This window comes from Metopolophium dirhodum, chromosome 6 (genome assembly GCF_019925205.1).
Source record: "Metopolophium dirhodum isolate CAU chromosome 6, ASM1992520v1, whole genome shotgun sequence".
Lineage (NCBI taxonomy): Eukaryota > Metazoa > Arthropoda > Insecta > Hemiptera > Aphididae > Metopolophium > Metopolophium dirhodum.
The window spans coordinates 30,589,649-30,661,737 of NC_083565.1; the positions used below are offsets into that span (position 1 = coordinate 30,589,649).

Below are 72,089 nucleotides of genomic sequence, written 5' to 3' on the forward strand. Positions count from 1 at the left end.
GTATTACGGAAGCCGAAGATTTTTCGACAGTATTATAATATTATGTGACCGGCAGCTACAATATATCCGACTATAATATTATAGTTGTTGACCGGATCTGGCTCGATCGATCGTGATACGTCCCGACCCTTAGCCGGAACCGAATCTTCTTTTACGTTTACACGCACAGTGACGCATGGCATCACTGTCATCGATGATCTGTGCGTCAAATACGTAGTTCTGGGTTCGTCTTGTTCTCTGCATACAGTGTGCACCGTTCTTAATAATTACAGAGCGTCGCTACCGGACAGGGGCTTCAACAGTACATCAGACTAGCACTAGCGTATCTGGTAAATCGTGTATTGTTTCTTCAGATGGATTGACAGTGTTTGAATGCGGTTGATGTTCAACACATTTTCAATACGTCATCATATTAATATTTTGCTCTCCCCCCCCCCCTCACACCACCTAATAATATAGAAAACATCATTGCAATAATTTTACATTTTTATATATGTAAATAGCAATGAATCAAATCTCTGTATGATTATTGACTGTGGTTACTACCTAAAATAGTACAAACTGTCCGTGGTTTTAATTTTTTCTAGGTAACCGTACACAGTGTCCTACAACCCTTGCTAACGCATAACATGGCAAATTATTGTACGTAAATAAGACGTTACACCCGCATGCGTTGTCTCCGTGGTTTTACAAATGCACAAAATAGCAAAAACTAGAATTACCAAAATTCCACAACCCATACGGAAGAACTTTATCTGTTTCGTAGAGTTTTATTATTTGGATGATAACATAAATACAATTGAAGTTATTAGTTTGAGAACATTAGGTTCTATTTCGTTTAATTATTAAAAATTATTGGTAAGTGCTATCAAAAAAAACAAAAACGCTACAACATTTTTTTATAAGCGGCTAAAGTAAAAAAAAGGCGTCAAAATCGATACAATTTGAAAATTATTGTTATGAAGTTGGTCGTTGGATATAACATAAAATATTTCATTATAAATAGTAATAAAATAAAATAATAAAATAATAATAATAATAATATAATTGTGTTGGCTGTATATTATTATATTCCGTTGCCATGAAATTTAGAACCTAAGAACATAATCGAAAAGACCTAATAAGGCCATGCAATACGTGTGGCCGATTCGTTTAATCAACCAACCGGAAAAAAATAATAACGGCAATTCACCACCGATACATTGCATTCCTATGACCAAACCCTGTAAAGTGTTCGTCCATGATTGTTTGTCACTGTGGTACTTTTGGGTCAAGTCTTCCATATACCTGAAAGAAAAACAATAAGCTGCTTTTAAAAATCCCAAAGCGTTTGATACTTTTTAGTTTTTTTCTTCTATTAAAATTTGATAATTAGATAGGAACATCTTTTTTTCTCCTCATACTTTCTTTTTAATTATTTTTCTTCTTTGCTTTTCGTTCTTTCAATACTTATTTATTAAACTATTTATTTATTTTATCATTCCTTTATCCTTCCTTTTTTCTACATCTTTCCTGCTTATTATTTAATATATTTTAACAGTTATATTGATTAGAATTTAACTAGATTTCCAAGTTAAATGTTAATATAAACTGTATTTGTTAAGATTAACGCTCATGAGAGAAACAACTTTGTACTATAATTAGCTTAGAAATGTAGGACTAAAAATAGATGTACATTTTTTGTATGGAATTCTAAAACTTATATAAGTACGTGTTAATGTGTTTGATTTAGTGTTATTGCGTAAAATCGTTTCATTCTTTCTGTTGGACGTTTATAATAGGTAGCCTACCTAATTTTACTTGTAAAGCATTACTACCTACTTATTATTGCAAGCAGTGAGTGAAGATTTTAAATTTTACTTTAGAGTTAAATCATACACTTACGTACAAACAGCACGGGGTCCGCGATCTACCGCAGGTAGATTGCCTACCTGATAGAATACTGCTGCGAATCAGAATTTTTATTCCGGGCAACAGAACAATTAGGTTAAATTGTGAACACCATACACCATAGGAGCTAGGTAAATTGGGTCCGCGATAATTTGGGTTCGTTTTGAAAGCGGTAAGTTGAGTCCCGGGTATAAAAAGGTAATAGGTAAGTTGGGTCCCGGCTATAAATCATTGGCGCAATTAGGTCTAAAATATTAAAAACTTAAAACTTAAATATTTCATACTTATGTAATTTACTTTTGAATAATTATGTTACAATAATACTTCATATTGCATACAGTGGTACACCGCCTGGCCATTAATTCTACCATTAACATCAGTTAATGTGTCTAAATACAGGTATTCTTATCGCGGATTTTATTACACTGGCCGTAGCCACTTTTCTCCAAAAATTAAATACCGTAATGTCGTAAACTCGTAACTTTGATTAAACCTAATAGATATATATACGAGTATACGAGCGTATACAAGTGTTAGTATTATTCGTATCAGTTAGAAGTTATTATCGATTTTGAAGGTGATTACGTACAGATACACGTACGATATCTGGGCTATTTCATTATATTTTTAGTAGCCTGCTGAACGTCAACTTGTGACTATATCGTGTCTTACAGCTATATACAGTTACACAATTTTACAGTTATTGTTTTTTTATAAATCTTGAAAATGGAAATAATGACTAGCGAAAAAAACAAAACTGTTATTATAAAATATGGTCATAAGTTTAGGTTTCTCAGAATGTTGAAAAATGAAGTACAGAGATGGACCTGCTGTAAAAGTACATGTAAGTTATTTTTTAAAACTTATAATGGTGTTGATACTGAGATTTTTAATGATCACAATCACAATAAACCTAGCAAACAAGACATCAACCGGCAAAAAATAAGTAATAATCTCAAGAGAAAAGCGGTAGAAGAGATATCGGTGTTGCCATCGAAACTTATTTGCAGAGAGTTTAAAAACTCATTTATACCATATATTATTTATTTAGAACATAATATTATAAAAACCACATATATTTTAATTTATATATTTTTTTTCCGGGACTCAACTTACCTACTACCTTTTTTTTCCGGGACCCAATTTACCGAGATAAGGTCATATGGGACCCAATTTGCCAATCCCGACAGAATTATACCAAATTACCTAACCACAGTAAATTTTAACATTTTTTTTTTTAAATTAATTTACCGACCTATAAACTATATTATACAGACACTCATTGCTTGAACGATATTAATGCCGATTTCATAGCATCGTCCGATAAATATATTCCTTTCAGAGTTCCTGTAGTACCACTCGAATACTATAATAATAGCACATGGACCAATCGGGCTTTTTGATTTATCGGACGGACCAACAAAGTTTAGTCCGCAGTAATATCGACGATATCCGAATAAGCAGTAACGCCATCACGCATCATAGTAAAAATCTTCAATATCAGTTGATGCGTGATAGTATTTAAAATGTCTGTCATTATATTTATACTAAAAGTATTAGAAAACAATACGCTCGGCTTGGATTCAATAGCAAGCGCTGCCAAGACACCTGTAAAATATCGTTTATGATATTTATAAACAAATCAAGCTATATAGTATTTTTTTTTTTTTTTTTTTTATTATTGGTTAAGCATCAACTACATAGGTTATTAGCTTACAGGTGTTAATTTCTACATTAAATATTATATAGTATTAAATCATTAATATTATACTTTTTATTAAACTGTGATTCAATGCAGCTATAGTTGTTCGACCAAAATCCCAACTAACATTACAATGTCTTCGTGTCCAAGATCATGTTTTTTAAATGCAGTAACCATTGCTAAAAGTCTTTTTTCAATTTTGGATAACTGTACTCTTTACCGGTAGAACAGTCGATCTGTATAAATTAATACAATAAATACATTAATACTAACATACATAATATATATACATATATATGGCATATAATTGGTAGGTATGTACATAGAACTGTATACACATAATAATAAATTGTACAATATAAAATATCTTACACTAAAAAGACCTTGATTGTTATTAAATTGATTTACAAACATGTCTGCTATTGTTTTATTATGCATAATCATTTTCGGTCCAGATATGTGTATGGTGAGTGCCATTTTCGCGAACGTACAGAAAACTTGCAAGTGATGACCGTCCCAAATTTTGAAACAACCTTCATATGTGTAGATAAACTGATCGCGTGTCTATACTATACATATTGTTGGACCTGTAATTATTGTAATTAATACTGTTGCAAATTATTTTCAATTTGTAAAGTCATAATTATACATTTTAAATGATATTTTAGGATAATTAAGTATAATAATACCATGTGAAAACTCCTCGAATATCAGTGATTTTCTGTATACTGCTTCTCAAATCTAGTTATTTAAAATTATTAATCAGTAATTATTACGGATACCAGTGGTGGATCCCGGGTTTAATTTTTATTAGAGGGGCATGGGGAGGGGGTAAAAGTATAAAAAGTTTCAAAATTGGCTAAACACAGTGTAGAAGAAAGGAAAACTACGGCGGTTGGGGGGGGAGAGTAAATGCCACCCTTCCCCCCTGGATTCACAACTGTAGGATACAATTAAACTGTAGTAGGTATAGTCTATTCTTAGAACGCTGAAATTTAAAAGTAATTTAATTTTGTTCCGTCGTTATTACCTAGGTATTAAATAAGTTTTTAATAATCGTCAATAATATAACAATATGCTACTATAATATACATGCCAATAAATCTAGCTAGTATTAGTCATGTTTGAAGGTTTAACCTAATGGGCCAGTGTTGGACACTCAAAAATTGTATGAATATTTACTATAATATTACCTTAAATAACGCTAAATATATGTTAAAAACATTGAAATTTTAAAATAAAGTTAGATACAAGTTAGGACACAAAAAATAACAACCACAACACTTTCAACAAAAATCGCAACCGTTTATAGTACGGTACACGATTACACGAGTAGACTGTACAACGCTTTCAACACTCGTTCGACGATAATGGCAGCCATCAAAATTAGTAGATAACAAAAGTTATTAAGACGTTATTAGGACGTCTTAAGAGGATGCAACAAGGACATTTGTTGTCTCTGTCTTACAAGTGCGTAACATAGCAAATTTTTATATAATCATTGTTTATAGTTACTGATATTTTACACGTGCAGTATACTGTGTATTTTTTAAATAATGATTAAAATTAATTAAATACACAGATATGGCACTTTAATAATAACATTGTAAAATATAATAAGATGCATATATCAATCGATTTTTCTTTATTCTAAATATTGAATGTACATGACATTTTATATACATACATGATCCAAGTAAATAGCCTGTTTGTACTATAATTTGAAGTGAAAACTTTTTACATACGTCATTTTTTCTTTGCTAATGGGGATCCTCGAGTTATTGAGTATGCCACGAATTACAAGTGCTTGTGTATGCAATCCATATAATCGTAATTTTTTAAGTACCTAATTAACTGTCTTTATCATAACTAGATATAATGAATTAAAATTTGCTATCGATACTTTGTTTTGCTGAGAGTAATTATTAAACAAGGTTGCACGTAAACCGGTTATTCTGTAACCAACAAATCTCAAAATCTCAAAATATAAAAAGACATTTTTTTATAGTTCTTTTATGTTCAAATTTGGAGGAAATTGCATATTAAATAACCAAAAATAACGATTTTAGTTTATTTTGTTGTAGTTTTATAATATTAATTCAACTTACCAGCTACTGCATAAATGATAAGTAATAACAATAGGTATAAACATAATATAAAATATCCACACTGCCAAACCGTCTCCGTTATACCGTCTGTATGGAAAATTTGTACATTGTTATTTATTTACTTTAAACGTCATAATATTACGTAATAAGCGTTCAAACAATATAAAATATATGAATAAATTTAATACAATGAACATATAATACAAAAAATGTATTGCAACGATAAATACTAGGTATCTGTATTTATCGTTGCAATAATAAAAGAAAAAACCAGTAGGTAGGTGTACTATAATATAGTAATACATACATTATAAATAAGCAAAATAATTGTTATGACAGTTAGGTATGCATGTCAAAATACAAAAAAATAATGAAATATGGAAAAACTGTATAGGTTATTTGAAAAAGAAAAAATTTATTGATTATTTGTTATTAATTATTGGTTATATGCATGAAATATGCAAAAAAATTATACGGATATTTTATGACTTGAAAAATTATAATAAGTCCGAAAACGGTAAAAAGAATAATTGCAAAAACAAAACAATTTATATGTTTTTGAACGAAAAATGCAAAAAAAAAAATTTAATTAATTTATAATTTGGAAAAAGATAATATCTAGGTTCAAAAAGGGTAAATACAAAACTATATGAAAAATGCAAAAAAAAATTAAATATTATATTAAAAACTATGACTAATTATTTGAAATAAGTTTAAAATATAAAAACTAAGATAATAATAGGTACTAAGAAGATAAAAAATTTACAGTTAATAGTTGTTATAAGTTATAATTGTTATAGTGCTAAGGAAACAATAAAAAACCTATATAAGTATAGATTCACTTTTTAATTTTTTTTTTTATTAAAGCAGCAACAACAATGATTATTATCTCATGACACTATACAGTAATATTGGAATAATAGTTACAATGGTTTATGATACATTTAATATATTGTGTTGATTATGATGTATATTTAAACTTTTTTTGTGTGTTGCCTGGATCTGGACTTATTGCTTCATCAAGATTTTCTGCGATGTCAAGCTTGGCTCTAATATTACTGAAGTTTCGACAGTGGCTAATTTTCTGTTTGACTGTTAGAATTTATTCGCATGTTTTGTATAAGCCTGTTCAGTCTCGGTCATAAGGTGTCTGCGAGTCAACCACAATGTGTGGTCGATTCGTGATCTATTTAAGATTACTTCCTTCTTCTGTATAGTGGTATATGGTTTAGCCATGGAAGGACTGTACTTTTTTCTTAATTGAGTTTGGTGTGGAGAGTTGACCACATGCGTTGCTATTGATTTATGATATGATATGGAGTTTAAAGTCCTGGGCTGTATGGATGAAACAACTTTGATGTAACAACTTTCTCGTATAACATCTATTTTAAGGATTGGGTTGTGATAACATCTAATAGTGCGCTTATATACTTCGATAAATAATCAAATTTATTAGTTAAAAGTTCATAATTAAAATTAAAATTAAAAATATCTCATGGCTATAAATATCTATAGGTAGCATAACATTCCGGTAAGCTTTTTTCCATTATAGAGGTAGAAAAACATGTTCTATTAAAATTTCTAATGTTAGACGTTAACGATACCTAAACTATTATGAATTTCTAACTGAAAAATAATCTACAATACAAATCTCCGAAACAACATTGTTTAATATTTTGACCGTCTGCAGCCAGTATAATATAATCGCGACGCATAGAACGATTTACGGCACTTTTTTTTCCCCAAAAAGCATCGATACATGGATATTATATAATTATTATTAAATACAATTACCTATTATATGCATTGTTTACAAAAAATAATATACATTGATTTTATTTAAATGATTATATTATGTTTGTAAAGTACGTATGACTACAACTCACCCGTACCTACCGTGACACGTACGACTCGAGACTTTTCGCACACATTTACAAAACAATGGTCATATTATATAGAGGTAAGGTACTAAGGTAGTGTAGTCACAAATTTTTACATACAGCTGGTTTCGTTAGATTACTTCGCCAAATATATTTTTAAGTATTGGTTTGAAATGTGAATATTCTAATTTCCGTAGACCTAAGACGAAGCGGACTATAATTAGAATAATGGCCACGGACTAGGTTAGGTTAGGACTTAGACCACCATCATGGCGGGAACTACTACTCTGACGTCTATATAAGCATCAACATGTGTCAGGAGAGTCTATAGACTCATACGACGATGTTTCAGACGGACTACCCAGCGAATTGTCGCCATGTGGTGACGGTACCGAGTGACTCACACAGAGGCGGTACAATCGTGGTACCAAGGTATACATACCACAACGGTGCACTGTGTAGCATATTATCCTGGTATACCTCTGTTTAAAACGGTGTACCTTGGCGCCCGCATAGTTAACCTGGTGGTACACCACGCAACGTATAACCTGGTTCGCCATAGTTTTGTACCCGACTTACAATGGTGTTCACGACTGCCTCGCTCCCAGTGGACAGCGGTCGGATACCGCTCGGTGGTAAGCCAGTCTGACCATCATTGGATGGGTCATAGACTCTCCTGACACATGTTGATGCTTATATAGACGTCAGAATTTCAGATTCCAACAATGATTTTTGTCTACGATGGTGGCCAAAGTGGCCAAAATGATGTCTGATTGTAATGATATTCAGCTTCGTCTTACCTGTTACGTAGCGATCTCCCCACACTGTCATTCAATGTCCAACTAGGTTTGATAGAAGGACACAGATGACGACACAGCTTTGGACTTCCCCTCAACTTCGATGTCTTTGAATATTTATTTTGCAGTAAATATCTACGTAACCTACCAAATATATTAAACAATTAAAAAAATAAAATATAAAAGAAAAATGTTTTCAAAATTACATCAGTGGTTGGGATGAGGTAGTAATAACTCTAAAACAAATTACCGTAGATACATTCGATTATCACCACAAAAAAATAACTTTAATAAAAAAAACTTAATTGGAACTTAACATTAATTACAACTTTTATGGAACTTAACTTTAATAAAAAAACTTAATTGGCACTTAACTTTATTAATGAAACCTTAATTGGAACTTAACTTTATTATTGAAAACTTAATTGGAACTTAACTTTAATAAAAAAAACTTAATTGGAACTTAACTCTATTAAAAAACGTAATTGGAACTTAACTTTAATTAAACTTTTATGAAACTTAACTTTAATAAAAAAAATTAATTGGAACTTTACTTTATTAATGAAAACTTAATTGGAACTTAACTTTAATTACAACTTTTATGGAACTTAACTTTAATAAAAAAAATTAATTGGAACTTAACTTTAATAAAAAAAACTTAATTTGAACTTAACTCTATTAAAAAACGTAATTGGAACTTAACTTTAATTACAACTTTTATGGAACTTAACTTTAATAAATAAAACTTAATGGGAACTTACCGGAACTTACGGGAACTTACCTATTGATTGCTAAAAATGAACATAATGATTATGGCTAATATTAAACACTGCAGTAATGTACTTATTTTGCCTATACAACACTTTATGCTTGCATACAAATTCCAGATACCAATAAACAATTTCATATTATGTATTATTATTTAATATAATTTATATTTTTAGTTTGTATACTTATACCTTAATTTTCAGGATTTACAATGATTTTCAGGGTAGGATATACACCTAGATTATTGGTAGGTATTAAATATTTTACAATAATTATAATATATTTTATTAATTTTTGATTATAATATTATAATAATACATTTTAATTAAATGGGTTGTCAATTGTTATTAAGACTTACCTACTGTTAGATCCAGAAGGACTGTAAGAACAAAAAGTCTAGAACGAAAATTCAAACTTCGCCTCTAAATTCTGGATATTTTCAGAAGTGGATTATGATTAAATGATAATATTTCATATCAGTTGTTACATAATCCTGTATGATTAAGGATATGTTTAAGTATATCTATCACTATACATTAACAGTTAATAATAATCTTTCATACGTCATAATATGTATAGGTATAAAAAGGGTGTATCTTATGTCATTGTACACAGGGGTTTTTAATGATTATGGTTCGATGACATAGAGTTTCGTTATAACGAAAAAAGACGTGTAACTTTATTTTTAACAGGCAAATTTTTATAACAATTTCAAAATTTTTAAACACGAAGGTGTACCAATAGTAAAATTAACTTAAATTTTTCAAAAGGTAACTACTATAATTCTTAATGGATTCTGGTAAATATTTTTTTTTTTGAAAATGTATGTTAAATCATCAATTTTGGTACGCTAGTTTATTAAGGTCCCTGCAAACCCTATTAATTTTTCATCAAAACAACCTTAAACTAGCGACTGACAAAAATTAAATTACTTATAGTGGTTTGACTTAAAAAAATGTAAAGATGTTTGTGTTGGTCAACAAGTCTACTTTGCGTCGGTCGGAGCATATTTTTATATTTTAGATATTTTTTAATAAGTATATTTAATATTAATATAAAAATGAAATAAGATCGACAAACATAATATGAAATAGGTAATAATTATAATTCATCACTTATTATTATTGTAGCCAAATCATTATCTACATAATAAGAATCGTCCTCTTCTATCATAACCTATAAAAATATAAAATAATCTCATTAACCGTATTTGCATAAAGTGTAAATACCTAATTATTTACTAATGGTTTTAATCTAATTATTAAAAATGTCATTCAATTTAATAAAAAATATTAGATTCTGAGTGAAACGAGATATGTATAATATTTTTTAAATCTATATTTTTTATATATATTATGTTAATTAATCTATATACTATTATAATCTATATTTCGTATATTATAAAAGTGATGAACCATATTATGTGGATATAAGATATTTTAAGGCTTGAAATAAACAGGGTAGGTTTTAAATGAAAAATTACTCGTGGTGCTTTCTAAGCCTTTTACCAGAAAATAACTTGCTAAGTAAGCACTGTGTGCGCGCCAAGAGAGCTGACGAAGCACATTGCCGAAGGACCACTTGACTTATCATCGAGACCAAAATTAAGTTTATGATTGACGTCTTATTTCACATGTACCGACCAATTAATCTCGCCTTTTAATAAATTGGGTAGGCATCCTAATGCACACGACGACAACTGATATCAGAGTAGGAACGGGAGGTGAGGTGTCAATGGGAAACAGGATGATACAATTTAGTTATTGAGGGGGGGGGGGGTCTCTGTGGTCGATTCGGTTTGTTGCAATGACCACAGAACTCACATGAGTCGGCTAAAACTTATTATATTAACTTAAAAAACTATTGAAGTCTTGACGCCGATCCGGACAGCCGGCCCAAAGTGGAGACACCTGTTGTACTTAGATTCTGAAGACTAACACTACGGCGAGTGCTGGCGGACTTACGCGGGAGTAGGTGGCACTTGGTAAAGTTGAGGCGCACAGTGTACGTACACGCCGCAGGGCACCCACAGAATGACAATAATATAAGATGATATAATAACTCACGGTGTACGAATGATAATGATGGAACATTTATTTTAATAATAAGGGTGATGCCGTTACACTAACGGCGTCCGGTATCGTTGCACGTACCGCAATAATAATAATAGTTCTTGGTCACAATTACCACACAGTACGGCTGTACAAATTAATTACAAAATATAATAATAATAAAAAGAATGATTGGTGTGTACCAAAAATGTATTAACACCCAACAAATAAAAAAAGTGAAGAACAACAAAAAAACGCTACAATAGCGGAATAATCAAAAATAATTAGCTAACGACGAGAGAGAGAAAAATAATATGACAACAAGGGCGTTGGCCGCAATAATTGATAATGAAAAACACAAGAAATATGAAGATAATTTACATATAAACAAAGACAATAAATATGATGACTCTAAATCAATAATAATAATAATACACAAGGAATCACGATAGGAAAAAGAGAGGAGTGGAAGGTGGAAATGACCAATAAGAACAGTCGTGCCGTCGTGCTCATTAGCATATCACAGTTGATAATTTTCAGCGCCAACAAGCACAATTATTAAAATACCGAATAAGATGTACAACAGACTGTTGTCAACTACAGTTGTACGGACACCAAGTACACACATTATATACGATACAAGATATTCGGTAATCTGCGTCTGTTGAGTGTTTCTTTGAAACGCGATAATCGCGTATTTTGGATATTCCAAAAAAAATGTATAGGTACCCTCACTCAATAACGTATTATAATATTATATTATAATCGCCCGCGCTTCAACTGTCGCCACATGCTATTAGATCATATTATATACTAGTATATGATCTAAGGTCGTATACCTGCATTGCTTAAATGTGATGACGGTTGAAGGAAATAGACGGTTTATCAATTTTCTACTGTTTATTGTATGCATGATAAAATTTTATTAGGTGTGTTGCAAATAATACAATGTATAAGACCACACGCAGTTTGGCATATGTCCGGTACGTGATGTGCAGCATTAATTATTATATAAAAGACAATAGGTATAAGGAAAGTATGAAATCAATTGTTATATGAAAACGAGGCTACACGTCGCAAGGATGTACACCTTTTCCTTATATCAATGCACCTATATAAGAGGGACCCTAACGAAAGGCTCATCACTCTATAGTTAGCAGGCTACTAGTTGACGGTACATGCTGATTATCTATGTCTTAAATTGTACAAGTTAAATAATTGGAAACTATTCTTAATTGATTTGTGTTTTATATTTAATAAACTTATATTATAATCAATTCAAATTAAATTATAAGAGTTATTTGTTAGACTTCGAAGCCTATCAACAGTGTCTCTCATCCGGTTCACAACAGGAACAAATTTTGGTGCCGAAACCAGGGATCTTCACATACATCGTATCAACACGACGAAGATTCCGACCAGAATCATTCAAGGGAAACCTGATCAACTTCTCAAGGATCATTCAGAACATCTGCAGTCAATCGGAAGGCGTTTGGAAGCAACAAAGTCAAATACAAACAACTTAGAAATGTACAATAGTTGGTAATCATAGTCTTATGTCACAAAGCCCAAGGCAACACCGTAATAGTTTAAACGTAACGTTAAACGATAGTTTTGGAATAGACCTTTCCGAAAGTTATATATTTAGTGTCGTATTAGGATCACCAATTAGCATGACGAGTGGTACCAATAGCAACTCGTCTAACGATACGAGTACAACAAATTATACAGTCACTATAGATAAAACTGTAGAATACGTAATACGATTGGTACCCGAATTTAGTGGGGGTATAAACGAAAAATTAATATTTTTCATAAATGCATGCGAGTTAGTTGTAGATATAACTCCAGTGGCTAATCAGGACATAATGTTAAGGACAATCCTAAATCGAATAAAGGGCTTAGCTTACGAGGTAATAAAATACGAAAAGATAACTAGCTGGGATATGTTAAAAACGTTATTAAAAACGACATATGATAAACCCAAAAATGCAGCGTATCTGCGAACAGAATTGTTTAGCGCAAAGCAGCGATATAAAGAAACATTAATAGAATACGTTAATAGAATACGTAATTAAGTGCAGGCCGTATCAGAAGGTAGTACACAAGATAAAAGTGCAAGCGACGCATTAGCTGTACAGAATAATATAAGGGAACAGGCCTTATTAGTATTTTTGGAGGGGATATCCGATAGAATTAAATTAATGGTAAAAAGTAAGCATCCCTCCACCCTTGAACAGGCTATTCAAATTGCAATTATATTATTTTAATATTAATAGTTTTTAAGCTATTATTATTTTTTATTATTATTTAACTATTGAATAATTAAAAATTAATCTTGCAATGCTAAATATATAACACAATATTTAATAAACACATGGAATATACCCATATAAAATCATTAAATTGTTGATAAATTTAATAATATAATAAAAAAAATATATAATTGTAATATTTTTAAACACTATTGCTACATGTACAAACTATTTTTTATTTATTTTTATTCATTTTCAATGGAGAAAAAATACTATTTTTAACAAAAATGTGCTTAATCATTTAATATAGGTAGTCATTACTGTAAAATAGATAGAAAGAAAAAATCTAAATTTAACACCTACTCAAATTGTAAATAATACAATCAAAAGATTAAAAACATTTAAAAATAATTTGTCTGACTAAAATTTTGACTGTAAATGTATTATTTCGAGGTAAAACATAGGTTAATAACTAGCGGGACCTACTAAAAGATACAGTGATATAGAAAAATTACAAGATTAAATTACATATACCTGGGACGTTACCATAATATAAGTCTGTGATTTACCGAATTTATTACATAATTATTAATTTATTTTTTTACATTATTATGTTGTGTTTATTATGTATGTTATGAATTTTTTCCTTTTTTTTTTTTATTATAGTTGTGCATTTATATTGGTATTATGTATTTATGTGTAAGCACTATAAATTATTATTGGCATTTTAAAACCGAACTGCACAAGAAGAAGAATATCAAAATGCACTGTTTCTCGAGTGTAAGTAACGCTTATGAGTTCTAATATTTATTACAGTAACCATAGGTGATCTTAGGATTTGGGTTTTGAAAGAAATTTAATCTCGTACAAATTTTAAACATAATATAACGAGCCGCCGGGGCTTCCACTGGTAAATTATTTCACTAAAAGCCCGTTTTTAATAAATCTGAATTATCGAATCAATCCTAAGTGCACTTATCGTTCTATAACTAATTTTAACTACATAAAGTAATATTAACTCAAGTAAAATAGAATTTAACTACAACCATACCTTTAGCATAACTTCGACCAGCTGCAGCTACATCTTAATATTGGTTGACTTCATGCGTGAAACATAGCGCGCTAAGTTCTATGTCAGCAGCTATTTTAAGTCGTGGAAAAAATCAAATTTATTGAGAACGTTACTTTACTTTACTTCAATTTAATTTAATCACTATAATATAAAAACCAAAGTTAAAAAACTTAAAAACATATCCGATACAATTCTTAAAACAATTCACTGTCGAAATATATTACAATATTATAAATAAACTAATTTTATTCGATTAAACTTTTACAAAGTGTTTATCGTCATCCAAAAATAAACAATATATTCACCTGCTTCCTATAATAATAATAATAATAATATTTATAGCCAGCACAGTATTACACATAAAATAAAATGTTTATTTAGATAATAGCCAACACAGTATAATGTCAATTTTTATTTAAGACATAGAGCTTATACATAATAATAATAATAATAATAATTGTTAAAAACTATAGTTTATACTGATTAACAAATTAAAAAACAAAATAGAATACTAATACATTTTATATGAACATAACATTGTAACAAAAGTGAATGTTAATTAAAAACCAACATTGTTTAGATTTAAAGTAAGTATATAAGTAATCAATAACGCGGATTTTGTTTTAAATTTAGTAATATCAATATATTTCAATACGTTTCCTTCACACAAGTCTATTCCTAAATTAACAGTATTCAATTTTCCAAAATGTTTGGTTACGTTTATACTTTACACAGTTTAAATTACTTAAAGTTTTTTAATCAAGTATTTTAAGAATTAAAGGCTCAACAAAGTTTTAGTAAAATGATTTCTGTTTAAACACTTTAATATTTATTATGTTTAATTTTATCTTAATCAATATTTAAACATTTCTTCATAAAATTTAGTATAAGACGTGTTTATGATACCGGAAATTCTTACTCGGCACGTGTGCATTTGAATCAATACTTATCTTATTCCGTTACGTTATGTGTGTTCTCTTCGTCTTGCAAACGTATGACACACCAAATTTTAGGTCACCAGTTTAAATAGTGTGCTGGTTATTCTGATAGGTATTAGAGTGAATTTAATTTAATTTTTATTGTCTATTAATTATTATCAAACTTTTAGGTGGTAAGAAAATTATCTGTGCGACTGTGCATAATCATTATCTTATATTTTACATACCTATTCGCTTAAAAATTAAAATACCGTAATTAATCAATCCAAAGAACACATATACAATTTTGTATAGTTTATAATAATAGGTCAAAATAATAGGTAAAACTAACTAACAGCACACTGTTGAAACTGGTGAACGAAAATGAACTATGTCTTACGTGTGTAAGACGGAGTCAACATAATATGCGGGTATTCTCTGAACTGAACGTCTGTGAACCACGTAACACGTCTGTAGAGTATTATCTGCAGGAAAACTCGAGTTTTTGTTTAATTCACTATATCTTGAATTCTATATTATAATTACTATATAGGCCACTTGTTCTTATTTTGTTTATGGCACATGACGAATTTGTTCAGGTCTTCGTTAACCAACTACCAATATTCGAAAATCACCTCGTAATATTTGTATAACGACATAGCCGACCCAACACAGCGAAACAGTAGATTAGTATCTGCAAAAATGAAAAATTTTAATATTTTTTTTTGTTGTTGAATTTTAGAATGAAAATCGAGCACTGGATTGTCTTGGTAAGTGTGTGTAATATGCCACGACCACTTGTAACGTGGTCGGGGGAACGACCAGTTAAATATAAGATATCCAGGGAGAATCGTAGGATCCTATAGATATAAATACCGTAGCCAGGGGCAGATATGTAGATATCAGGATCTTAAATATATTTAAATTACTAGGATTCCTTTTCAGTTATTATTATGTTTTATTGTCTACTAAACACTTATAAATATTAATACTCACAAAAAAGAATTAAAAAATGTAATCAAAACGTAAACATCATTACATCAGTCTTAAACAAATGTAGTACTCCACTTAATCTTCTTTTCTGTGTACTGGTCCAATTATTTATAATAACCTACGTATTATGAAATCCGTGATTATACAAATTATATGTCTTATATTTTAAATTAAGTTTAACAAATTGGCGATTGCAACAAGCTGCTGATTAGTATAGGTAATAATATATTTAAAACTAGTTACTACATCTGTAATTAACGTTAATACTTGTCTAAAAACAGTGACAGCACTACGTATTTTTGGGTCCTGGGCAATATTTTTTTGGGGGGCTCTTGTGATGACCTAATGAAGATTTTTTTGAAATTTTTTTTCTATCTTTAAAATCTGGATTTATTCAACTATTATTTTTAGGAAATTATCTTTAATGTAACAATAAATACTCAAGTTGTATTTTTTACGAAATTCTCATACGACGAGGTGTCACATCGTTTTCGAGCTAATCACTCGTTTTTCATGATCGAATTGCAGACTAAGTAAAAATGGTGTGCCACATCGATTTGCAGGGCTCGTAAATTCATGCATTTGCATATATATCTGGCTAAGTTGTATTTAATGCTAGATGACATAGAAATCTATTTCGAGGTACCACGGTTAAATATGTGAAGTCTTATTTTGCACGTTTTTGCATATTTAGAGGTTTTTTGCCTATTTGGCATAGTTATACATATTTCTATTTTATCGGGCATATTATACATGATTTTGATATTGATATTGATATGCATTTTTTTATGGAAACACTACTTATGAAAGATTCAACATTTGACGAAAAAATACGTGATCGTTCTTAAAATCTTTAAAATCTATTTTTTTTTAATGTGACATAAAAAAATTAAATATAACTAAAAAAAGGTGGATAAGTGGATGTCGCTCTGCTGTACAGTAGGTTACAAGTGGGTCACTGTAATGGATGGTGTTAAATTTGAATTCAATGATATAATATCATTGTATAAGAAAAACGATTCTGAGCGAAAACGGTCTGTCAGCCTATGATATTACCAAGTATATTTGATGATATTATTGTGAATAAAGTAATTTATATATAACCTATTTACGTGGAGCCTTGTTTTAAATTTTCAATCCTTAGCCATAAAAGTTAAACATTTTATACATTTTTAACTACAAAATAATTAATAAATTATAAATTTGATAAATGTTGTCAAAATTTGAACTTTAAATGCTTATAAAAAAAAATTGTGCCTATGTATTTTTAATATTTTTCAACTGCTATTAGAACGATATATCAGGAGCCTTATATTAAATTTTCACGCTTTTTTACCCAACAAATAAAAATTTATTCATATTTATAGAAAAAAAAACTAAAAAAATTGAAAACTGACAATGTCCGTAAACAGCTCAAAAAGAGTCAAAATATTTTCAACATTTTATGGTGTATAGAAAATGCTAATATAAACATTCAGTGAAATTTTCAAGTATCTACAGTCATTCGTTTTTTAATTACAATAAAATAAGAAAATTGTTACATGAGAAATCGAGTAAATATCAAATGTTGTAAAAATATAAATTTCAGACGCTCATAAAAATTTAATTTAAGTTTCTTCTAGACATTTTTTTTTTGATAAAGGTAGACAAACTTATGAGTAATCTTATATTACATTTTCAAATCTTAGATTTAAAAAGAAAAATTTTTATGAATTCTCATCAAAATAATTTGCTATTTTTCGTGATTTTTCCGTATTTTGTCAAAATTTGAACTTTAAATGCTTATAATTAAAAACTGTGACTAAGGATTTTTAATTTTTTTCATCTGCCTTTGAAACAATAACCTAGGAGCCTTCTATTAAATTTTCAAGCTTTTTTACTCAACAGATAAAATTTTATTGATATTTATAGAAAAAAAAACTAAAAAAATTGAAAACTGACAATGGCCGTAAACAGCTCAAAAAGAGTCAAAATATTTTGTAAATTTTATGGTGTATAGAAAATGCTAATATAAACATTCAGTCAAAATTTCATGTCCCTACGGTCATTTGTTTTAGAGTTACACCAAAAACCAAAATCGATTTTCTCGAAAACAGATTTTGCGTAAAAATTCCTGTTTTTCCTTAATTTTTCTTTTGTTTTTCACGTCGCTTGTGAAAATTACTGGGAAATTTTTACTTTTGACCCCCCCAAAGTACCAACTAGATTCACTTTCCTATCAGAAAAGTTACTATTGAAGAAAATCCAAGCACTTTTACTGTCCTAAAAGGTGATGACAGACACAAAAATAAAAAAAAAAATAAAAAAAAAAATAAAAAAAAAAACACACATCATTGTAGAATCAATACATTCATAGCTTCGCTCAGAATCTAAAATGAATGGATAATTCATGTTATTTCAAAAATTGTTTATGATTTTTTTAGCTAAGCATTTTATAAGTTCATAGTTTTAGATATTTAGTGCATATAAATGCATATTTTTTAATTTTTTAAGGCATATTTCAATGCATATTTTGTCAATTTTTAGTGTATTAATACATGCTTATTTAGGCATTTTTTAAGGCATGAACTTACGAGCCCTGTCGATTTGTATGATGTGTAATTTACACTTAATTAGTTTAAAAAATAACAATAGAAATAAATATTGCTAAGTTATTGATGAACTGGCCACCCAAAGAAAGGATACTTGGTTTTTTATTATAATATTTTACTAGACCTAACAAAAATAAAAAATGCTATGTACTCAAAATAATGATTAAAGTTATACTATATTGACAGTCCTAATAGGATGGCCTTAGCTCGAGAATTAAGCTTGATAGTTTTTTAAAACTTGATTTTTAATGAATTTTTTTTAACAGAATTAATTTTTGAGGTTGTTCGGTTGTTATGTTAGTTAAATGTTTATTAAACGACTGTGAATATGAACTAAAATTAAAATATATATAAGTACTTATAATATAAATTAAATAAAATACTAGGTGTATTGTAATTTTTAATAAGTAATAGCTAATAACTAATCATAAAAATTAGTTAGTGTACAATTTATTGTGGAAATAACTCGAACAATAAATTATGAAAAATGGAAAAATCAATTAATGTAGGAGAACGTTTTTACTCTTGACATTTATGATTGAAGTAAAAATACATTTTTTTTAAATAATATAGATATAAATGCACATTTATTGCCGATATAAATTTATTTGTATTTTGTATTTCTTATATTATGTTTAATGGTATAATATTAAAATGTGTAAATGGTAATACAGTTTAAATACAACTATTAAGATTAAATATACTATAATTTATAACTAATAACTATATACATAATATCAAAGGATATATTTGATAAGAAATTAATATGAGAAATTGTAAAATTTTCATGAAAATTTACATCATTACTCACTAGCCCTGGGTATAATGTAAGACTATACCTAGGTACTTAGTATTAATTGTTATTATCGTGAATTGGCTACAAACATAATAATATAAAACGTTTATAATTTATAAATATGCAAAATATGCAACTATAAATTTTAAATATAAACTTGTATTGCTATGAAACAAATTTCTATATTATTTAGCTATGTTTTTGATGATTATTTAAAAACATGCAAACTCCTAGAAGTCCCGAGCCCTATTTATAAACAATTATTATTTATTTATATTTTATATTATAAAAAAAACTATTATGCTGGCCATATAATATGACTGTTATTTATTTTATTATAATCGATACACGAAACCAACCTATTAAATTTGTTTATTTCTTATTAATGTCTATATTTCAGTTTCGTTCAAAAAAACATTTAAATTATATGCGTCACAGTTTGCGAATAATATTAAATTTTTCCGATTGCTGTTTTAATTTGTAATTTTTTTAAGTTTTCCAAAATTCTTTTTAACTTACCTTACTTTCTTTAAGTTTGTCGAAAATTAATTGTTCTTTTTATTTTCAATATTTAAACCATTACACCGTTTTAGATACATATAGGTGCACACATCAACAATGAATGCAATTTTAAATGAACAAAAACTACTATTTATCAGAGCACGCATCCGAAATAGTACTGTACGTACCTCGATGTTTCATAGCTATTGAACAATATGGAAAAGTAAATGTGTCCACGTGATAGTAAGAAGAACCTATGAATCAAGTAAGTAAGACAATTTTTTATATTTTGTAAATACATGTATTCTATTATATAATATTATATTTGTATAGTATTTTTTTGTAGTAGCATAGACTAATATATAGGTAGGTATAGATTTACACTTATTAGATAAATTAGCTTACGCTTAGAGCTGGGGTCGGTAATTGGCGGGAACCACCGAAGAGAAATAAATGGACGCCAAAATTATTTTACTTTAATGCTGATTTATTTTTCATTATTTTTCTCTGTATTTTAACCATTAGCATGATAAACAAAAGGTTTTCTAGACCTACAAAGTTTTTTTTTTTCAAATCCTCCGGACCCCCCAGAAACTAATTGCCGACCCCTGGCGCTTAGAGGGTGACATGTGAGAGTGATGGATGATAATTCAGCGACCAGAGGTTTTCAGCGATTTGGTTTTAGATGAGAACGAAAATTGTACAGGGCACATCGTTCCCGTATTATTCGTAATGAGTAAAATGATATTATTGTATTTAATTTAATATTGTCGTGCCTAACGTCTTCATTTCTCTATCTAACACATCACAGACTATCGCCGGCTGGCCTCACATACAAACATTATTATCTGACTTTTTACGGCAATTTTTTTTTGTTATTTAAAATATGATGTTGTGTTTATATTTTTTTTATAATAATATTATGTATTGGTGTTAAAATTAGTTGAACAGCGCGAATTGTATTTTTAATTTCTCCTTTGAGTGAGCTAAAATTATTTATTGTATTATTAGTATTGTATAGACGCTAATATCTGTGTACGTTATGTATTAATATTATTATTTTATGTTACACCCTAATTGCCGCTAATTTATTAAAATACAAATCCACTATATCCATATTACGTATCATGTGTGCAAAACGCAACTGTGTTCATTGTATTTTTATAATGTGTACTCCTCAATATTATCATAGACTTAAAAATGCTCTCATTACCTATAACTTCAACTTAATAATTACGCTGCAGCAGCTGAAATAGCTGTCTAATCTAATCTAATTATTCACAATATATTATTATATCATTGCCGATTATGTATTATTACTTTAATATAAAGTCATAATATTATAGAGCTAAAACGATATTGCATTTATCTTTTAATTGTTTTTACGTATTTTATTAATTATTAAGCCAAAAAAGACTATATACTTATCTAATTGCAGTGTTCATCTATGGGCCGAGTCCCGTATATTATTTATAACACTAAACACAATACACATAAACACATGAACCCATTTACCCACGTATGCCCTCCATGCACTGCACTCGCTGGTTTTGCTAACCTACCCTGTCCACCATCTTTGAACTACTATTATATATATATATTGTGAGGAGTCTTGGACGCAGGTTTAAATGGAAGTCGATGAATAGAAAATCCAGTTAGAAGTTGGTGTTAGTAATCATGTGGATGTTAAATAAAATTAAAGACATAATAATAATAATTAGGGTTTTAAAATTTCATGAAATTTATTTTCTTGAAATATTTCATTTCCATGAAAAATAAAAATACAATTTTTTAAAAGAGTCCAGAGCACCTTCACATAATCACATCACTCAGTCCACACACACACACATAATATACGACTTTTGTACACTTGATAATTACTGAAATTATACACTATTATTTCATTTACTGATTGAAATTGACTTCAACTTTATTTCAAACCATTATCTTTTGGATCGCTGACGGTCCACATACAACAATATTTTAAAACTCATAAAAAAAATGTATTTACTCTCAAAATAATGCTAGGAATATTTTTCAGCACTACATATACAATATACAAATATGAAATAATAAATCAACAAAAATAATATGCTTCTCTTTATTTCTAAATGTGTAATCAATATATTATTTCTAATCATCTATAACCAAATACGTTTAAAAGAAGAGAAAATATTTTTCAAATTTCATTGAAGAACCCTAATAATAATAGTAATAATATAGTTACAGTTATAGTTATAGTTAAAGTTGGACGGTGCCCGGGCAAAAGGGAATAAGTACAAAAACACTGTTTTGATAAAATTTAAAAAAAACTGTTCCTATTTGTACAATGACTTGATAATTAATTCCTTTTTTCTCATAGGTTTTATAAAAAAATGAACCTAAAATTTGTTTAATTTTTAATGCCAATCGATGTGGATTTAATATTATTAATATAATAATAAAATAATCTATAATAATATTTAATAAAAAACAAATTGTAAAAATGGACTTATTCCCTTTTGCCCGGGCACCGTCCAGTAATATATATATATATAGTATTAGGAGTTATAAGACAGTGTTGAATTTAAATAAGTATCCAGCTATCATCCTTTAAATAATTAAAAATTATACTGTTATTATAATATCAATACATTTGATTAACTTACTATTCCCAGTCCCTTCACATGGTCGTTAAAAATTCAGGGAGTTAAAACGGGTAACCCGCCATAAATTTGTACCCATTCTCAAATCCCAAACCAAATTCGACCCGCTTTTATACCCCTTTACTCGTACCCGCTAACAATTGTACCCGGTTTCGAACGCGAAATCCACAAACAATTTAACCCGGTTTTGAACGCAAAACCCATAACCCGCGCGCAATTTGACCCACTTTTGTACCTCATATTCGCCCTACCCACAAATAATTGTACCCGGTTTTGGACGCAAAACCCGCAAACAATTTCATCCGGTTTTGAACGCAAAACCCATAACCCATAACCGGCGCCCAACTTACCCCGCCTGTGCACCTTAGCGCGCTAAAAACAAGTTGTACCCGGTTTCGGACGTGAAACCCGCAAACAATTTTACCCGGTTTTGAACGCAAAACCCATAACCCACGCGCAATTTGACCCACTTTTGTACTTCATATCAGCCCTACCCGCAAATAATTGTACCCGGTTTTGGACGCGAAACCTGCAAACAATTTTACCCGATATTGAACGTAAAACCCCCGTGCACAACATTTTTTACCCGGTTTCTAATAAACGAAACCCGAAACATTTTAACTCGTTTTGACTACCTGGATTTATATAATACCATGTGATAAATACAAATACTCCCCCCCCCCAACACCTGCAGAACCCGCTTGACTCTTTCCAGAGGCTGTAACGCACTTAAATTCAACACAAGTAAGGTGGAATTGGGCGAATACCGTGAAAATTAAAAATTATAAATTAAAACCTATATTCAATGAAACATTGGGTATTTACTTAATGTTAACATATTTTATCTCTATTCGCGTGAAGTACAGTTTTCGCAAAACCAATTATTAAAACAATTATTATTATAGTCGATCGGCGTTCGCGCGTTTTAGCTTACAACGTGGATTAGGCCTACCGGGGATACCACAATAAAAAAAACGCGCCACGTGTAATACCTCATGCTTTTAAACAACATGGACAATATGATATTATTTCTTTTATCTTGTCGTTTAACAAGTCAACAGGTGGTGAGGAAATTTACACAACCTTGTCATACTATATTATTATTATGAGCAACAAAATTTTGAAATCCAACGTCTGAATAGTTTGAAGTCCAATAGGCATGACTGCAATAATATTCGCTTGTGGTCCCCTCCAATGTGGTGCGAAATAATAATGTAACAATAATAATATTATTAATTACTATGGTTCGGATTTGGAGGAAATTTAATAAATAAAAAAAGCATATAAATAAAGCATTTCATTTGTATTAAAGGTGATTACAAAATGTACTAAACAATTTAATAGATTTAAGCTAATTTAACTAGTTTGTTTAAAATAATATTTTTGTATTGTTATCAAAAAAAAGAAGAAGGCATTTGACTTCAAAACCGAACCCTATTCATTACCTATATATTGTTGCACTACTGTGACTTTATGTAATATTATAAATTATAATAATAAAATATATTAAATTGGTGCCTGCGACCACGAGACCACGGTGAATTTTATTTTATTTATTTATGGGACGCACGTTAACTCCGCCACAAATACCTTTTTTTAGTGTTAACTCCGTCATAAAAAACAGATTTGTGTTAACTCGATCAGTCAACAAAATCAGGTAACAGTATAAAACTAATATATATATATTTTAAATTATAATTTAAAAAAAAATCATTATGTTTATAATAATAATCACCCATATTAAATAATAATATAGTTATCTACGCATGTATGCTAAAAAACATTATATAAAACTTTAAACTAAAACGTTAGTTAAATATTATATAAAATTACTTTATATAATATAATACTACAGAAAAAAAAAATAAAAATAATAATTTTCCTAACAAATGACACATAGGCACCTAGTACCTAGGTATGCAATCATACTAAATAATATTAATAAATTAATCGATTCGACTCATTTAACTAATATCAATATTAGCAATTTCGACATATGTCATCGTAACGGATGTCAACTTAGTGACAATTTTTTTTTCATATATAATATTATGTTTATGTAGATTCTGCACCAAATAATTGTATTATTAATATTTATAAGTATATAATCAGTTTTTCTTGTTCATACGAAATTTACATGCGTACAGTAATGTAGTCTCGGCAGTCTTATATTTACTGCCACTATAAGTGCAGTTGATCAATCGTACTCAATTATGGTTTAATATTACCCATTTTTATAAATAATAAATTGTAATAAAATAATACCAATCCAATAATTTAATTACAAAAAATACTTAAAACGACAATTTTAATTGTATTCCAGATTAAAATCAGTTTTAAAATTCAAATTTAAATCAAAATCAAAATCACGTAGGTATGTTTATAAATTGTAATTTTTAATTTTAAAATTGATAAAAAATTTTATTATCTAACTTTAAATAGTGTTATGAGCGTTTTTTAAGTATTTAGGTCATAAACATAATATATAATTTTTTTATTTTTCGGGCATTTTTGCGTTTTTTATGTCATTAATGCTTTTTTCAGGTCTGTTGGGGCCCTAATAAAATCCGTGCCCTAATAATGATTATTAATGGTTGATAGTTTTATATTGTATTGTATTAATATATTATATTTTTATGTATAAGGATTAAAAGCAAAGATAGGTATCTAACATAATATCTATCGACATTTATCAGCTAATACGATTTACTAAAATTCTTTCGTAAAGTAGGTACTAGGTACTAATCTGTGATATTGATCACCTATATCTCGATTTCCAATTCTGACATGGCCATCAGTTTTCTCTCTGGCTAACTCTCCCTTACTTATTCTCATATTATGCACCACTAACCCGTGACCATTGGTGATCAAATGATTTTGTTATGTATGGTGGCTGACATGGCTGATTTTTTAACATGCAATATTTGATTATTAAAAATATAATTTATGGTTGTAAGTTAATTGAAAAAAAGTCTAATCATTTAACTCGAAATGTACCTACGACCTACCTATCGCAATATTTTAACTTCACCTAATTACATTTGACTGAATTTTTATGCACTTGTGTTATATTATAAAATGTTATTACATAGGTATATTATAATGTTTTATTATAATATGCGTTATACAATAATAATTTAGGGTATAATCAGGGGCGGACTTTTTAATTTTTCCGCCCCTAGGCATTACAACACTAGCGCCCACGGGGGGGAGGTAATGTTCCATGAAATAAAACAAAACTATAAAAATTGTATTTAGGTATTTTTATATTTATACATACCAACTAAACAAATAAATATCAATACAATTTTGCATTGGTACATTTGTACACATATGCAGGAGACGGGCGACAGTGCCAGCGTCGCGCGTCGTCGCAATCTTTATTATTACCTAGTAATTAATTTATCAAGAACAGACTAGTTTGGTGGCCGCGTATACTTATTGTGGTGCCGGGTGCGGGGTGAGGTGGGTCATTCCAGTTAATATCAAATAATTTACTTGCTAAACACTGTGCGAGCTGTCCCCCACCTAGATAGTAGAGCGGCTATATACAGTATACCCGGTGGCCCGAGGCAGTATATATTTTGACTGCCTTGGCTGGCGTTTTGCGCATGCGCCATTCACAATATTGTATGTGTTTAAGCCGCACACCCGTATACCACCTCCATGCACTAACATAGGCAACGCCGGCAACTGCCTCGTCGAGTGTCGATGTCGAATCTCTAGCGGTGGCGGTAGGATTAAACCCAAACGGCAAGGTTATTATAGCTTATAAATTAAAACGTTACTGGGACGTGGTTTCGTGAGCCATTCTCCAGTTTCATGCAAGTTGTATACAAAAAAAAATTAATATAAAATATACATTTAGTTAAATATAATTATGAAATTTATTATGAAAAGCTAAAAAGTAAAAAATTTCGCCCCAAAAAATATTGTGCCCTAGGCATGTGCCTTGGTGGCCTATGGGTAAATCCGCCCCCGGGTGTAATAAGCATATTATTATAAACTATGTTTAAGTTCTTTGTACATCGGCGATTTGAGTGAATATTATTGCACCCATTGACAACACTCTTATGTAATCTTCACATCATAATATATTATATTATTTACATAGAAATTGTAATTGAGTATTTAGAAAATAAACATTAATTAATAATACATGTTTTATTTATTAATTTGAGGTTTTAAAATCCAATCATTATTATATTTTAGGTATACCTCTGTGATTTATTTGTCGAAGTTATGAATTTTTGATAGTATGAATAATTTTTTTGTTATGAGGTAGGTATGTTTTTATTTACAATCGCCCATTGAAATATGCATTAGAATCCATAAATCGTTGACACCTTTTAAGTTACAATACCTACCGTAGGAGGTATACAACATGGGCGATTGTAAACTTCGCCAGAATACCGGTAAGATATAGTATGGAAACTCCACCAGCGTATTAAGGCCTTTTTTAGTTCCTTATGTAAAACTAAATGATATTTCTCTACTAAGTACGTACCTAAACTCAAAAATTCTAAAAGAAATAAAATTATTGTATAAGAGAAAGCTATAAATACTAAATATTTATAATAATGGATTTATATTAGACTTAATGGTTTGCATATCTACAAAATAAATTGTATCTCATAATTGTAGTTCATAGTTCAAAATATTATAAGTATAAAAACATATAATGACATAACAATATAATATTCCTACATCTTTTTTGATTATTAGTTATTACTAGGGCTCGGATTTATGTGTATTTATAAAACCAAAATATGTATTTATACAACAAAAATATGAACGTAAATATGTGCTAAAGAATTCAAATTATGTATAATCAAAAAAAAAAAGGTGGATAAGTGGGTGTCGCTCTGCTGTACAGTAGGTTACAAGTGGGTCACTGTAATGGATGGTGTTAAATTTGAATTCAATGATATAATATCATTGTATAAGAAAAACGATTCTGAGCAAAAACGGTCAGTCAGCCTATGATATTACCAAGTATATTTGATGATATTATTGTGAATAAAGTAATTTATATATAACCTATTTACGTGGAGCCTTGTTTTAAATTTTCAATCCTTAGCCATAAAAGTTAAACATTTTATACATTTTTAACTACAAAATAATTAATGAATTATAAATTTGATAAATGTTGTCAACATTTGAAATTTAAATGCTTATAAAAAAAAATTGTGCCTATGTATTTTTAATATTTTTCAACTGCTATTAGAACGATATATCAGGAACCTTACATTAATATTTCACGCTTTTTTATCCAACAAAAAATTTTTTATTGATATTTATAGAAAAAAAAACTAAAAAAATTGTAAACTCACAATGTCCGTAAACCACTCAAAAAGAGTCAAAATATTTTCAAAATTATGGTGCTAATATAAATATTCAGTCAAAATTTCATGTCCCTACGGTCATTTGTTTTAGAGTTACACCAAAAACCAAAATCGATTTTCTCAAAAACAGATTTTGCGTAAAAATTCCCGTTTTTCCTTAATTTTTCACTTTTGAAAACTACTGGGAAATTTTTACTTTTGACCCCCCAAAGTACCAACTAGATTCACTTGCCTATCAGAAAAGTTACTGTTGAAGAAAATCCAAGCACTTTTACTGTCCTAAAAGGTGATGACAGACACAAAAAAAAAAAAATTAAAAAATTAAAAAATAAAACACACATCATTGTAAAATCAATACGCTTCGCTCAGAATCTAAAATAATAATACTAATCAATAATATAATAAATTGTAATAAAAAATTTATATTTTTCTAACTATATTGGTTACAATTAATAACGCATTTATTTTTAAATTTTCGAATCCAAAAGATCGCCGATATTGTCGTAAAATGTTTATAATAATTAATAATAAAATAAAATGTAATAAAAAATGTTTATTTATTTATTTAGTTATCTAGTTAACCTGATTACAGTTATAATAATAACATGAACTTTAAAATTTTCGAATTCAAAAGATCGTCGATATAATAATATATAGCCGTGATAACCTTTCAATCATTCTGAACTCTGAAGAAAAGACATTGTAATTGTCTAATTATGTGAGAAAAAAATAGAATATTTGTGAAATATGTAAAAACATGTATATATGACAAAGTATGTTGTAAAATCAAATATAGCTCGCGTTTTATCAAAAACCTTGTGAAACAAATTTATCACTTGCCGAAATTTGTTTATCATGTCGCAGAGAAAATATGTATTTACTTAATATAAATCCGAGCCTTAGTATTACTTATTACAATTTATTGTCTATTGTTATTTTTTAACGTAATACTTGCCATTATAATTTGTATGATTTGTTCGAACATTATTATTTTTATATTTTTATATTTTTTGGCATATACTTATTTAATAAGAATAGTTATTATTATAAATTTATGATTTTTTTGTTACCTACTTGATTTTTTTCACTGGCGGAGTTTACATACGCACTATTTATGATATACCTACACTTATTTAAGACGTATTTATCATCGCTAAAAATATGTCGATAAAATTATAAAAGTGTGACGTAAATATCATTATTCCCTAGTCATAAATGCTTCGAAATTGGTGTTTATTTTTTTTGCAATTTTCCATTCGTAACCTGCTCTCTGAAAAACGCCAGTGTATTATTAATTGACTCCTCAAAAAGTTAAAGCTGTTTGATATATACTCTCAACAAATAAATGTTATATTGTGGTATGAATATATGATATACTTTAGGTACTTGGTATCTATACATACTATGTTTGATTAATATACTCAAAAGAACGTAAATATAAGCATGCAACATAATATAAATCCGAGCCCTAGTTATTACTTATTACAATTTATTGTCTACCGTTATTTTTTAACGTAATACTTGCCATTGCAATTTGTATGATTTGTTCGAACATTATTATTTTTATATTTTTTATATTTTTTGGCATATACTTATTTAATAAGGACAATATTATTATTACAAAACTATGGATTTTGTTTAATAATAATCTGTATATTATACTAATTGTATACTGTGTATACTGTTACTTGATTTTTTTTCGCTGTTTACATGAAGTGTCATGAACTCAATTTTACCTGTTTTATTTTTCTGGCGGAGTTAACACTGAAAAAAGGTTCTCGTGGCGGAGTTTACATGCGCCCATTGCAATATCCACCAATTTTAGCTCATCCGATTTCTATAATCTAATGATTACCTACGAATTACGATTGAGACACCATATACACCCCAAATTCATTATGGTGTATATAAGTAGCACAACCCCTCGAAAACAAATCCTCGATGCGCCACTGGTTGTGTTGTATTTAAAAAATTATAAGTTTATCACTAATATCGAGTACCAGGTCTAGTATTATAGGGAGGTATATTATTGGTATATTACGGTATTATATAGCGGTTGATTCTCTGGTCGACTTGCAGAGTAGGTAGTTATTCTCTTAGTCGGAAAATTATGTTAATAATTAAAAAAAATATTTAGGTTCAACATCTTCAACTATGAATCAATAGAAAGGTGTTTTTATTATTATTATTATTATGTTTCTTGACGGAAAAAACTCCATTTACAAAACACAATATAGGTATACAAAATTGTGTAATGACTCGGATACAATAGAATTAAGTACGAATAATATAAAACTCACATTCAATTTTATAGGTAACAAAGAAAATATTATGAAGTATATAATTTTACAGCCATAATTAATTATTAACTAAAATCAATATCCATAGTGTTTCCTATAGACATCGGTATATTCGTAGGTGATGATTTTAAGTATGTTTTAGAAACATTATTGATTAAAAAAATGTCTTGATTTCTGGTGGATTTGGTATTAATTCGAAAATGTAATCGTTCCAGTAAATAAGGAATACAGAGTTAATTTTAATTTTGCTTACCTATATCTACTTTTTTTTTAAACTATAATTTGTTTATTTAACACTGGGTTTCCTAACAATTTAAGAGTTAACTAGGTAATGGATGAAAATATGAAATATTGGAACAAATGCAGTTTAGTTTCTAAACGACTTTTTTCAAAATTTGAGTTTTTAATTAACCACATTCTTAACATATTGGTCGAATCGGAAATTACATAATATCATATGCTTAGGTAGGTAGGTACTTTTTATTTAATTGTTGGGTAATAAAGTAATTTAATTTTAAAACAGCCAATGGGAATACGGAAACTATACATTTTAAACTAAATCCGACCGAAAATTTCGATTGCACCATTGTTCTTAACTCATTAAAATACATAGGTAGATTTGTCAAAAAATGTTGAAAAATCGCTTGGCAGCTAAACTGTATTTATGCCACAAAAAAGTAGCTGTACCTTATTAAAATAAAAAGCGGGTAAGTGGATGTCGCTCTGCTGTACAGTAGGTTACAAGTGAGTGACTGTATAATAGATTGTATTAAATTTGAATTCAATGATATTATAATATCATTGTATACGAAAAACGATTCTGAGCGGAGACGGTTTGTCAGTCTGAACATTTTATATTGTAAAAAACATTAATTCATCACAATTTTTATTCGTTTCAATGATGATAGTTGATAAACAAAGTGTTAGAAATTAAAATCCCGTTTTTAGTGGTTTTTCGAAATTTGTTGGTGGTATTTCCCGTGGCATTAAATAACTATCTAGAAAATGGCATTTCTAAAGTACCATCTTGATCCAATTTTCTGAAAGATAGGATACTATAATATTTTGAATTGAAGCACTCTTTCTGGTAAAAATTTTGTACAGGATAAAAAAAAAAATAAATAAATAAACACCTTTGTAAAACCTCTATAGCATCCTCGCTCTGCTCAAAATCTAAAAATATAATTTGTATGCAGATATTATATTTACTCGCAAGTAAGTACAAATTATATATATATACACACACACATATAATCCGCATCCACTTATAAAAATATAACCAAGTAGTTAGGTATGATTATTTATGTACCTACTTATATTATGTTAAATTTTATATAGAAATTTAAAATCAATTCTTCTTGGTTTTTAAGGGACTTATAGTTAGATAGTTGGGTTTTTATTTTATAATATGACTTACGCTTCAAGGGCATGCATTTAAAATTATTACTAAACTTGACTTAAGATATTAAGACCATTTTAAAATTATTTGCGTCAGATTCTCAATTCTTAACTAGACATACGTGTTTTTTTTTCAGGATCACCCAAAACCATACGACTGTAGGTGGTCATTATTTTATGCTATTGATTATTTAGTTTGAACTATACTGCCATGTACTACTGCCCTGTAATAACCTACAATATGGCTTTTAAAAGTTTCTGAAGAATTTTTTTTTACAGTTAATTTATGTTATTAATTAATTAATTGATATATTGCCAAATTATATAATATTTTGTTATATATTTATTATAATAATAAAAAAATTGACAGAAATTAAATATTGAATTTTATAAATTTGAATTAATTTTCATATATTGACATTTTCTGTTGCCACATTCAGATGCAAACTGCATGCTTCTTGACAAGAAAACTTCATCACAAGACTATTCCATGTCTGTACATCACTTTTGTAAGGAGTAACTGAGTTGCTGCACTGCATTAAATTAAAAATTAAATAGGCATAAGTAATATGCATAAAATAGGATTGTAAATATAATGTTACCTGCTGTAAAAACTTTTAACTTCAGTCTTTGAGGTTGGCTGGAAGTTTGTACTAATATTTGCCAAAGCTTCGAGTGTATTGTTGACAAAAAGATTTTTTAAATTATCCAGGAAAATTTTGTAATTTTGTAGTGTGTCTAAAATTTTGTCCTGGAGGTATGGAGTATTTGTTTGAAATTGAATGCCTAATATAGTTGTATCGCCTCATCCATCGTAAATATTTTTTTAGTTAGCACACTGTTTCATCTATTTTAATTTCTGTTGATATAATTTTTTCTGTTCTGTAAATTTTCAAGGTTAATTAAATTGTTGGTTTGAGTGTAAACTTTATGCCATGTATTATATCTATTTTTTGTAAAAAATTGTCTTCTACAATTTTATTTAACACTTTTCACGTAAAAATTGTATATAGATGTTAGCCGTAAAAATGTAAATTTAAGTATATTATTATATTATGTACATATTTTAGTATTGTGAGAGTCGTTCTAGAATTAGTTTTATTCTTACATTTAATTTTGATTCATTATATCCATACCACTATATTTGTTTTCCAAGCAGCCATATATCACTTTTTCTTTATTAATGTTTGACATCAAGTCTACTCGAATTGCCAATTAATTTTTTTCCAATATTATACTTATTGTATGTCTGATAATGTTGTTTGTACACCTGTAATCAGAACATTTGTAAATAGTTAACTACTGTGTCCTGTATGTAATTATTTTGTATTACTATTTTATACTTACACTATCAGGTTGACATCAAATGGTTGGATATAATTCCGATAATAGTCAATTTGTTTTATACAAAGATTAAAATTAGAAATCATTTTATTCAACAACTCTGCACCGTAAAACGACATATTTATGTTATTATTAGTCATTATTTTGTCACGCTTCTCTCTATATTATACTATAAAACTATTCATACTAACGCACTTAACCCCGGACTAAATTGCCAATCCTATTATTTTGTAATCTGAAAAAAAAACATATTTTATATTATTATTTTTAATATTTTTAATATTATAATTTATTACTTTGGATCTTCATAATCTTGTGGTTTGAGTTTAATTGTCTCATCAAGTATTTGAAGTATTTGATGGATCATTACAACATCAATATTATTTTTTAACTCAAGAGCTAAATATAATAATAATTTAGCCGTAATCAGTTTTTGTCCTATAGTTTCCTCAATAGGTAAAATTGCATAACCACCATTTGTTGTAAAATTAATTTTGACCTTTTGACATACACTTTTTTTGTTGTAGTTTCTTGCACCTAAATAAATGTAATTAATTAGTTAAGATAATGTAAATAATAGTTCAGTAGTTAAGAAGACTTTTAATATTAATAATATAAGATAGACAACAGAGTAGTTCCAGTTTTATCAAACAGTTTAATTGTCTGCCGTTGAGCACATTAATAATATCTTTTATTGTTTGTATTTTCGATATTTTCCATTTACTGAACTTTTGTTTGTAAAAATCATTTATTACATTTTGTACAGTGTCTTTTTTATTTAAAAATTAATCATTCAGTGAGTACTCGTTTTTCAATATAAATTCATACATTTGTTTTTATAACGTGTTCAACGATCCTTAGAGCTGTTGAGGAAGTTTCATAAGAGTCATTCACATGCTACTCAATACAACTGTAGTTGATGGACAACAAATCCTACAGGTGTTGGAAATTATGCCCATAACTTTGGAGCAACGTGTCTAACAGCGAAATATGAATGTATGAATAACCTTTATCTGCTAATATCCTTATGCTTTCTGATATAATTTTAATACCTGTGGTCTGTTAAAAAAAGAAAAATGATATTATGATCAATATGTTTTTTTTGTAGATGTTTATGTTTTAAACATAAAAACCCTGGTCTGAACACCAAATATGTGTCTAAAACCGGGGATGATCGAGGGAGTTGGGGTTAAAATTATATATTACCAAGTAAATCTAGTTTTTATCCATATTGTGACATGTAAGTTTTGAAGATATTTCTTTGAGAATTTTTGATAATAATCCACTTTGCTTCATCGTTCAAATGGTGTTAAAACACTTTGAATGTAATTTACCTTTTGGGGAATTCATGATATCTTTGAGAGAATGTCAGCGCAGTATTTGTTTTCTCTATCTGGCCCACACGCAACATAGACAAAATGCATTTACGAAAAATCATTTTTTCTATGTTTTTAAGTAATCTTAGAGTAAAATTACCTATTACAAAAAAGATAGAGAATAATATTTTTAAAGGAATGACATATCAATTTGTCGAAATATTGTACCAAAACAATTTAAACATAATTTAAATTTACAACATTTTTTGTTTATTTTGAAAGTCAAATACAAAGTCAAATAACAATAAAATAGAAAATCGATAAGTCATTCCCTCAAAAATATTATTCTCTATCTTTTTTATAATAGGTGATTTTACTCTAAGATTACTTAAAAACATTGAAAAAATGATTCTGCGTTAATGTGTTTTGTACATGTTGCGCGTGGGCCAGAGAGAGAAAACAAATAGTGCGCTGACATCCTCTTCAAAATGTATATCCTATAATAAATCACAATATAAATTTATTTATTTAATAGGTATATTATTAGGGAATTAATAAAGAACTTTAAAGACTTATATCACCTTGATTTCAGGAAGAAATGTTCTATCAATTGCATTGTTATTACAAAGCCATTTTTGATTATACACAAATAATTTCTCCACTAACATATTTCTACAACTTTTGATTAAAACATTACTCTTTATAAAGTAATCTCATTACTCACATTAGGATTATTGAAATACTGTTTTTTGAAATATCATCGTTTGACCAGAAATGTTTTGAATAATAAGTAACTTGTTCAATATTAGAGGTTCCTTATTCAGTGTATACTTAGTGTCAATTTGTGTACCTAAAAATATTAAAGTGAAACATTTAGATTAACATGTATTACATTTATTTTTAAATTTTACCTACGTAAGATGTGTATACTGAATACTGATTCTAAATTCTATTCTATAAGCAAATTCATCAAATTTTCATTGTAATAAAATTCTGGAAAAAAACTTGGAAGATATGGAGTTGTGTAGTTTTGTGATGAATTCACTTCACTTCATGTTGATGCACTAAAATCGGTTATAAATGTTTGAATATTATAATTAATGTATGTATATAAATAATTATTTAGGATACAAGTGACGGGGAAGACTATTCAATTTAAGAATGATATTCCTATTCAATTAATAAATGGTAGGTAAGCAGTTATTAATTAAATTTGTTAGTAAAATAATTATATCACTAATGAAATGTTTTATGTATAACGTGAAAAGTAATGAAGGTGGATCTATTAGGTATTAAAACAATGTTTGTTGAACATAGTTCCGCTCAATTGAAGGTAAACCGAAGCAACTATATGCATAAATTAATGGACGGAATTACAAAAATTCATTTTTGATTTGCTAGTTAGAAAGACAGACGTCAAAAGTTGCTGTGCCATTCTAATAGATAGAATATTAAGAAACCTTACTTAAAAACATAAGGTATAATATAGGTACAAATATTTCACTCACCTTATCAAATTGTATTTGTATTTGTTTCACTGTTGATTGGTTATTATACTTATTAGTTATTACTTATTACTTATCCAATCGTTATTTTTATGTTTTCCATATTTTCTTCCCGCGAGAATGCACAAATTAAATGCTTGTACACACAGGGCCGGATTGGTTTTGGTTGGTGGGCCGGTCGTGTGAGTGTGAGTGAAAATAAATTTATGTTTAAAATACGATTGTCCACCTAAGCACATACCTAAGCTCGTAATAATTATAGACGTAATTTTGAGCTACTGAATGTTATGTAAATGGGCCGCTTAGAAGTGAAAATCTCGATGGGCCGATACATACCAATCCGGCCCTGTGTACATATTATTATAATATATCTACCGTTATCTACTTTAATAAGTAATAAATGATAGCAAAAAAAAGTTTATCAGAAAATTTACCAAAATACTTATATCTACTGCAGTTTTACAGTGTTGTAACTGACAACACTCCGAAAAAAAAGTGGCACAATTTTCTCTTCTCTACACCGCGATCTATGCGCAAAAAGCTCAACGACATAACGACAAATAACCATTATTTTATCATGATAACGACGACGCGCCCTCGGCTCTAGGATTTTCGTAAACAGACCGAATGTCCGTTCCGTTCTTCGTAATCCTCATATCAATGACAAATCAAATTAAATTAAACTCGTCACCAGATCAAATTAAATTCTATTTGTCACGCTCATATCTCTTTTCTTTGCCTCATTATCATTATAATATTTTATCCAAGACGGTTATTTCGTTTTTCAGTTACCTAACTACCTACCTATAATCTACAACTTAAAATTAATACGTTTATACGATTTAAATACAACGAAGATGTAAGTATAACAGCCGATCTATACTGGAATGTTATTTGTTATAACTTATTGCCAGTGTTGTGTACCTAGTAACTTAACGCAAATTACAAATTAGGTACTGTAACGAAATTACTTTTGCTGTCACTCTGTAGCAATTTCATTAAGTATATTTTATTTATATTAATAATAATGCAATTGTAATAAAATTACTTTTTTAAAAGTAATTTATGTAGAGTAACGTGTTATTTTCCAAGTTATTAAAATAAGTATTGTGAATGTAGAATGTATGTCAAAAACTAGGAACTAGGATATTCGAGAAAAATTTAAAAGCAATAAGATTTATTTACGACTCCGAAAGTTTTCATAAAAAATAATAATGAACAATATTATTAAAGATCCCAGGAATAATTCTTAATTCTTATACATTTTGTTCATATTGTATAACATTAAGTCATTGACAATCTATCTACTATATATAGGTACCTATTATCCGTTATGGACAGATGTTGCAATTATTTTTTTAAAAAAGTAACATTATTTGTAACGTCCTACTTTTTGAATGAAAAAGTAAAATAACGTCTGGTAACGCGATTGTAATTTAAATAAAAATATTTAATGTGACGAGTAACATAATTTTATTACTTTTCAAAATTCATTTACCCAACACTGGTTATAACAAATACAATTTAATAAGGAAATTGAATAGTTAACACTCTTCTCTACAACTTATATCATAAGTAATTATTTATATAATTATATGTATACATATTTATAATACTAATACATTTATATCCCATGTTAGTACATCAACATGAAGGGCTCAGTAATCATTATATTATGAATATGAATTCCCTTCAAACAAAAAATATTATATGCGATAATAATTCACTCCAATTACACAGTATTATAATAAGTAATTCTAATGGGTCATTTACAAAGGATAATGTTTTAAATGAAAGTTGTCGAAATATGTTAGTTGAGATTATTATTTGTGATTCAAAACTGGTTCTGCGATGACAGAATGATTGGCAAATTCTATAGCCAATACAAATATACAATTGTTGGCAAATAATACTTTTCATTCTGAAATTAAGGTAATATAAATCTTAAGTAGTTAATTTATATACCTATTAAATAAATAAATTTCTAGTATGATTTATTACAGGATACAAATTTTGTTGGTGATGCCATGATTTCCCAAAAGGTGAACTATATACATAGTATTTTAACAACATTTGGCCAATGAAGCAAAGTGAGTTATCATCGAAAATTTCCAAAGAAAAATCTTCAAAACTATGTCGCACTATGGACAAAATAATTTGTTTACTTGGTAATATAATATAATATATTGTACATAATACAGTGAGTTCCGCTTAATGTGATCACCGCTTTATAGAATCAATCGTTTATTGGAATCAAAAATGAAAATCTCAAACCAAATATTATATTGAAAAAAAGATGCTTTATGGAATCAACTGGTTAATAGAATCAAAATGGCCTAAACCAATGTGATCATAATAAGTGGTACTCACTGTAATTTATAATTTATTAATGCATATTAGGTGAGAAATTTTGCAGAGATAAATAGTGAGTTAGTACTTACTTAATACTTTATCATAAACGTGACTATGTGAGTTGTGAGATGTCTTTCGTTCATAGGCCATATACGGCATATTACTTACTTGTTAGTTAGGGTATTACATTTTCATGTTCGAAACTTTCTAGTCGCTTAGACGTTTAAATAGCATCAATTGTTGCTAAGATAGTAATTTGTTGTAATTTTTATATGAAGGAACACTAGAAAAATCTGTTTCCTTTGACTTAGGTCTAGTATCAATAAATGATACTATATTATATATATATATTGATATATATATTATAAATTCGCTAGACTAAACCGGTGTGAAAAATAATGCACCCGGTTGTTTGTACCAAATAATTTGCATGATTTTTTTTATATATAACATTAATTATTTAGTATAACTCAATTGGTTTTGTGTTTTTAGGTGAAATTGATGGTGTAATGTGTTTAGACACGTCTGAAAGTATGATTCAGCATTCTACATCTACGGCTGAAGACACAGATAAAGAGGATTAAAAAACATTTATTTTATGTTTATATATAACATTAATTATTTAGTATAATTCAATTGTTCTTGTATTTTTAGATGGAATTGATGGTCTAATGTGCTAGACACAGGTAAAGATGATTATAGAACAAATTTTGTTCCTCTTTTAGAAACATTTATCTAATGAAGTTAAATTAAATTTCTTAACAGGAAAGAAAAAGCCATCTACTTAAGCATATTGAAACATATAAATATAAGATGAATTTGACTCCTAGAAAGGAAGTTTTTATGATGCCTCCGAAGAAGCCAAGAAGAAAAATTCTTTACTTAATTATCGGTATAGTGCTTTTTAATTTGTTTGCAAATAGCTGTAAAGTATATGAAAGATCATGGCTCAAATATACAAGATTATTCCACATATCCTATTCTTAACAAAATTAAAGTGACAGCATAAGGGTACAGTTCATATCTTAGTATATAATATCATAGTATAGCCAGTATAACCTATACGTCCCCTTACGCTGCCATTTTAATTCCTTAACGTGATAAAACTATATAGTCGGGGTACTATTGCAATAATCTTGTATATTTAAGCCATGTGAAATATCTTAGTGAACCATTAAGTAAGCTTAATCATGTCACAAAAAAATACATAAATACATAATATCCCTAACTATAAAATCAATACATTCATTGCGCAAGCTCAGCTTGTTTTACTAAGTGTAACCATGCATGTACTATGTTTATAACAATGTTATAACTCAACTTAATCATGGTTTGATAATAACCAGCTTAAATTAAACAAAACAAAACATATTATTTTTAATTTTGTCCCTATATGTTCAGTAATTACATGAAAAACGAGCCTATTAGGCTTTTATGTTTAATGTTAATGGCCAATGAGGATTCTTTTATCGATCTTTAATTTTACCATTTGTTAATTTTATTAATATTAATCTATTTTAATGACTTAATATACCTTATTTATCATAATTGTTAATTTAATTTAATATTCTGTTATGAATGTTATTGTAATCATTGTAATTATATATTTATAAACATTTTCAAAAGGGTTTCTTACCCATTTATTAATATAAAATAAAATAAAATATACAAAATATTCAACTCAATTTAAAAATCCGTGATCACTCGTCACAATGTTAAACGTAATATAGTCTATATTTATCGTGTGTATGATATGTATTAAAAAATTAATTTTATAAAATATTTAAAGCTGTATATTGATTTACATTATGAGTAGACCTTGGAGTAATAACAAGACATCTCCATATTTTGGTCAAAATTAGTTTTAGGTTGCACATCATTAAGTAAAAAAAACCGAGTCCTTAGTCCTATTGTTTAATACAGAGTTGTCATATAAATGGTGATGTTTGGTTTTTATTTTAGTGCAACAATAAGACATCTCCAAGTATTATTTTTTGGTTTTTAAATCATATGAATTTGATTTTGATAATTTTTTCACTGGCTTCTACTCACACAAATTGATGTTGAATACAAATATATTTTTTGTTAATTTTTAAAATATTTTAAGTGCTTTCTGAAAAATTGTTTTAATTGGAAATGTATTGTTGTTCCTCTCAGGTCTTATTAAAATGGAACAAGTCTATAAAATATTTAGTATACCCTGTTCCAAAAGAAAAGACACCAGGCGGCCACGGGCAAAACCAGTTTTGCTATGTAAATCTGGTGTCTTCTCTTTTGGAACAGAGTATAGGTACTATTTTACTGTGCTTTTAAATTTTGTATCCTGAGCTGTCAAAAAATGTCCTTGGGAGCTCAGAAGTCCCAGATAAGGTAAAAGATAATTGCATAGTTCTGATTGTTTTGGTAAAGCTCTAGCAATGTTGGTGCACAAAAAATCAACCCATAGGTCGCCATAAAATATTGTTTAGAGTTTTGTATTTCTAAAACATAATTCAAATTTAACTTTTAGTTACTTCAATTAGTACTTTTTAACAGTAATGACATATATTATAACCTATTTACGTGGAACCTTGTTTTAAATTTTCAATCCTTATATCAAAAATGTACTCGATTCTAAGAAATTTAAAGAAATACGCAACTCAAATGTTTACATTTTCCCATTAAATAATAAAGCAATATAATATTATAATTTTACAATGTAGGTAGGTCATCTGTGTAATTTAATACATTTATAAGACTGTTTTTTTAATAACTCAATTAGTTAATGGATTTTCTATAGAACAAAAGATGTTGTTAGAAATGTTTTTTATTTGATAAAATAATTAAAATAATAATAAAAACAAATTTAATTGTATTATGATTTATTAAGAAATTTTGTAGATTGTAGATATAAAGTTACGCCTAATAAGTAATAGCATACCATTTATGTGGCACGTATTATTATATTATGCGTACTGATTGTTCAATTGCAAATAACATAACTATTATCGTGTTAAATAATGTTTATCTATATTACACTATAATCACAATAGAGTATAGATATAATTATCCATATGGGATACCGTTGTTTTAATTTTTAAAAACTAAATTCGTCAAAATTTGAACTTTAATAGAGCCCATTATAATGGGCAGATTTTTAATTATTTTGTTGAAATTTATAAGTATTATTCTTGGTTACTTAAACATTTTATGTATATCATTATATATTGTATAATATAGGTACACACAATGACAACAAATGCAATGATTTCAGCAAAAATTAATTCAACCTGCCGTATACTGATAAATAATAATGAAATAAATAACTTTAATAGCAATAATTTACATATATCATAAAAAATAAACAATAATTTCTGTCTGGATGAATCATCTCGTAAATAATTTATCAGTTAGAAAGTGAAGCAATGACATTTTATTAGTTATTTGTTTAAAATAATTGTTTGGAGTTCTCATATCGACTTATTATTTAAGTTATTTTTTTATTAATAAGACATTCAAATACTATGCTATAATAGTTTGCAAATATTTTTTAACCTTGATTGATTTCAGTTACTAACTGAAACCTTAGCGATGTCAATAACCTAAGGTACATCATGTTCAGTAATGCAAACTATTCATTGTATTTTTCTGCCAATTAATTGAATTTAGTTTATCTTGATGAATTGATGATTAAAATGAAAACTGAATACGTGCCAAACACTTCTAAGGTGTTATAATTATTGACTTTGAATTTAATTTATATAAAATAGAATATTATTAATTAAATCACAAATTGATTATATTATATTGTTGCACTTCCACGACAAAATAACAACGGCTCACAAAGACTATTTTAGCCTATTAAAATGTTAACACATCAATAATAACTAATTAATTTTCTGTAATATAACTTATAAGTAAAATAATTGTTGATTTAGCAATAGAATGATGTTTACATATCGTAAAAAAATGTATGTATTGAGCAAAACTGCTAGTAAAATAAAATATTCTGTTTAATTTTATATATTGTTATAAAAAATATATGTAATATTAAAATAATAATTTTGAACGAATTTCAAAAAAAAAAAAAAAGGTGGGTTAGTGGAAATCGCTCTGCTGTACAGTAGGTTACAAGTGTGTCACTGTAATGGATGGTGTTAAATTTGAATTCAATGATATATACCTAATATCACCGAGTAAGAAAAACGATTCTGAGTAAAAATGGTCAGTCAGCTTATGATATTACTAAGTATAATTGATGATATTATTGTGAATAAAGTAATTTATATATAACCTATTTACGTGAAACCTTGTTTTAAATTTTCAATCCTTAGCTATAAAATTTGAACATTTTATAAATTTTTAACTAGGTACAAATTAATTATTAAATTTTAAATTTGATACATTTTGTCAAAATTCGAACTTTAAATCATTATAATAAAAAATGTGCTTATGTATTTTTAATATTCTTTAACTGCTATTGTAAAAATATATCAGGAGCCTTATATTAAATTTTCACGCTTTTTTACCCAACAAATAAAATTTAATTGATATTAATAGGAAAAAAAACCAAAAAAATTGAAAACTGACTATGTCCAAGCTCAAAAAAGTCAAAATATTTTTAAAATTTTATGGTGTATAGCAAATGAAAATTTAAACATTCACTAAAATTTTCATGTATCTACAGTTATTGGTTTTTGAATTACAATAAAATAACAAAACCTCCACATGAGAAATCGAGTGAATATCCAATATTGTGAAAATATGAACTTCAAACGCTCGTAAAAATTTAATTTGACTTAATTAGACATTTTTTTTTTTGATAAAGGTAGATAATCTTATAAGGAATCTTGTATTACATTTTAAAATCTTAGACTTAAACAAAAAAATTTTATGAATTCTTAACTCAAAATAATTTGGTAATTTTCGTGATTTTTTCATATTTTGTCAATTTTTGAACTTAAATGCTTGTAAAAAAAAAAAATGTGACTAAGGATTTTTAATATTTTTCAAATGTCATTGTAACAATATAGTAGGAGCCTTGTATTAAATTTTCAAACTTTTTTACCCAACAAATAAAGTTTTATTGACATCCTTAGATAAAAAGACTAATAAAATTGGAAACTGAAAATGTTCCTAATTAGTTGAAAACATATCAAAATATTTTGAAAATTGTATCATGTATAGAAAATGCTAATATAAATTACCAGTGAAAATTGCATGTGTATATGTTCATTTTTTTTAGAGTTACATCAAAAACCAAAATCGATTTTCTGAAAAACCGATTTTACGTAAAAATTCCCGTTTTTCCTTAATTTTATGTTGTTTTTCTCGGCGCATTTGAAAACTATTGGAAATTTTAAATTTTGACCTCCCCAATACACCAACGATATTCACTTTCCTATCTAACAAGATACTGAAGTTGAAAATCCAATCATTATTTCGACTGCTTATCGTGTACACAGACACAAAAATAAAAAATAAAAAACACACATCATTGTAAAATCAATACGCTCATCGTTCCACTCAGAAACTAAAAATTGATATTGATGATATTGTTTACAGCCATAGGGAGTATTCGAAAACCACATTTGATTATTAATACATTCAATTTTAATATAAGAGTAAATCTGGGAGGGTTTAGATGGAATTAGGGGGGGCTAAGCCCCACCATATTTGCGCCTATGATTTTAATACATTTTTAGCAAAGAAACACCTAAAAGGTGTTAAACACCATACAGTTTCTCTAGATTCTATTATAATATATCTGTATTTATTATTATACATTGTTGTAGCTCTTATAATAATTATTTTTCTGAAATATAAATCTATAGTTTTAAATGTAGGGTTTTTAAACATTATAATATTGTTATACATGACAAAAATGCATTGCCAAAACGAAAATAATAAAATTCAGTAAAACAAAACGTAATATGGTTAAAAATAACTATAATTAATATCATTAAATTACAAAGCAAAACGAAATAAATTAAGAATGTCAATTAAATAAAAACTAACACAAAACGATAGAATTAAAATTATTTCATATATTTATGTACCTTAAAAAATATACAATTTATTCTTTCTATTTAATTTGGTTTCGTACTTTCGTGGAAATATTTTTTCACCCGATTTACTTTTATTTTAGCAAAAGATCTAAGAATTACATCCTACTGCAGCATTATGATGAGTACCTATCGTTACAGCATTACCAATTAATTATCATAATAGTTACATTTTAGATTCTGAGCGGAGCGATGGAATGTATTGATTTTACAATGATTTGTTTTTTTTTTTATTTTTTGTGTCTGATTTGGGGTAGTAACACTGCTTCGATTTTCTTCAACAGTATCTTGTTCGATGGAAAAGTGAATCTAGTTGGTACATTCAAAATTTAAAATTCTTAATAGTTTTCAAAAGCGCAAGGAAAAACCAAACAAAATTTAAGGAAAAACGGTAATTTTTAAGCAAAATCAGTTTTTGACATAATCGATTTTGGTTTTTGGTGTAACTTTAAAACAAATAACCGTAGACGGGCATGTACATGAAATTCGCACTGAATGTTTATATTAGCATTCTCTATACACGATAACATTTTCAAAATATTTTGACTTGTTTTGAGCGGTTTACGGACATTTTTAGTTTCTAATTTTTTTAGTTTTTTTTTTTCTACAAATGACAATAAAATTGTATTCGTTGGGTAAAAAAGCTTGAAACAAGGCTCTTCTAATATATTATTACAATGACAATTGAAAAATATTAAAAATACAGTCACAATTTATTTATAAGCATTTAAAAAATTACGAATTTTGACAAAATCCTTAAAAATCTAAAAAATTTGCAAATTATTTTAAGTAGGAAATACATAAAAATTTTCTTTTTAAATCAAAGATTTGAAAATTTAATTCAAGATCCTCATAGTTTGTTCTGTGTAAATCAAACAAAAATTTTTATGAACATTTTAAGTTCAAATTGTATTACATTGGATATTATTCACTTGATTTCTCAAGTACCTACCTAGCGATTTTCTTATTTTGTTATAATTCAAAAACGAATAACCATAGACACTTGAAATTTATATCACATGTTTATTTTATTAATTCTTATACTATATTCAAAATATATTCACTGTTTTCAAGCTGTTTACGAACGTTAACAATTTTTTTTTTTGGATTTTTTTCTTTAAATCATAATAAAATTGTATATTTGTTGGCTCAAAAAGCGTGAAAATGTAATACAAGGCCCATGAATATTGTTACATTAGCAGTTGAAAAATACATTGGCAAACATTTTTTTTATAAGCATTTAAAATTTAAAAATTATTTTTTAGTTAAAAATGTATAAAATTGTTCAACTTATATAGCTATGGATTGATAATTTAAAACAAGGTTTATATCTGTACCTAACCAAAAACTCTTTAAAATATAAAGACACAGTTTTTTTTTGTAGTTAGTTTATGTTCAAATTCGGACGAAATTACATAATATTACATAACCAAGAATTACAATATTAGTTATTTTGTTGTAATTTTATAATATTAATTCAACTTACCAGCTACCGTATTAATAATAAGTAATAACAATATAAATATAATACAAATATCCATACTGACAAGCCGTCACCGCTCAGAATCGTTTTTCGTATACAATGATATTATATCATTGAATTAATACCATCCATCATACAGTGACCTACTTGTAACTTATACTGTACAGCAGAGCGACATCCACTTACTGTCTTTTAAATATTGTCATTAATTTTGTTTATAGAAAATAGAAATTTAACATTACCTCCCGGCTCTCGTGATTCGTGGTCCACATTCTATGACTCCTAGTTTGTGCAGTAGACTTTGTAGTTTTGTTATAAGAGCACGTAATGCTGCTCGCTTGTGTATTTTTTTTTTGTCTTACTAAAACACATAACGCTACCAAACAAAGCAAATTTAACTGAAGAAAGAATCTAGTTTTGAAAAAAAATGCGAATTATTTAATACCATAGGTACTAGGGATAGGACGTAACGTATTCATTATGACGTTTTTTTCTCAGTCCAACGTAGATAAGAAATTGAGGCCGTTTGTTTACATTTTTGTATAGTATGATTAGGTATATATTTATATCTGTAATAGTCATAATAGAGATAATCAGATAATCGATATAGGTATACTTTTTGGTCTCAATTTATTCATATAGGTAATAAATTGTATTCATCACCGGTAAGACGTTATGTTCTATACATTTACATAATTTTCAATGTTCTTACATTTGATGCATAGTTTACATCCTAATTCCCAATACATTTCTTTAAATAGTGAGTATAAAAATTAAAAATACTTATTATTTATAAACGTTTTAATAGTTATTGTTATACAACACATAGCAGGTATACATAATACATTTATTTAAATAGAAGGTGATAAATAATAATACATTTACAATAAAAAGTATTTATTATTTAGAAATATTTGTACAGTTGTTATTATAAAATAATAATAATAAATAATAATAATAATAATTCTTTTTTTTAAAGGAAACAATTCTAATTACAAATAATACAATATTGTAGAGTTCTTTTTTAATTTGTACCTACATATTATCTCAATCTAAATAAGAAACTTACTTTTGGCCAAGGCTGGGCATTAACGAGTTAAAAAGTTAAAGTTAAGTTAAAAAGATAATTTAATTTTAACTTTTTAACTTAACTAGTTACTTTTGGCTTTTCATTAACTTTACTGTTACCTTACTAAATTTCTTTCTTAATTAACGTGAAATTAACGAGTTGATTTTTAATTTTAAGAAGCAAGTTAAGTTAATTAATTTTGTTTTTAATTTTATAATATTTCACTATTTTGTTTTCATGTCAAAAAATATGTATCGTAAATTGTTTAAAGTTAAAAATGTATATCATTAGAATCTAACTTATATGGAAATAGTGTATGAAGTATTAACCCTTTATCCTATAATTTAGTTTTGGGTTGGAAAAAAATTAAGTAGGCTAGCGTTGTATAAACAAATTAACTTTTTTTTAACTTAATAAAAAGTTAACAAAAAGTGTGTATTAACTTTTAACTTAACTGAGTTAACCTATAGTTAAATTAACTTTTAACTTTTAACTTTTAACTTTTTGTTATTGGTGCATATTAACTTAACTTAACTGAGTTAAAAAAAATCATTAACTTGCCCAGCCTTGCTTTTGGCCATTTACTAATTTTAATTCAATAACATTCTGTTATAATTAGCCTATATGTATTACATTATAGATATTATAACGTAGGTTCTTTCACTAATGCTGCTAGTTAGTGGCGTGACGAAGGACTTTATTTGAGGCACGTGCTTCAGTTTAAAGGGTGGTGGGTGTTCAGCAGACTAGAGGCATTTCACATATTATAATAATTTATTAAGAGACTAAGTCAATCTTTCTCAGTTACCATTTACATAAATACATAATTACTTAAATAAGTATTTATAATTTATTACTTAGGTATATAAATTATTGTGCCTCATAAGTTAATGAAGTTCACCATGCCACTGCTGATAGTTGACAAATAAAATAAAATTCAACACCTATTAATACAAGTTAACAATTTGTTGGCTAAATGTTCAAAACAAATAAAAGTATTATTATAATATTATGAAATGGTTTGCAACTAGCAGAGTATTCATGTATAATACAATAAACTCTTAAATGTGTTAAACAATTTAACCATTATCATAAGAAAAATAATGTCACATATGTCATGTAGAACATTTTAAAATATATAATATGTATAATAATATATTAACATTTAAGTATAATGTCTATTTTTAGAAGAATCATTGATTTTGTATGTTATTTACTAAGTCTGGCAATATTTAAATCTTAAAAGGGATTTCAATTATACTTTGTATTAATTTTCTAATACAATGCAATAATAATTGTATGCATCACTTACAATACTTGTTATACAATACAGATTTTTTTTTTTATAATACAATCAATGGGCCATCAAAAAATTAGCCATGGGCTGCGTGTTTGACATGCCCTTCTTACACTAAAATATATAAAGGGTCTTCAACCTAAAATCAAAGTGAAAGATGACAATGAGTGTTAACTCATAATTTAATAGTTCTCCAATTTTATATGTTAATTTTCTGTAATCTTTTGTCTCTGTTTATAGCATTTCTACATCTGAACATTATATCATATCAAAACCTAATTAATCCAAAACAAAAATTAGATTGACTAATACTCAAAAACTAATTTTGTCAACTATAAAAAAAAAACCCAATAATAGCTATTATATTATTAATTCTATAATATGAACATTTTTTAATTTAATTATGAATAAAGGACAATTATAATAGTTTTTAATTTTTTTTCTGAAACTCTCATTAAGGTTGAAGACCCCAACTCTTAAAACGTACATGACAAGTGTGACATTAATATTCCAACAATTTCAAATCATTAACTTGATTATTTTTTATTTAAACCTTGTTATTAAGTGAACATACTTATATACTATGAGATAGTCAGGGAAATACAATGTGTTTACCCTCTACCCAGGGTTCTATATCTACACATATTCAAGCCACAAAAAAAATTATAGAATAGCTACCCTTATTTTTCAGTTAATATAATTGTAATAGGTAGGTATTTATTAAATTCCTATATTATTAGAGTTCTATAAAAATCTTTAACACTTAATACATAAAATCCCTAATTTACTAAATCACCTGGCTAATTAAAACAAACAATTTTTTTTATGAGCTATAATTTACCATTTACATTTTTTTTTTTTTTATGAAATCAAACATTTGAATTTACCTATGTTGTTTTGGTGATGAACTGGATACTATTATTAGTCTTCTGATGGTTGTATGTACGCATACATTTACATCCTCTGGGTATGATAGGTTTAACTAGTGAATATTAGTACTATTAATGGCAAGGTACCAAGCAATAGTAATATGCTTATTGATTATAGAACAAACTTGAAAATAATTCTAACATCACCAAAAATACTTGAATGTTTATAACCGCTTAGCTTAGATTATCCTTCTATAACAATAAGAAAGAATACAATTGGGTTGAGTATAAATTAATTTAAAACAAATAATACTCACATTGTAACAAAAATGTTATTTTGCTATTAAATAAATCTTCATTATATTTTATTTTGCAAATTTTTCTTGTTAAGTAATTTGTAGTTTTGAGAAATTGAAAATGTTATTTGATGTTTTATTTTTGATTTTTTGTTCAAATTACAGACTAAATGTCTATAAAGCATGATATCATAATAAAATATAGTTAAATAGGTAATAAAATAATTATAACTTACCAACTAATAATAGGTAGGTAGGTACATAATTATTCAAACATATTTCCAAGAATATCTTCAAAGAAATTGTGTAAAATCTGATAAGCCCATGAAAATATTACTCATACAATACAATTTTTAATTTAATAAGTACTGCAAAATTTGTTTGAAACATAAAATAATATTAAAACTTTTTATTAAATAATAATATAATAGGTATGTTTATGTGTAGATAATAATTAATATTCAATGCACATGTTGATCTTTGTTACTTTGTAACTTTTAAAGTAGGTATTGAGATATCGAACAATTACATATTGTTAAACAACGTAAACGGTACTTAACAAATAAATTTACGATTTAGAATTTATAATACAACTAAATAGTATGAATAATTATTTAATTACTAAAATGAAATGGTAGTCATAAATCATAATATTTTGTAATTGTAATTTTTAATCAATTGAATAATTGCTTAATTGTGATCAGACACTACTTTGTTGATCAATAAGTTCAAATCTTATCAGAAAACAATACAAGATTACAATATCAAATATTATAATAATAATATTCAATATTAGGTATTTATAAGTTTACGGACAAAACACCTTTTTTTACTAAATACAAAATGAACAAAATAAATTTATTTTATCTATTGATAAAGATAGCCTATAATTATTATAATATAATCGTATTTAATAATAGGTATTACAAAGATGTACAAATTGATTTTTTGTACAATAATTGTTTAAAATTTCATCAATAAATTTTGAAGAAGTAAAATAATACGCTTATTACGAGCTACACTGAGAGTGTTTGCTGGCTGCACGAGCACGCGGGTCGCGGGCAACATGATTATATCGGTATGCCACTATGGTATTAAATAATTCACTGTTTTTCTAGAAACTAGAAAAAATATTAAAAATCAGAAGATTAACGAAATCAAAATGTTGAAACGTCAATATTTTCAGAAAAATTAACTCTACAAAATGGCTATCTTCGTTTTTTTTTTGTTAAATAATTAAATAAAAAAATATATTTTTAACTTTTTTACCAAAACATTAAAATAAACTAAAACATGAAATATTTTTAGTTTTTGTCCCTGTGAGTCTGACTAAAAAATCAGAATTATGATATCTCCATTTTTTCATGAGATATCGCAATGGGTAAATCCTCACATGACATCCTGTATAGATCCTTTTAGTTATATTTATTAAACAAGACAAAATAACTAGGTAGCTAATTCTGTAAAATCCAATTTATAATATTATTCATAATCAGTTTTATATTTTTAATATTTTAACATATTTTAGCTAATTAATTAATTTGCCTAATTATATAATATTATGACAATATGCTATAAATTGCATTGTTCTTACTATTTTTTTATAGTTAACTTTTCAGTAGCTTACAGTAAACAATATTATATTTCAAAAGACAACATAGAATTATTTAACTATTTTATATAAGTATACCTACTTTGTATTGATCCATTATCATATTTTCTTCTTTTTTTTTATAACAAACTATTGTCCATGGTATAGAAATAAAATAAGTACTAAACTTAAGTTAACATAATAGGTAACTATATAATATTAAGTTAAGAATATAGTAAATGATTAATGTTTGTTATTTCTACAAAACTAAAATAACATTATAAAACTTGGGACACACATTTGTCATTCAGGGGACACACATTTGTCATTCAGGGGACACAAATAGTGTGTTAGGGGGCACAGTATTTTAGCCCCTGCAGTGAGTATTACTGTATACCATATTACCATGAACTAAGAAGAACTTAGTTCATGCTGTATACAGACTGTAAAGCAAATAATATTGATTATATAGGTAAATAATCTATAGTATTTGTGTCACACTTACAATTGTGTGAAGTGTATACCAATATACCATAGTCCATAGACATGATAATATAAAAGTATAAATTATAATATTAATTATAGTACCTATTTATTAATTATAATCAATAAATAATATAAATATTAAAATATGTTAAATTAATTTAATAGTCGCACACGCGCGCGCATTCACTCGCCGACCGGACAAAGAGCAGCGGCCTCACATTTTTGCAAAATCATCAAGCAAAATTACAAAATAATCTCTTAAATTTTTTAATACAGCTTGTTTATTTCTTTTTTAACTACATAGGTATAAATATTTTACCATAGAAAACATTTATTGAAGATCCACAAACTGTTATCACTGACCAATGGAACAGAACATAGTAGAACTATTATAGATACATTTTCTGAGCCTCGGTTTATCTATAATTGAATAATTTCAACTTATTTCTATCCTCAAGTTCAGAAAATGTATTGTTGAATATCTATAGTCTAGTTCCAAATACTTAAGACACTATTAAAATAAATCTGAAAAGTCTCGGCCTTCCGGGCACAGCTGCTTGGAAAATTTGAAAGTGAGTGCAAGTTATCATTGAGCTATGCAACGCGTTTGTCGTTCATATTTTTGTTTTATTTTTATTTTTCCATAATCGTTGCCGTCACTTAATTTCCTTGATGCGTCCGCCGCAAATTTGGTTTCGTACTATCGTGGATATTGGTTGGTTTTTTTTTACAATATTTGTTGTATTATTATACTACGTAATTTGTCATTATGTCATACGATTTAATCGATTACATTTTAAATTATGGAATAATAAATTACACATGTGAGTTTTAGTATTATAAGTTTGAAAAATATTTTATATACACGTTTTAAATACAATACTTATTTTAAACAATTATCTGTGTAATAATAATAAAGTAATAAAAATACGATCAAAACGATCAAAAAAATCTAGTAACTGGTAACCCTGCAAATTGACCTCCCCTGAATAATAACGAAATATACCGATGTAGTATTATACGATTTCGATAATAGTACTTAACTTATTTTTTTTTAATATAATAGTAGATCCTGGAATAAATTATTTGGAGGGGCGCCACTGCGTATACAGCGCGTAAAATCTTAGGAATTTCGATTGTATACATAAATAAAATAATTAAGTAATATACTTTTTATTATACTTATATAATAATATATATATAATAATATAATATTAATAATGTTTTACGCAGATACCAAGGAATACAAGTCACAGGCTCTTTGTGAAGAAGTAAATACCTATCTATACATATAATATTTAAGTCTAATAATTGGGCAATCTCTGACGTGCTAAGTATAAATTTATCATTATAGCGTACAAAAATTCCGCGTGATCATGATTGTGCGTCGGTGATTATTATAAGTGACGACGATTCATCCAAGCAAGAGAGGAAATCTAACTTGGACAATCACAACGCCGCGATACGGAATGAAAATCAGGTAACAGAGAAAATATTTTCAGTTAATAGTCTCGGTGTTGTAAATACCGTAAAAAGATATCGGAACTGCTAGTAGGCACTTCTGTAAGGCGTTTTCACTCTTCGTGGTTGAATCTTTGCTTTCAGATGATTTTCCATGTTTCTGGATTAATAGTAAATTAATATTTAACATATTAGAGTCCGCAGAGATTCAACCATGAAGAGTGAAAACGCCTTGCAGAAGTGCCCAATAGGCAATAGCAGTTCCGATATCTTTTTCATTAGTGCGTGGTAGTCCAATAATTGAAGTATACAATTAGTTATTTATCACTTTAATACAGGGCTATTCAGGACTAATTAATGTGCACTAAAAATAATTAAAATACGCATTTCTCGTGTACCTATACGTACGAGAAACATTTCTATAGATACTTTTATTCAGTTATGAAAATCAGTGCCTGTTGAAACAATAACTTTAATAATAACTTGTTTAAGGCGCGTGCACACTTTGTGGACGGATCGTCTACCCACAAAAGGTTAGAAAATCCTAACTTTAGTAAGTTTCAGGACAAAGATATTGATGATGAAACCTCGGCATCAGCGATTATACCCACCGAAAACCTCGTCTTCCCAAGTACATGTTCGGCAGAGACGATTGAATCATCATATGAGTGTGTAGAACTATTATGTCTTACTCATAAAGTATGTTTCTACATATATTATATTAGACACTCATCTTCGTTCTATTAATTTATCATAATAGTTTATAGTTGTAAGTTGTCTTATTAACACTGCTGTGCACAGTCTGCGTGAAGCACAAAAATAGTTACCTATTACTATAATAGAATTCAAGACTTATAATATTCAATTAAAATTATCAAAATATGTAGCTAAAATTATTTTTATTTAAAAAAAAAACCTATAGTAGGTACTTACAAACATGTTAAAAATCTCAAAAATATAATTGATAGGGATAATGATAATAATAACCGGTGGGAACGCTGTAAGATGGGTGAAAATAAATCTCAGCCAAGGAGGAAACCATCCCTGAATATATTGATTCTCTATATTTATATTATACTTTTAATTAATTCATAATCCGAAACGGAATACGCTTGTTTGAACAAATTGACGATTGGCATAAATTATAAACTATTAAATAACGCAAATATAAATAAATGTGTATTATATAATATATTGTAATTTGTACATTTTAAACGCATATAAAATATAATATAGGATAACATAAAATTGCTTTAATGAAAAAAATCAGTACTTACAACATCATTTTGTGATCAATATGTGACAACGATCTAAATTTTCTTATACACAGTATAAGTATATCATCTTTTTAAAATAATTAAATTAGGTACTTCGCTGAGTATACGATATGATGGTAAATCGTAATTTGCAGATAACACGTCTCAAGTATTCATCATTAGCGGATATATTTTATGTTATGACATTTAAACATTTAAACATGCTCTTCTTTTCCACTGTAGATAGCTAAATATACCTATTTTATTATAGTTCCACGCACTCATATGTTTCAATAGCGTCTCTGCCGAGCTACTAGTTCGGAAGACGGGTTTTTCAGCAGGTACATCACTCGTCGATAACGAGCTTTCATGATCAATATCCCGGTCCTCAAACTTACTATAGTTAGGATTTTCCAACTTTTTGCGGATATATTTTATGTTATGACATTTAAACAACTTAAACATAATATTAATATGCTCTTCTTTTCCACGGCAAATAGCTAAATATACCTATTTTATCAGGTAGTTTGATTTTAAACACGAAATTCAAAATTGAATTATTATACCTATTAAACTGATCGGAAAATATTTTAAACGTGATTTAGGTACCAGTACGGAATGTCGATTATTGCGATAAAAGTATGTGCCTGGAATTGTGAAAAATTTCATAAAAATACTACCTAAAACACACTTCATGACTAGCTTTATGATGAGTTCTGCATACTTTTTACCCCTTTCACAGGTTAAAACTACCTTATGCTTTTATGTGGGAGATGCGGGCCGCCCGTCGCCGCCTAGTATATTCTCTTTTGGAACGGAGTATATAGGTACTGATATAATATTATATTTTACCTAACATTTACTATTAAAATAGTTTAAGATCTGAAGATTCCTACAATTTTGTATGAACCTATTTAAGATTATTCTTAATTTACGAAAATGATAATTAACTTAAAGAATTAATTTAATTTATATATTTTAGGGTTTTGTTACTGGTGTAATGGAAAATGAAGTTCTAGTTTCTTTCCCTAATGAGTGAGTATCTCTTATATATATATTTATATTTTATGATAATACTTTTGTAAGCTTTTTTTTATCAAAATTACAAGTAAGTAGTAAGTAGGATATGTATATACATTAAGAACCTTTTTTGGTTTTTTATCATGAATAATTTGTATTTCAAAAGAAAGACTACCCTTAAAAAAAATAGAAAAAGATCAAGTCTTATTAAATTAGGATGTATATTAAATTATTCAGCTACCTATATCAACATTATTTTATTAAACTTTATACCTGGGCAATGTCCCAAATATCAAATACTTAGTGTTGAATTTTTTTTTTAAATAGTAACTACAAATTTATGACTGTAATAGGTTACCTATTCTTTATTTCATGCATGATTTTAGTAGGTAGGTAATTACAATCTATTATTCAGGAAATAGTTTTTTATTTTAAATTAATACCTATTAACCTCACTATTAACTCTCTAGAAATCAATATTTTTATAGGTAGCTTATGTATATGATATTTAAATAATACAACTATTTAATACAGTTGGTATTGTTTAATAATAGACACCCCTAATTTCCTAATTAGTATTGGGCTTTAACTTTTTACCTAAATTTATAATCACCAAAAAAATTATTAATTCACTTATAGTTAGTAGTTTTAAATAAATATTCTGATACCTGGTTGATCAAATTATGATTCACTAAAATTTTATAGACCAATCATGGGTCACCAAATCATATTTAAAGAACCATTACTTCACTATTGGAGCATTTTAACTCTCCCAAATGTTGATCATGACGGAAAAATATCACACATCATTGAAAACAAGTTGCTACTCTCAGAATCTAAATTAAGTGTATACACTATACAAGACAGCCAGTTGACAACATTTTTTTGTGCTATAAGACATCAGTACTCAAATAATTAATAACTATACTTACCAATACTTGGTACTATAGTTTTTAAGATTTATCATATTTGTCTGTTTTTAATCTAACACTTGTTAATGGTTTCTGAATTGTAGATTTAGATTGATAAACAAATAATACATAATAATAGATGCTCACAAAATTAGGCAGTGAGAATAAAGAAACTAATAAGTTTTTTATTAACATTTTTGTTTATGCAAATAAAGATAACTTATGGAAATTCTTATTATAAGTTTCTTTCCAGTATTGTTCTTGATCACTTTAAATCATTAAATTATTATAGTACCTTGCCAAATAATAATAAATCTTTTATAATTTTTAGTTGGTATCCTGAAACTAAATTCAGCTATGAAAATGTTCGACCCCCCTTGTCAGATGAGCAATGTAGTAGAGTTTTTTGATAATCAAGAAATAGAAGTAAAATCGGTCAGAGAACCCCATTCTTGTTATGGATGGGTAAAAGCAGTGATAAAAATTATCAGTGGTAACCCACCATCCCAATTTGTTGTCCAATATTTCAACTCAACAGCTGAAGAAATAGTCTCTCCTGATAAAATCAGACGCAGTAACATAAATTCACACATTAATGGCAATACATTTTATACGTTTGATATTGATGTACCGGAAGATGTTAGAGAAATGTGAGTACAACAAAAATAAATATACAATCAATTTTAATTAAAATTAAACTGCTACAATCATATTTTGCATAATAACCATGTTTAATCTTTTAGTGCTAAAATTTATGGTATCCACATAGATTTCCAGAAAGCAATTGACGCATCTCGAGTGTTCTATAATCCTGATCAATCAGTATTGAGTGTTATATCTTGTTCATCATTGACCAGTAAAAAAGCATTGATGTTAGCTGACATGCACTTTAGAAACCTGAATTAAAATGCTATGGTGCTTATGAAGAATGAAAAATTTGACAAGCAACTGGAAAATTCCAATCTACAGTTTACATCATCTTATACTGATGAATTTAATGTATGTAATAATCTCATTGGCTTGGCTATTGGTACTCGTGGCAGTAATATCAAACGAGCTCGCAAGATTGAGGGTATTACAAATATTGAATTAAATAAAAATACTGGTGTTTTTAAAATTTAAGGAGAAGTAAGTTAGTTTTATTGTAGCTTACTATAAATATCTAATAATCTTGTTTTTAGAATAAAGATGCTGTGATGGAAGCTCGAGAAAATTTAGAGTATAAAGAAGAATTTCTTCAAGTTCCAAGAAATTTCATGGAAAAAGTAGTTGGTAAAAATGATAGAAACATCCAAGATATTGTTGACGAGAGCGGAGTAGTATGTTATTATATTAATTATTCTTATATTATTTTTAATATTAGTAATTTGTAATACCCAATATTTATTGCATTAAAAATGTTTCTCTTATTTGAATACAATGCTCTTCTATACAAAAATTAATTGGTTCATTAACTTTTAAACATCGGTAACATTTTGCATTGTTAGAAATTGTTCACAAAACATTACTTATTAGTTGTTACTGAAAAATTATATACATTTTTTTTAGTATTCATTATTTTTCTTATCATTGGTATTTGTAATGTGTAATAAAAAAAGAAACAGTAAATTATATTAAGTATACTGTAAGATGATTTCAATAGTTTTATTGTCAGATGGTATACTAGTAATTATAGGAAGTTGTATGTTATAAGTTTGACATAAAAAAAAATAGTAATATTTAATTCTTAGATGATTGATTATTGTTATTAGTATTTCAATTTAAACAGATATATTTTTATGCTTGTTATTGTAGATCAAAGTAAAAATCGAAGGTGATAATGAGCCACAATCTACTATTCTTCGTGAAGAGGATCAAGTTCCTTTTTTGTTTCTTGGCACGGTAGAAAGCATTTCTAATGCTAAAGTTCTAATCGAATATCATTTAGAACACCTTAAAGTATTTATTTAAACTATATATTTTAGAATATTTTTTAACTAATCATACATTTTTATTCTTAGAAACTTGAACAAATTATGAAAGAAAAACAAATGGGAATGGAGTAAGAGTTACATAGTATTCACAGTACTAGATCAGCTTACCAATATACCACGATACCCAATTATACAATGCAAAGGCGAAAAACCTGTAAAATAGTACTATTATATAATATATATTAATTGCTATGTTGAAAAATGTTTTTGTTTATTGTACTTGGTTGTGTATATATAAATTAAGATACAGGAGAGTGAATATTTTGTCTATTGACCGTAGAAGCTGTCAAATTGTATGATCAGAACACACTTAAATTTTTGCTGGACTTATAATGTATTATTGAAATAATAATATTAAATTTCCTTTACATAAATAATTTATTTGTGCTTATACTAAGATAATCCAACATTTTGAGAACAAGATTAAATTATGATTTAACAGAAAGTAATACACCTATATTAGACATATAATAGTATTACGTTCATTAAAGTGGTAATAACAAACAAATTTAGCTTAATTTAATCATAATGACGTTTGTGGCAGTTTTCTATTTCGTAGTAAAAATGTTTATGTTTCTGATGATAATATATCAAACACAAAAGTTCCAAATTTTGAATTATGGCGGTATTGTTCCAAGGGTTCAGTATATCGATAATCAATTTTAATTTTGGAAGTATAAAATAATCTTAGTTAATGCATAGAACAATCTTCTATGGTTCATGGCTTAGAATTTAGATCATATACCTAGATATAATAATATCTAAGTTCTCAGCCAAAGTGTGTGGATACTATTATTTATAGGTATAGATATTTATAGATGGTTTATAGGTAATATTATTTTATATTAATATTACTATGTATAAACTTTCTCAGTGAGTGTCTCTTCCAGTTATTCTGTGATAAAACTTACAAATTTTAACCAGGAATTTAAGATAAGTGGAAATGTTAATAACAGAAACTTCAAAGTTATGCTATTGTCTTAAAGGTAGGTATGACTGTAGACTGCCTCTATAATTTATTCTGTTGAACTATATATCATCTAAAAACTAATGAATTATATTTAAGTATGCGATTACAATGTCTATTAAGATATTACGTTTGCATAAATAATGCATAATATATTAATATTATTGTGATTGTGGTAATTATATTTTCACCAAACCTCTCTATACTTGTACGTTTAGCTAACGGTTCTAATTCATCACCATTTCTCTTCTCTTTAAAATAATCATGGTCATTTTTGATACTCATCAATCATCATTGTTGTATCTTTTACCTGATAAATTCTATATATTGATAGTATATTAAAAGTTAATTTACAAACCTGTTCAGTAATTATATCATCTTTATTTAGGAAGTGATAGGTATGGCCCCAGGATTTAACCTTAATTTCCTTAAACCTGTAACAATATGCTCACACACCATTATAATAAGTAAACTAAAATCTTACAGAATAATAAATAACGGCAGACTGTCGTTCATAGAAATTGGTCATCCTCAATAAAACCATTGTCACCGACAAATAGGTCTTTGCCGCCGAAGAGAAATCTAGTTCGGGTAAATACAAAAATCTTTGATAAAACCATAGACCTTTTTAGGGCTATGGTTAAAACCGCCTACCACTGTGGTCGGCATATCCGTGTAGTCCCTTAAATCAGTGCATGAGCACCAGCCACCGAGTAACAACCTCTCAAACATCTCAACACCGATTTCAACGAGCGACAACTGGACTCCTTGTGCGAGCAATAATCGGTGCGTTCTTTAATTCAATTTGTGTGTTTGAAGTAGTTATTACTTTGTGTCACCTAAAACTCCTACAACATTATTCATAAACCAATGCGAATCAGGTAAGGCATTTATATAATATTTTTGCAGTTATTACATTATATGTGCTTTTTACATAAAATTACATGGTACGGTGAATTTGATCTAATTCTCGAATACGCGATTTCGAGAGCCCTCCGAACACCTGTAGGAAGGTATTAGCGTAATTTTACTATTTTAACATCTGATTTTAATATAACTATCGACAGAAGTCGTTTTTATATTCATCTTATTTTTACGTTACAAACCATTCAAAGAAATATTCTTTATACACAAATTAACATAACATTGTGTGAGTTAAGTAATAAAGAAAAGTCACAAGGTAAAATTAAAAACTAACTACAAAAACTTTTTTTTTATTCCAGTGTAACATATTGAAATATGATATAGCAGTACTAAAGTATATAACTGTTTCTGTCATACATAATTTAATTTATTAGCTGGTGTAAAAATAAATATGTAATAAATAATAATATTATATTATATAATATGTTCTGAATTTTAGCTTTTAGTGATTATACGTAGTAGTGAATTGATCGATATAGATGTCTAACGATTATTTAAAAAATAAGTTTAATATAAATTAGCTTCGTCTTAATGTTAATTAATTCAATTTTAGTTGAATGTTGTAGATTTTTTTTCATTCAAACAAATTTAATATTTGTTCATACACTACACTAATAGGTACCTACTTTATTTATTGAAATTTGTACTTATTTGTTTATACTTTATTCGTTGTTGCATATAAATTACAAAGTGACTATATAGTCCCAATCGAACGACTGGAATAATATTGTAATATCAACGGCACACGTTAACTCGCTGACGGGAAACTTACTAATTATTGCTGAACGCTTGGACATAATAACAAAATTGTATACAAAGCCGTGTTGGTATACATCACATTTGCACAATAATACATAATAATATTATATTAATACACAAATACATATTTGGTTTTTATACAATGGTACCTATACCTATACAATCGGTATCTACGACAGTCTCACGTATATTATGGTACAACCGAAAATACCTACAGTCTATGCACTAGGAACATAGGCGGATACATAGGGGGGGGGGGGGGTGTAACAAACCACACTAGATATCAAAATAAATTGTGTATTTTAATATACCCATATATACTTGGTGTCTCTGCTAGAATAAAGTAGGAGTACTGAGTAGCCACTAGTTAGTAGGTTGAAGCGTTTAAAAATGTATGTTTACGCTAATGGATAAGACAAAAATGTTAAGCCCCCCCCCCCCCCACGGATGTGGCCAAATATCCGCCTATGACTAGGAAATTAACAGGCGTAATGTAGGTAATATATAAACAAACTAAAATAAAAAATATCAAGGTATTAGGCAGGTGGATTAAACCATAGAATCATATTTTTATATTAAAAAATGTAAAATTCATTACATAGGTCAGCGTTTCGCGACCTGTGTTTGATATGTCCCCAGTCCCTTCATAATATTAATAACAATACAAGCTGAATGAACGCCATTGAGCAAGATTGACGAGAAATCTAAATGGCAAACTATATTCTAAAAAAGAACAAACTAAAAAATATATATATAATACAAATATAAATTTAATAATTATTAAGCAATTTGGAGAAATGAAAAACCGCGGAGATCAATATTACACATATTATCATTATTTCAATGTTATCGAAGTGTTTTTGTTTTTTTCGACGTAGGTATAACCAACCAAATACTATAGATTAATCTAAGCTTAATAATTTAATACAAAGTTGCTTGTTAAATTTTACACTGGTTAAAAAAAACTGTAAGTATACCTGAACAAAATACCTAGAATTTTCACAAGCCGCATTTATTAATTTTACATAAGCGTGTTGACATATTTATTAAAAATATTATCAAATAAAAACCAAATATTATATAACATAACACACAATTTTACTCAAGTAAATTTAAAGATACAATATACATTTTACATAATATACATTTTACATACGTTTGGTGCCCAAATGATCGTAATATAACCATATTATAAGCCCTATTTGTCTGCGCGGTCGATAGCCCCACAACAAAACATACTCCTGAGTCCTGACGAACCGCTTCGTCCGGGTCCAAAGTGAACGGAGCGAACGTCTAGGCGTTACCGTTATTGTTACCGCCAGGTCCGCCCCCGCGTCACTGCTTGTAATCCAATTCGTAAATAATTTCAAAATAACGATATTCGTTCCAATATTATATTATAGGTACTTACGTTATATAAAATAAAAATATAATATTCGTCAAACGCAAACGATATTTATTTTTTTAAAAAAACGTAAATTAATGTTTTGTGGGTCTTGGGAGTATTATTACCCCGCACCCACGTATTAGCCACCCTCTGTCTATACCCTATTTAGTTATATCGTAGCGACTGAAGGACGGCGTATGTTATATTATTACTACACCAAATGCACCTACACAGACACACTGTTCAAAGATTGTATATTAATCAAACCGTTTATATACGGCAACGGTGCACCACAGGTCGTTGAATTGCTCTGGAGCTTGCAACAATACCAGCACCACACCAAGTAACCGGTTATCTTTATGCAGACACATAATACCTACCGATATTATTATTAGATATAATATTATAGGTAATAGCTGCAAGTTTGTAACGCGATGACTTAAGTACCTTACCCGATGGTCAGCTATACACCCTGACGGTTACGGTTTTGAGACGACAAGATGTCGCGTATAATTATTACCAGGGTTGGGATTTTATAGCACTTAAAATTGCATAAATATGCGCTATAATATTACCTTAAATATCGCTAAATATGCGCTAAAAATATGCAATAAAAACAACAAAATATGCAAAAAAAAAAAGGAAATTTATTAATTAATAATTTATTAATCACTTTCACATTATTATAGGTAGTTACTTAAGATTTGAAATAATTTAGTCACTCTGATCAGAATCCAAATGAATTGACTATATAACGCTCGTTCGTTGATAATCGGCGATTAATAATCGCAGTAAAAATCGACAAAAAAAAAACCAACAAAATCAGCAGATAACAAAAATTAGAACCAACAACTTAATACGAAATTATCATAATAATTCGATTGACAAAAAACTAAAAACACGTTAACTAAAATATAATTTCATAAAATATGGCCGATTTTGATTCAAAAACAGGTAAAAATGCAAAAAAGTTCAAAAAAAGCACTAAAAACTAAAAAATCGCAAAATATGCAAAATACAATTTTTAATATCAGTTCTCTGTATCATGAAACACATTTTTATCTTACTCTGCTATTTTTTAAACATCTCATAAGAAATATGCAAATGCTATAAAATCCCAACCCTGCTTATTACATACACTCTAACAGTATAGTTAATAGCGCCCACTCGATTTCCCGGCATAATATTATATATTGCATAGGTGGTGATTATTTAATTGAAAAATACTCGTTATTTAAAAAAAATTTTAACGTTTTTGAAACTATTTTTCTGTTATACATAACTTCAGGACGTTACAAAACACCATATTCAAAAAAAAAAATTCCATTTTAATCGTTATATTTTTTTTAAAAAGTTTTTTCCTTCGCTTTATCGGATGACAACATACATTTTTGATTCGATATTTCAACACTTTTGTGATATTTGTACTTTTCCGCTTTACCGCCCTGTACTTTTGGGGAATTCCCACTTTACCGCCCGCTGGACAGAAAAACGTCGTTTTCCAACGCTTCAACCGTCATCGAAAACTAAACTTTCGGTGCACGCGTGACAAAAAAATATTGTTCATGTTTTTTTGAACATGTCTCCAAAAAAACGTTAAAAAATTTTAAGTTTTTGAATGATAGATCTAATAAATGTTAAGTTATTCATCCTTGTACATTTAATCAGAAGAACGTTTTAAAGATTGATGAATTGCTATAAGTAAATGTTTGTAAGACGGAGAAAATCAGTGCAACACTGTTGCATAGCGTAATTTACTAATATGTTATATAATTTGTTCTTTCACATTTATGTTTTTCACTTCTGTTTGTCCTGTAATACTTACCTCAAAAAACTTTGTATTGATACATAAAATAAAAATGCCATGAATTTAACATTATACCTAAAATTATAGGTATATTATATGTTATTAATTCTTATAGTTAATATAATTTTTATACTATGTCATAATAAACTATGGAAAAATCAAATATATTGTGTACCTACATATTATGATCATACATATTATATTAAAATATATATTTTTCGGTTAACGGTTTTCGTAAAGGAATATTATTAATCAGCATTTATATTATATTATAGTGCGAAGATTAAAATATATTTAATTAAAACTATTCGTTTATCTATGACGTACTGTATTATCGAAAACAAATATATTTAAATTTATAACAATTTTCTTACAAACTATCATAATAAATTACATAATTAAACGGGCAATTGAACGGAACCTTGTACCACACGCACCACGTGCAAGACCTTACCGCCATGTACCACGTGCTGGAAGTCGCCTCCATGTCCGGAATGCCGGACGACAATATCTCCACCGGTATTGGTCGTACGTGCCGAAATTATGGACTAACCACACGTTAGGCACGTTAGGCACGTTAGGCACGTTAACCTAACCGATTACCTTTGGATTGCAGCCGACGTGCGGTGGCCGGTATCCGGTTACCTTTGGACTGCAGCCGACGTGTGGTGGCCGGTATTCGTTTACCTGCGGAACGTCGATGTACGGCGAACCGACTACGTGCGGATGAGGGTGTCCGAATACATGAGAACAGTCGCAGATCGGTGGTGGCGGTGACAATCGAACTTTTGATCCAGCGGCCATATTATACTCAGCTCCTCTCGAAAGTCGCGACACTGCAGGTTCGGACTTCTTCCGCGGATTCGGGGGGACGTGACTCAAGACCACGAGCCCACCCAACGACTCTGAAAAGATGCAAAAACATAGAATTGTTACCAAATACATAATCTTCACTCAAAAAATATGACTCGAGTCAAAACGAGAATAGATATCAGATGATCGGAAAATAATTATAACAATATATTATTTTTACGTGTTTATAATATTTTACTGATAAATACACTTAAAAGCACGTTGACAACCGTCGCCATCGTAAATGTTTAGCCATATTATTTTATTTTTTTTTTTATATATAATATATGTACCTAGCCAATAAACGAATAACGATTCGTGACAATAATATTGTTATACACTTAAAGATTAAAAAATTGGTATTTTTTATATTACACTAAACCCGACGGCCGACTTCGCCCGGGAGAAAACGAACAATATTATACAATACGCGGTGTATTTTGTTTTGAGTTTACCTCAGTTCACAGACAAGTCGCTGTGTCGTTGTGTTTTGTGGACAAATCGAACCGAGTCGAACAATCCGCCTGTGCTTGGAGTGTTTCGGTTTCATTGCATAAACTTCACGAGAGTAAATCGGTTTAGATTTTCTATAAACTCGAGAATGATAAACAAACAGAATGCAATATTTAATAAGTCACATTTTCTGGCCTCAGACATCCAAGTTAAAATTAAAATCGTTGTTGCCGGATATTTGTTTATTTCTTGATGACATAATCTGAGAGAAACAAAAATTATACTTCGCACATTTCAAGTACGACGACTAACGTATTATTGTGGTGAGCCGACGAGCCGCATTATTGTAAATATATAGGGCCGGTTCAGTTCCGAAATAAAAAAAGCAAATTATTACACTTCACTATTATAGTCTCTTCAAATCTATTGATAGGTATAGCTTTGATTGAAAGCAGTCTAGTAGTTTCGAAATTTCGATTACAAGCTCAATGAAATAAAGTTACATAAACATTTGGATTTAACAATTCCTCGGAAATGAAAAGACTGTATTAAATGAGTATTAATTAGTTATGCACTAAGGAAAGCAAATAATATGCAATTAAAAAACAAATAATATGGACTAATTATTATTTACTGTTAATAATATTACTCATAAGTAATGTTAAATATACCTGTTGTAGATTATGTTATTTTTTTAAACAAAATAATTTAATTCGTATTTTAAAAAGCCGTGAAGTATAGGTATACTACTCAGGTATAAGGAAAGTTATAATTTATTATGTCGAGTGTCCCTCGTCATTCATTAGGTAACTGTAATTGATGCATTCAAAATTATTAAATGACAAATCTGAATTGTATACAATAATGAAAAACAATTCTGAGCGGAGACGGTCTAACCCTTTTTGGTACCAATGGTTATTAAGTGATTTTTTTTGATTTTTTTAATAATAATACTAAAATAATTATAAAAAAAATTTGTACCTAATACTTTTTTAGATTCTGAGCGAAGCGATGAATGTATTGATTTTACAATGATGTGTGTTTTTTTTTTATTTTATTTTATTTTTGTGTTTGTCATCACCTTTTAGGACAGTAACAACGCTTGGATTTTCTTCAACAGTAACTTTTCTGATAGGAAAGTGAATCTAGTTGGTACTTTGGGGGGTCAAAAGTAAAAAGTTCCCAATAGTTTTCAAAAGCGACGTGAAAAACAAAAGAAAAATTAAGGAAAAACGGGAATTTTAATATAAGATTACTCATAAGTTTGTCTACCTTTATCAAAAAAAAAATGTCTACTAGAAACTTATATTAAATTTTTATGAGCGTTTGAAATTTATATTTTTACAACATTTGATATTCACTCGCTTTCTCATGTAACAATTTTCTTATTTTATAGTAATTAAAAAACGAATGACTGTAGATACTTGAAAATTTCACTGAATGTTTATATTAGCATTTTCTATACACGATAAAATTTTGAAAATATTTTGACTCTTTTTGAGCTGTTTACGGACATTGTTAGTTTTCAATTTTTTTATTTTTTTTTTTTATAAATATCAATAAAATTTTATTTGTTGGGTAAAAAAGCGTGAATATTTAATATAAGGCTCCTGATATATCGTTCTAATAGCAGTTAAAAAATATTAAAAATACATATGCACGATTTTTTTTGTATAAGCATTTAAAGTTCAAATTTTGACAACATTTATCAATAATTTGTTGAGAAAGAGTAAAGATGACCTTTTGACAGTCTAATCTAAAAGTACCAAACGACCCAACCTGGTGAGGGATCAACAATCGCATTTCTTATTCCACTGCAAGTAATTCACAATGATTGTTCTTTTTTTCTTTTAAACTATTTATTAAAATGTACTATATCGACTTTATCCAGTCATTTTTATCTGTAAATTCAATAATAACTAATAGTTACGAATAAAATAAATATAATATAATGACGTTTATTTATTTAATATAGAATCATAAATCAAGCTATCTGGTTAAAATTGAATATGTTTCTATGTTACAGGTACCTATCATCAAATATCAAAATGTGTGCTATATTTATGCCCCTACAGCCCCACCAACCCCTACCAAAAAAAAAAAATCAAACCCCAGAGCCACTGATCTTAACATTAAGTGATTGATGATTTAAGTATTTTCAGCATCAAATGACTGGTTCTTTATTTTTCATATTCTCTAATCTTAATTTAAAGTATTTTCTATAGATGACCATTTTTAATCTTTATATCAAATAAAGAAGAAAAGATTTCAGTTCTGTGTAGTGGTAAACTATAAGAGTTAGTTAAACCCCAGTAGCCCCATCCCCCTTAAATGTGCCACTGGACATCACTCATTAATATATACTTCTTAGTTAGTGATGTCCAATATTGTAAGCGATTAGATTAAACTATTAATTAAACAAAACTTAAACATTTTTGTGACACAGGAACATACACACAGCCTCCCTTCTTTATGCATGGTCAAAAGCTGAAATGACCATGCGTTTGGCCAAGAAGAATTATTTTCCAAATATACCTGAGAATTTGAGAGCATTGTCAACATTATTTGAAAATAGCCAATACAGAATGTAGTGATGATAGTTTTTTTTTCGAGGATGTTTCCAAGATGCAGATAACGGAATAATTAATGTAATTTTTACATGTACAAAATGTTAATGATTATAATGACTATAATTAATAACTTTGTCTGCAATTAGGTATATAGGTACTTACATAAAATCAATGATAATACACACATTAGATACTTATTAATAAGTTTAATAACTTGTTATAATTTCAATTTGAACAGTATAATCTCAAATCTCAATAATCAAAATAAATAATAAATAATATTTATCCATATTGAAACTTGAATTATATCTGAAAAATAAATATGTTTAATAAAACCCCTTTTATGATATGGATAGGCAATAAAATATGAACTATTGCAGTAACCTACCAAATCAGAATTGAAAATATGTACAGTAGGCAGTGATGGAACGAAGGAAAACATTTCTAGTGGAGGTCAATTCTTAGATCATATTATACAAGTATACCTAGGTGATCTAAGGTTCAATTAGGATTTACCAAGTATCACTTTCTGATATCTTTTAAGTTTTGCTATACATTATTACATTATTGTATTTACTCGAATTATTAAAAATAATTTGAATTACAAAAACTATTATTAAAAATTAATATCTGAACTTTGAAGGCTCCCATGACATATATACATACATAATGTATATAGGTATACAAACACACACGACACGCCAAGTCAAAATATCGCGTAAATATAAAACACATATCAAGTCAAAATATCGTATTCACGCGCATACACTCAAATAAACTCATAATATCGTATTTACATACTCACTAGCAGTGTTCGGATTAGATAAGTATTTTTTTATCTTTTTTTTTTTTTTTTTTCTTTTTGATCCGCGGGAATTGCTTTCACTTTTCTAGATAAAGATAAAGATAATGCAACTCAAATGTATCTAGATAGATATAAAAGATAACTTAACTCATATTTATCTAGATAAAGAAAAGATAGAATTTTTTTTAAAATTGGTTTTAAATTTATGTATATTTTAGTTGGGCACTAGGAACATAATAATAATAATGATATAAATAAAAATAATTACATTATATTTTATAAACCATAAAGTTGGTTTGAGAATCTGTATAAATAGTTATAATACATTTGTACAATTGCGGGATATTTATCAATAAAAATTTATCTAGATGAATTTATTTAGATTAGTAAAAAAATTATCTAAGATGAACGTTTAGATACAGATACCTTGTAACTATTTATCTAGATAAGATAAAAGATAAATAAATAATTATCTAGATATTTATCTAGATAAGTCCGAACAATGCTCATTAGTCAACCCACGTAAAAGTAAATCCAAAATATCATGTATATTACACACATTCATGGACACGCAAAATATCGTCTTCAAGTTCACATGGAAAAAATAATTAGTATCCACAAAAGTTGTTCCAAGGGTTAATATATACGATATATCCAAATAAATACGCATTAAAAAAAAACTGCGCTAAGGTTGTGGTACCAAAACACGAATATACTCACGTAAAAATCCAAATTCAGTCCACACACACACACAGAAGTTGAGTAGAAAATAATGAGTATATTACACACACACACACACACACACAAAGGTCGTAGAGTTAAGAACCACGAGTTGGGCGCCACTTTGTCGTATACGCCGTTAACAGACGTACACAAATAAACGAACTTTATACTTATAATAATTAAAAAGCACTTTTATTAAATTTTGACGTCCATTGGCGATCGAGTCATACGATCACCACCTGGCTCTAGCACTGGTGGTCAGTGGTACCCGAGTATCACGATCACCACTCACTGACCCTTTTTCTATCTTCCCATATTACTTATATATCAATATTACAATCGAAGCTCTATTGGTAGTATCGATATTAAGTTTAACCTAGTTACATCATACTTACTGACTACCTATGTTTAAAATTATACTAATTGTTATCTTATCATAATTTGGTGGAATACATAATTGTTTCTATGTTGGTGCTTAGCTCATTGAGTATTGTATGATTTGATTTGTTTTGTTTTGGTATTTTACCAGTTACATATGAATGTTTACTTAACCTAGTTTTAATTATAATTTTGATATATTATTATGCATGATACAACAGTAGCTTAAGGATAGTTCACACATGAATTATTTTTCAGCACAAGAAAAGAGAATATTTTTTTCGTTTATATAAACAGTTCCCATTTGTCACGTATTACATAAATATTTTAAATATTAGTAAATATGGCTAATATATTTGTCTATACTCTGATATCGACCAACCGATAGTTTATAGTTGCACTATAAATGTTCATGTTTTGGTTGGCCTCGCAGTTTAGTCACATTTAAAATTACTATATATTTTCATTAAACTGTTACACCTTTTTGAAATACTATTTGTATCTTTATAATAATCAATCTCTGATATTATTAAAATGTAATATCATATAATATCATCAAGTACCTATGTTATGACTGATACATGTTACACAAGACGTATTCATGATCATCCTATTAACATGATACAAAGCGATAAAATCAATTTAAAATAAATTATATTATTATTCATGACATTGCGTCGCCACGTGATTGAGAAATCGCGAATCTGTGTTATGGACAAACGATTAGGTAAAGATAAAAAATTACACCGAACAGTTACGTTTATCGGAAATGACTCTTTTATTTTGCGGTTTTAATACTGATGTGAATTATTTATTTAAATATTAATGTAAGTACTTTTTGGGCTATGGCATTTTTGAGTTTTGCAATGTATAGTCCATAGACTAGGTAACTAACAGTAGTTCTGAAACAAAACGAAAATAAAATGTAAACCAAAATGTATAGTTTAATGATAAAGGTAATTTTCATCATCAATTACATCATATTTTAATAACGTAAACAATACTATGAGAACATGATACTATAATATTGATACCTGCCTACCTATGAAGAAGAATTCGTATTTATACATTTCAAACAACTATTATTATGTTTTAAAGTGCAAAAAAAAGGCTAAAAAATGCACTATAATATACATATTATGTACGTATATTTTTATAATGAACAGCACTAAGCATTGACCAGGTTAACTTTAAATATAATATAAACTATACATTACTAATTTTAATGTAAAGTATATCCGATCATAATCCTGTAATTATACTATACATATAATAAATCTTTCCAAGCAGAATAATTTGTATTAAATTTATTATAATAAATATTTATTATGTAAAGTTAACATGAAAAAATTTAAAATTAATATTGTTTATTATTGATGGCTTAATATTTTGTGAACGAAATAATGTACGTTCAAATATCTTATTAATATATAATGCCTGATCACGTAATTCAGATTAAGTTTATTAGTTTAACCATTAAATCTAAATACTTAATGTTAATTTTACGTTATCTTAAGTTAAATTGTTGGATATTGCAAAGAGATTTGCATGCGAATAAAAATGTTTATAAAAAGTTGATTTTGATGATTTATTTGCAAATTTAATCAATATAAATAATAATAACCGTAAAAACCACTTTAACAAAAAGCGGGTAAGTGGATGTCGCTCAACTGTACAGTAGGTCAAAAGTGGTTCATTGTGTAATAGATCATATTAAACTTGAACTCAATGATATAATATTATAATTGTACTAGCTGATCCTGTGCACTTCGTTGCCCGTTAAATGTACCAACTCTATATGACTCAAACTTTGTTCACTTCACTTCACTTCGCTACCAAGTTTGTCGTATTCTACCAATGGTGAATTAATATAATCAATTAATACAAAATCCTAACATAACTTGTTGCGTCACTGTTGTATTTTTTACATTCAAACTTTCTACTTTTCCGGTGAATTTTTCTAAAATTGTACTACATAAGAACCTTCTCCTGACAATTACAAACACAACAAAAAAAAAAGCATTAGCGAAATCGGTTCAGCCGTTTACGCGTGATGCGATGACCAATGGAAACAGGGATCCATTTTTATATATATAGACTATAGAGTATGTAAAAGAAATATTGATCGTTTACAAAAAAATAAGCATATGGCTTGGTTAGAATACAATATTATGCCGATGAT

At 27.9% G+C, this 72,089-nt stretch overlaps 3 long non-coding RNA genes and 1 pseudogene across 6 annotated transcripts; 1 reads left to right on the forward strand and 3 right to left on the reverse strand.

The window, feature by feature from the left end:
• Positions 1 to 884: 884 nt before the first annotated feature.
• On the reverse strand, positions 885 to 4,936 carry LOC132946914 (uncharacterized). Of its 3 annotated transcripts, XR_009664796.1 has the most exons (6): positions 4,786 to 4,936; positions 4,282 to 4,333; positions 3,965 to 4,179; positions 3,662 to 3,828; positions 3,146 to 3,498; positions 890 to 1,287 (listed from the first exon to the last, which is right to left on the reverse strand). It is a non-coding gene; the product is annotated as an uncharacterized LOC132946914 (long non-coding RNA). The 3 variants fall into 3 exon arrangements; XR_009664795.1 differs by having other exon boundaries at positions 885 to 3,498; XR_009664797.1 differs by lacking the exon at positions 3,146 to 3,498 and having other exon boundaries at positions 891 to 1,287.
• A 27,446-nt stretch (positions 4,937 to 32,382) lies between these two features.
• LOC132947282 (uncharacterized) lies at positions 32,383 to 34,692 on the reverse strand. 2 transcript variants are annotated; one of them, XR_009664878.1, is made up of 7 exons: positions 34,560 to 34,692; positions 34,182 to 34,412; positions 33,650 to 33,890; positions 33,357 to 33,588; positions 33,146 to 33,279; positions 32,612 to 32,891; positions 32,383 to 32,542 (listed from the first exon to the last, which is right to left on the reverse strand). It is a non-coding gene; the product is annotated as an uncharacterized LOC132947282 (long non-coding RNA). The 2 variants fall into 2 exon arrangements; XR_009664877.1 differs by having other exon boundaries at positions 33,118 to 33,279.
• A 579-nt stretch (positions 34,693 to 35,271) lies between these two features.
• On the reverse strand, positions 35,272 to 36,488 carry LOC132947283 (uncharacterized). Its single transcript, XR_009664879.1, has 3 exons — positions 36,178 to 36,488; positions 35,585 to 35,733; positions 35,272 to 35,519 (listed from the first exon to the last, which is right to left on the reverse strand). It is a non-coding gene; the product is annotated as an uncharacterized LOC132947283 (long non-coding RNA).
• A 343-nt stretch (positions 36,489 to 36,831) lies between these two features.
• LOC132946915 (RNA-binding protein FXR1-like) lies at positions 36,832 to 58,522 on the forward strand (annotated as a pseudogene).
• The last annotated feature ends 13,567 nt before the right edge of the window (positions 58,523 to 72,089 follow it).